General features: G+C 43.5%; 7 protein-coding genes across 12 annotated transcripts in view; 5 read left to right on the top strand and 2 right to left on the bottom strand.

Annotated features, from left to right (window-relative positions):
• ikzf4 (IKAROS family zinc finger 4) overlaps positions 1 to 1060 on the top strand; it is a 12921-nt gene extending 11861 nt beyond the window's left edge. For all 4 annotated transcript variants that reach the window (XM_031565729.2, XM_031565727.2, XM_031565731.2 and 1 more), the window contains one exon: positions 1 to 1060. This exon is cut by the window's left edge and continues 1488 nt beyond it. The gene's annotated coding sequence lies outside the window, so the exon portion shown is untranslated.
• Positions 1061 to 4125: 3065 nt separating this feature from the next.
• rps26 (ribosomal protein S26) lies at positions 4126 to 5831 on the bottom strand. Its single transcript, XM_031565733.2, has 4 exons — positions 5745 to 5831; positions 4968 to 5145; positions 4597 to 4727; positions 4126 to 4224 (listed from the first exon to the last, which is right to left on the bottom strand). Exons 1-4 carry the CDS (start codon positions 5745 to 5747, stop codon positions 4189 to 4191), a joined length of 348 nt encoding a protein of 115 aa, XP_031421593.1. The 5' UTR covers positions 5748 to 5831; the 3' UTR covers positions 4126 to 4188.
• Positions 5832 to 16295: 10464 nt separating this feature from the next.
• Positions 16296 to 22611, bottom strand: wnt1 (wingless-type MMTV integration site family, member 1). The gene is made up of 4 exons (XM_012824257.3): positions 20578 to 22611; positions 18401 to 18654; positions 17861 to 18126; positions 16296 to 17592 (listed from the first exon to the last, which is right to left on the bottom strand). The coding sequence occupies exons 1-4, from the start codon at positions 20676 to 20678 to the stop codon at positions 17101 to 17103; spliced, it is 1113 nt and encodes a 370-aa protein (XP_012679711.1). The 5' UTR covers positions 20679 to 22611; the 3' UTR covers positions 16296 to 17100.
• A 1649-nt stretch (positions 22612 to 24260) lies between these two features.
• On the top strand, positions 24261 to 28795 carry wnt10b (wingless-type MMTV integration site family, member 10b). Its single transcript, XM_012824256.2, has 4 exons — positions 24261 to 24460; positions 25850 to 26112; positions 26450 to 26928; positions 27252 to 28795. Exons 1-4 carry the CDS (start codon positions 24387 to 24389, stop codon positions 27768 to 27770), a joined length of 1335 nt encoding a protein of 444 aa, XP_012679710.2. The 5' UTR covers positions 24261 to 24386; the 3' UTR covers positions 27771 to 28795.
• A 2840-nt stretch (positions 28796 to 31635) lies between these two features.
• Positions 31636 to 38188, top strand: arf3a (ADP-ribosylation factor 3a). 2 transcript variants are annotated; one of them, XM_012824223.2, is made up of 5 exons: positions 31636 to 31742; positions 33016 to 33182; positions 33422 to 33532; positions 34049 to 34173; positions 35660 to 38188. In XM_012824223.2, exons 1-5 carry the CDS (start codon positions 31669 to 31671, stop codon positions 35819 to 35821), a joined length of 639 nt encoding a protein of 212 aa, XP_012679677.2. In that variant the 5' UTR covers positions 31636 to 31668; the 3' UTR covers positions 35822 to 38188. The 2 variants fall into 2 exon arrangements, with proteins under 2 accessions (XP_012679677.2, XP_031421592.1); XM_031565732.2 differs by lacking the exon at positions 31636 to 31742 and adding an exon at positions 31821 to 31939.
• Positions 38189 to 39820: 1632 nt separating this feature from the next.
• On the top strand, positions 39821 to 53862 carry phf8 (PHD finger protein 8). 2 transcript variants are annotated; one of them, XM_042707571.1, is made up of 23 exons: positions 39821 to 40570; positions 42177 to 42207; positions 42367 to 42505; positions 42672 to 42757; positions 42902 to 43022; positions 43269 to 43429; positions 43984 to 44125; positions 44336 to 44522; positions 44643 to 44805; positions 45111 to 45198; positions 45287 to 45393; positions 45542 to 45633; positions 45801 to 45890; positions 48488 to 48856; positions 49529 to 49620; positions 49764 to 49939; positions 50741 to 50832; positions 50949 to 51070; positions 51297 to 51613; positions 51769 to 51864; positions 52026 to 52135; positions 52255 to 52618; positions 52866 to 53862. In XM_042707571.1, the coding sequence occupies exons 3-23, from the start codon at positions 42408 to 42410 to the stop codon at positions 52952 to 52954; spliced, it is 3162 nt and encodes a 1053-aa protein (XP_042563505.1). In that variant the 5' UTR covers positions 39821 to 40570; positions 42177 to 42207; positions 42367 to 42407; the 3' UTR covers positions 52955 to 53862. The 2 variants fall into 2 exon arrangements, with proteins under 2 accessions (XP_042563505.1, XP_042563504.1); XM_042707570.1 differs by having other exon boundaries at positions 42332 to 42505.
• Positions 53863 to 60640: 6778 nt separating this feature from the next.
• The window catches only part of huwe1 (HECT, UBA and WWE domain containing E3 ubiquitin protein ligase 1), a 49653-nt gene continuing 41272 nt past the window's right edge, over positions 60641 to 69021 (top strand). The window contains exons 1-16 of the mRNA XM_031565734.2: positions 60641 to 62409; positions 64446 to 64495; positions 64801 to 64870; positions 64984 to 65082; positions 65238 to 65444; positions 65628 to 65780; positions 66037 to 66099; positions 66319 to 66396; positions 66544 to 66591; positions 66685 to 66853; positions 66993 to 67093; positions 67487 to 67637; positions 67842 to 67969; positions 68230 to 68370; positions 68462 to 68567; positions 68726 to 68833. Coding sequence (XP_031421594.1) covers positions 64826 to 64870; positions 64984 to 65082; positions 65238 to 65444; positions 65628 to 65780; positions 66037 to 66099; positions 66319 to 66396; positions 66544 to 66591; positions 66685 to 66853; positions 66993 to 67093; positions 67487 to 67637; positions 67842 to 67969; positions 68230 to 68370; positions 68462 to 68567; positions 68726 to 68833 — 1597 coding nt within the window. The 5' untranslated portion in view covers positions 60641 to 62409; positions 64446 to 64495; positions 64801 to 64825. The remainder of the gene's footprint in view (positions 62410 to 64445; positions 64496 to 64800; positions 64871 to 64983; positions 65083 to 65237; positions 65445 to 65627; positions 65781 to 66036; positions 66100 to 66318; positions 66397 to 66543; positions 66592 to 66684; positions 66854 to 66992; positions 67094 to 67486; positions 67638 to 67841; positions 67970 to 68229; positions 68371 to 68461; positions 68568 to 68725; positions 68834 to 69021) is intronic.

Here is a 69021-nt window from a genome sequence, read left to right as displayed (position 1 = left end):
TGTGCGGGTGCGTGTGTGTGTGTGTGTGTGTGTGTGAGTGAGTCAGAATGAAAAGGAGAGAGTTTGACAGAAAAACACTGAAAATGAGTGGAAAAAGCTCAAAGCATGTCGGTTTTGAGTCAGACTGCGCGTAATGTTTGTGTTATTATGTTTAAATCTCAGACTGTGCGAAATGAGATTAATGGAGGCAGACTAAGGAGGTTGTGTCTCAGCAAGGAGTGTAGGATGAGTGTCTAGAAATCAGTATCTTTTGGAGGGAAAATGGTGAAACAACGCCAGTAGCCATAGAAGTGGGAGCACAGATGTGTGATGCCTTAATCCTTCGCTTCATATACACTCTGTTATGATTCCCAGATGTATAAATGCACATGTGTTGGAAATGTGACGATTATTTCTTTGTAGCCTAACGCTGGAGATTAAAGGTGGTTGACTATCAACTCATCACCACTGTCCGAGGAACTGTCCCCGTCACAGTGGGACTGTTCCAGTGGTCTTTTAATTGTTTGCTTAACTACTGTGTTTGTTTATGTCAGTGTTGTGTTTTGCATGGTATGATCTATATTTGCCTTAGCAGTGGAGCATGGTGGCAGAGGGAACCTTTTTCTCCTGAAGGGCTTGTTAGTTAGATAGGGCCTGCTTATTCCTTGTGCCTCGATTTCATGATTGTTAACTTTGTGACGTCGTCGTTGATGTAGAGCTTTAAAGGTGATTTTTCATGTGGCTGTTGGAGAGCCTGTCCTCAACCTGGGCTTGGCTTCCCCTCGGTGGAATGGAAAGCCCCTGACGTTTCCAGCCACTGTTGTGGGCCAGCCAGTCTAAGTACCAGGGGGCTTCACTCTCGTGCCCAACGGCAGTATGCTTCTTAGCTTGCTTCTGGTCTCTTTATTCTTTTTCTCCTGAAGAAAAGCTTCTTTCTACCTTTTTTTTGTGTTTTTTTTTTTACCTTTTCCTTAAACCCAATCTGGGCTATTATAAGTGGCTCTGGGTCTAGCCCTGCAGATGATGAAAAATGAAGAGAGAAAAGGGAGGAGAGAAGTGTGTGTGTGTGTGTGTGTGTGTGTGTGTGTGTGTGTGTGTGTGTGTGTGTGTGTGTGTGTGTGTGTGTGTGTGCGTGTGCGTGTGCGTGTGCGTGTGTGTGAGCGTGTGTGTGTGTGTGAGAGAGAGAGAGAGAGAGAGAGAGAGAGAGAGAGAGAGAGAGAGAGAGAGAGAGAGAGAGAGAGAGAGAGAGAGAGAGAGAGAGAGAGAGAGAGAGAGAGAGAGAGAGAGAGAGAGAGAGAGAGAGAGAGAGAGTGAGTGTGTGAGAGAGAGTGAGTGTGTGTGTGTGAGAGAGAGTGAGTGTGTGTGTGTGTGAGAGAGAGAGAGAGAGAGTGAGTGTGTGTGTGAGAGAGAGAGAGAGTGAGTGTGTGTGTGAGAGAGAGAGAGAGAGAGAGTGTGTGTGTGAGTGAGTGTGTGTGTGGGCATGAGGAGCCTTAATCCACTGGTGCAGATCAAACACAATGCCGTGTCGGGGTGAGATGGGTTCTGAGGAACGAGGGGGGAGGGGCCATTACCTCTGTGGAGGATTGCACTTTCTAACTCTCTACTCAAATCTGAGTGTTTCTTTATTTTTTCCTTTGTTTCGTTGGTTTGTTTGGCTCTTGAGGACGTTGAGGTACTTTTTTTTTCTTAAGGCTTTGGAGTTTGAGACTGTATTGACTTGATGACTGAGCTTTGGAACATATTCTCTTTTTTTCCTGAAATTGCTCTATTGCACTGATTTCTGATATAAAAAAATGCTATTTAGAAACCGAGTAACAATTTGATACATGATCATGTAGGTTATGAAGACCAGATTAAAGTGTGTTGTTTTTAAAATTCTATAAATGCTATTTTCCTATGGAAGGGGTACGAGGTCTTTCAAAGCAGACCCAACTGAAGTTTCTCCCCTTGTAGAAAAAAACAAAAACGGTGCTTGGCTGATTTTGTGACTTCTGCCATTAAGATTGATACCTAACGTCTGTGTGCTTATCTTATGTTATTACACCACAGATAACTTAATGCATTAAGGTACTTTTAACCCCAACTGCATTCAGCTGCTGCTTAATTGGAAGAAGAGAAGTCACACGTAAAGTGAAATATAGTTGCAGAGCATTTCTTGTACCGTCCTACCCAAAGTCAGTGTGTTGTGGCTTCTTTTATCAAGATTATCCTATTGCACAAACAGATATGAAATGATGACGCTTCAGCTTCAAGGAATGCATTTAGTCTATATCAAAGATTTTATTTTTAAAGTTTGTTTGTTATCTGCTTTTGTACAGTAGACCATGGTTTAAGGGTTCTTGGTTATAGCCCTTGTTTGTCCCATTGCCTTTGTGGAGGTGGTCAGCTATATCCCAAACCCTGTGTGATCCACTGGTCCAGTGAGTTGCACCTTTTTTGCTAGTTCTTAAGCACCAGAAAACCTCCAAATATGTAAGGGTCTGTGCAGTTGTATAGCCTACTAATGATTATGGAAATGGAGCGGACCCTACATGAGACCAAAATCCAGTATTTCACTTAAGGTAGGTTGATGGCTTTGCGTCCTTCTTTGAAGAGGATCCAGTCTCTTCTAGTTGCAAACTCTTAGAGATGTACTTGAAGTTATTTAACGAGAGAAATCAGATCTATGATTTACGAATGCACTTAAAGGTTGAGAAAGAAATTATGTAAATAATTCTACCATATGTATGGGTGAGAAGGTAGCATGTGTGCTTTTCTGTCAGCGGGGGGGCGGGCTGGAATTTGTTGAATTTTTAGTGGCAACATTTCCCACTTCTTTTACCCCAACCTGCCAGCCTGGCTGATTTTTCTCCCCAGTTGGAGTCTCTTCCAATCCCGATACATGTGTGATGAACTTCTATGAATTTTGTACGAACTGTGAAGCAACCTTTTACTCGCAGCAACTGAGAAAAGAGGATAGTGGGAAGGCTGAAGGTTGCAAGTCCCTGCACTTAGATACTTGGGCGTTCTTCGGGGTTCAATGTTTTTAAATATTTTGTGAGAAAAAGAAAAAAAAAAACTATATATATATATATATATATATATATATGACAAAGAAAAAAACTCTTTACCTCAAATTTGTTCAAATATAAAACTGCCTCATGGTCTTTAAAATGTGTGTTGGTTTCAAGAGGTATTGTTGCTTTGATTCTTTTAAAAAGGAGTGTAACCCAACATTCAGTTGAAGTAATTTTTCATGTCCAATAAAGTACTATTTGTTGTAAACCATTCTGTTCACATTGAAAAAAAAAAAAAAAGTACTAAACAAACTTTTCTCTGCATTTCGAATCATTGTCTATTTGCTGATCACACCATTGACTCGTATTCCCCATTGGACAGAATCAGTTACAGTTCCCCACCCAATATTACACCATTGACTCATATTCCCCATTGGACAGAATCAGTAACACAGGTCCCCACCCAATTAAACGATCTATTCTATATTACAGACCATTCTGAATTGAGAAGACTGCTGGTGACTTGTAGATGTCTTTTCAGCTAGAGCGATGGCTACACATTTTTTATTTATTTATTCAAACTGGATTTATCATAACTATGAGACTTCCAAAATAATGTAAGCAGTACATGGGTTTATAAAGGGTCAACTTTAGCCATGTAATTCTATAACCATGGAAAGAAATAATGGTAATTTATTACGTGTCTACTTCTACATGTCCCACAGACATGACAGTACGAGTTCATGCCTTGACAGCCATCAATCTTTAGATCTCTAAAATGCCTATTTGACAGGGTAAAATGAATCGAACACCTAACCAGCGCCAATAAGAAGTTATGTTCCAAAACTAGCAAGCTAACTACCTAAAAACTTTGCAAACACCACCAACAGCCCAGTTGACACTAATAGAAGCTTGCCCACACTCTAACGTGTGTTTGGTAGTATAGCTGGCAATGTCAAGCTGTGAAAGCTTTTCTTCCATTTTTGCAAGGTGTTCCAGCCAGGAAACACATCTGTCCTTCACATGACGTTATGCCATCAAAATGAATTAGAGGATGGTACCAAAACTAGTAGCCTATAAAACCATACCTCAAAAAGTGTCAAATTGTTGCAGAGAGTTAGTTAAATATTAACTGAAACACACAGGTACGTTTTTCCAAAGAGGAGCACATTTTATTTGAGTTCTTCCATAAAACTCTTCAGAGTAATGTAGATCACATAGGCTTGGGAGGAGCTCTTGGGGCAGCACCCTGTGGAATAAAAAGAAGAAAAAAGAAGCACGTCAGTATGAGCACTTTTGACATTCAGCAAACAGAAATTCACAAGCAGCTTAGCAAGAAAATGAACAAAGTAAAGATGGCATTTACAGAAAGCAAAAAGGAAAGTACATTTTTTTTTAATTTTTTTTTAAAGAAGGTGTTCATTCTGCCCTCCCTCTATTCTGACAGATTGAGGGAAACTGTCTTAACTAACACCTTATAAATATTTACATTTAGCAGACGCTTTTGTCCAAAGCGAAGTACAAACATAGTCTGCATGTATTGGACTAGAATGGTGAACAACATCATTGAAGACTCGTGGATAAAGCACAAGTACACCTCTGCACAGACAGAATCACTTACGCTGGGCCTGAAGCGGGGTGGAGGAGTGCGGTCCTTCCTGGCTTCGCAAGAGCGATTCCTCACCACCTTGCTGTGGATGGCACAGCTCACACAGTAGTGCAGCTTCACATACAGCTTGGGCAGGACATACGCTACTCAGAGAGAGATGGGAGACAGGTGCAAGTCTGGTGTAAGTTACACGAAAGTGCTGGTAATAAGGTTGATGTTATTCACAACTAGATCATTGTAGAATGTGAAAGCACAGATTTAACAAAACATCAATCAGCCCAGAGGCGTTAGAGTCACTTACCACTGGCCATGGGAAGCATAACTTTTCCAGTTAAAACGGTCAACTACATTTAGAAGTGCATTATATTGTGGGTCAAGCTCACCGTCAAATACGCTGGCCTCTGTGATATCCCTCACAGCTGCCGCCTCCACAATATTTCTGATGACAAATTTCTTGATGGCCTTGTCTTTGGGTACGCAGCGGGCACAGTTTGTGCAGCGGATGGGCTGAACATGCCCACGTCCCTTCTTGGCACGGCCGTTGTTCCTTCTCTTCTTGGTCTGAGGATAATCGAACAGAACGGACTGAATCGGTTATTCCTGATCAATTGAATTCATTTCAGTTTCATTAGCGAGTCCAATTTAGCTATACAACCTAACCTGACGCAACAACTTATCTACATAATATCCTTAAGTAGCAATAGGCCTACTCTGTTCACCGATGTCCGGTCCATAATAATGGTGGGTATGCAAACTGACACGCACCATGACATGGCAACTGGTGCGTACACGTACTGGCATCAGAAGTAGGTTACTACACGACCAGCTAGCTGCTTACATTTTAACGTTTTACTTAGTACTATGTGGCTTACACAAATTGTGAAGTTAATGTTACAGTCGTATGGCAGTAGCATGCTAACTTATTAGCATGCTAACTTGCTAGCATGCATCACCGCATGTTATCCCACGAGTCAGTCGGTCTAGCTCTGAACAAGTCGAAGGATATGTGTATCTATATGCACCAGACCACACAGCGTTTACATGTTCAAAACAAATACATCAATTCCGAAAACCGAATCTTGACAGAACGTGCGACATAATACACTATAGACAAGGTTTATTGTCAAAAGAGTTCGACGCAAAATCGGAAACGCACGTACCATTTTGCTTTCTGGAGGGTAAAAAGGACCAGTTAGTATGACTACGTCATTTATATATGACTCCTCCGCCGACAATAATTGCTTTATTTACACTTAACTGTGTACAAACAATGCAGAGGAAAATAGAATACGAGCTATTGTAGTGATACAAAATATATACTTTAAGAGTAAAACATGTAAATGGCAAAACAAGCTTACTTACTTTTAGGGAACTACTTTCTGTGACGCAATATAAATCCCACAGTGCCTTTCACTCCGCTCTACAGCAATTCGAAATTAGTGGAAGTTTTATTTTATAATAGATCGGTGTTCGTGTAGTCTCTGGATTTGTATCAGGCTATGTTACACCAGCTATCAAGCACCTACTCATTGGGAGCAAATCCAAGACCGTGAAATCGACTAACTTCTTTAGGAATTACAATGGGCATTTGACCTGATCACGCCCTTCCAAATGTCATTTACCCGTATTTTCCACTAGATGTCAGCATATCCTTTCAGGGGAAAATATATCGTGAGTGTAACACGCCTTGTGATGCTAATGGTAGAGTGGTGACGAATGGCTGAATTGAGATCTATTGTAACTGTGGAGACAATTTTCTATATAATTACGTACTACAACAATCTTTTTTTTCACATAAAGTTGTATTTTCAGCTCATTATGAAAAACTTTAAACAAGCTCAGTATGTGACTGGCCGCAGAGGAGGGAAGGGAGGCCACTCTTGGCATGAGTCTTCAAACCTTAAACAACCACTGTAGGGCTCTAGTAGGCTAATTGTCATGACAAATAAACAAAATTAGTTTCCTCAGTTTGCAGTGTTGGTGGTAAGGAAGAGTATAATGAAGAAAGAGGATGATATATGGATGATATATGGCTGATGACACATCTTTGAAATTGGGACAGTTGAACCTCTGGAAGCGATTAGGGTTGGGTGTGCTAAGTGGGGAGTGGAGAGGAGGGGAGGGGAGGGGATGGGGGGCAGTTGCGTTGGGTTCGGGGGGATCATTCCGGACATTTGGGAAAGTTTGGGTGGGTGGGTAGGTGGTGGTGGTGGTGGTCCTGTTATGAAAGCAAACTCCCCGCAGGTCTGCCAACTGGAAGAGGGACTGTGCGGTTCCTTCACATCATAACAGCTAAGAAGTTGCCCAATGAAATGTCCTCCTTACAGGGCCATTGAGGTGGACATGCACATATGATGGATGGAACAGGAGAAGGACCACACGGCTGACAATGTGTCTGGAATCAAATAAAACATTGACCCCTATACACTCACATGTGCAGAGTTGTGATTTAGATTCAAACCCTCACCAAACAAGGCACCTGCTGTATAATGTGTTGGGGTTTGCCTCTGTGTACACAATGATTCACTTGGCATTTTTTATTGAGTCACCACATTGCTTTCCTTCAGGCAGGGTTCTTCAGGCAGCACGATCGTCTATCCTGAAGCATGATATTACACATCCCTCTGGGATCATCCTCAGGTGAGGCCAGATGCAGCAGAGCAAGTGAAAGTTGTGTGGAGGATTTTGGAGGACACAAGTGCATTGTGACAAAACAAAAAGTGGAGTATATGCATGCTTAGGAATGTTTGAGGATAGAGGGCAAGTGAGAGAGAAGGAAAGCAAAGGAGCGAGAGAGAGAGAGAGAGAGAGAGAGAGAGAGAGAGAGAGAGAGAGGGAACCCGAGTGACAGAGGAATGTGTCAGTGTTCCTGCAAGCCACCATGCTCCTAAACTGCAGCAAATAAACATTCCTCCACCCGTATGTCAGAGTTGAGCACTCGCCCACTGTTGCTGTAAAAACACAGGCAGTAATTAAAACCAAAAAACCCGGCACTTTTTTCCCCCTTTGTCTTCGGCAGCCTTTTTCAGTGGATTGCATTCAAACAATGTCCCATTGATTGGTGTTCCCCCCCCCCAGTTTGGGGTTGGAGGGAGGTGCCCCTTGAATAACGGATGAAGTCAAAAAACAAAAAATGTGATTGGCACATGGGCGCCGACAGATAGAGTGCAACCAGCACACGCGCGGAGAGAGAGAGAGAGAGATACATGTATGCACACACGCACACCGTTCTCGGGAACCACAGTGTTCAGCAAATATGACGAGCATCCATTTATAAGACTGCGTTAAGCGGACTGCGCAAGCGGCGCTTCTAAGTCAGCCAGCCGATAACGAAAGCGTCAGGAAGAGGGGAAAAGGGGGCTTAGAGGTAACTCATCCAACGCCGGAGAGGAACTCTTTTCAAGGCGTGAACCATTCTCCTTCACCAGCTCTACTTGAGTGTCATGGACTGCGCCTGCCTGCAAATACTGGGACAAGAGGGTCCATACTGTAGCCAGAGATGGGCAAAAATACATCAAAATGTATTTTGATACCAAATACAAAATACCCCTCAAATAAATGTATTAAAATAAAATACAAAATACTGGTGCCAGAAAATGGAACAAAATACAATACATGTATTTTGTATTTAAAATATAGGAAATACTTTTTCTGGATTTTTTTCCGTTTTCTCACAGTTTGGTATAGCAGAGCATTCAGGTTTGGGCTATATAATGTACACAAAGCTCTGGGGAACCCCACAAAAAGGAAAAAAAAAGTCACAGAATATCAGTGTAAGTAAGCAAAGCTATTAAAAGTAGTTGAAATATGTATTTCAAATACAAGTCATTGAAATACTGCCCATCTCTGACTGTAGCCATGTGCGTTTTGGGACGAGTGAGGAGAGCCCACATTCTTCCATCGTTATGTTCTGAAAAGGACTTTCAGATGTTGTCGCAGGCTGCACACTTAGTGATGTTCGACAGACTCAGACACGACCCTGGCGCGGAGCTCACCTGTCACTTGAGCGCTGAGCTCATGGCTCCAGAGGACGCCGCGAAGGTTCACAGCGCAGTGGCGCGCCGGGGCGTGCTGTCATTGAGAACTTTATCTCCGCAGTCGAGTGGTTCCAGAAGATGATTTAGTTTGACTGAGCAATGGGCCAACTGGGAGCCGCCTGTCACGTCAAAAGAAAGAATCAAGAGGTCACGGTCTGTTTGTGTGTGGGAATAATGGTGCGATCATGGTAAGTGTAAATTATAACCCTCTCGGCCCCATGCTGTACCCATCCCACCCACGTACATACACATACGTTTTATACAAGCACTTATAGACACACATACGTATAAACACACAACCACATACATACACACTCAGACAGAGACACGGAATAAGCAAGCACACAGACACAGATAGAACTTCAGACAGACACAGACACACACACACACACACACACACACACATGCACACACACATACACAGCCACTTACACACACACACACACACACACACACACATGCACACAGCCACACACACACACATGCACACACACATACACAGCCACTTACACACACACACACACACACACACACACACGCAGACACTCATAACCCTCCCACCTACAGCCTGCTCCAAACTCAACATATCCCTCTTCAGGGGCGCAGAGCCGAAGCCACAGCCATCATCCTGATTGCTCACAGTGGTCCCGTGGTCTGTCCGCATTCCCAGCCCTTATTCACACTGTGCTGTGCTGCTGCTCATGCTTCCCCAGGAAAGCAGTGGCTTCTCTCTCTCTATGTCTGGACTCGGCCTGTGTCTCACTGGGCCCAATGTCTTTGCTCCAGACCTCCCCCCCCCCCCCCCCCCCCCCCCCCCCCTCCGCCTCGGTCCTTTCGCCATGGCCGTATTTCCCCCCCCCCCCCCCCCCCTCAACAAGCACCTCACTGAGTTACACATCATGACGTATGAGCGGTGCTATGATGCAGACCAGTCGGAGACAAATCTTTTTGCCACATGTATTTTCAATAAGAGGGAAAACGGCCTGATGCTGTTTATCAACCACTCTGCAAATGGTATTGATTTGAGCGGCCGATGATTCATCAGGATTCCAGTTCTGGCTGCCTTTTTCGCGGGTTCCATTCCGTCTGCCGTGGCTGTCACCCCCTGTGCTGTGTGGGGGCAGTCGTGGAGCCGGGGAGCCGGGGGCTGAGCGAGTGATGGAGATGTTACAGGAGTGGGGCCATTGTGATTCACCATGGCAGCTTCTCTGGAGCTACCATCTGCTGAGAGGGTCAGTGTGCAGGGACTCAATTCTTCTGGACACGGCCTGCCTCCCAGCTGTTCTCCTTCCCCGGACACTCCGAGAGCGCTTGCTCCCATTCACGCTTGCACTTACACACTCGCTAATTACCTATCTCACACACACACACACACATGCACTCAAAAAAAGCAAACATACATAGATACACACACACACACACACACACACACACACACACACACACATAGACACATGAACAAACTCCCTCTGCATAAACCTTTTTTTATTATTTGTATTCATTTCTTTTTATATTTATTTCCTGGCATCTCTCTTTCTCTCTCATCCATGTAGCATCCTCTGCTACTTTTGTAACCCAAGTGCTCCTCTTTCCCGGTTCACTCTCTATGGCTACTTCATGGAGCGTGTTATTCATTGTGGTCACTAAAACTACGTCCACATTCCACACACCCGCCGTTGCCTGCTTCAGCCCCTAGCATCAGCACCCCTGTCCCCCAGGCCCCTGCTTCGGGCCCCAAGGTCTGCGCAGAGAAAACAATCTTCCGACAATTTTGCCTGGAATTTTAATAAGAAGCTCTGACCCTTGCTGTTGTGCGTATTTTTATTTATTTTTTTGTCTTTCTGTACAGTATATCATCTTCTCGGTGCAAAAAAAAGTCCAGCCGTAATTGACCTGTTTACTGTACGGCTCTCTCGGGCTCAATCTTCAGGAGTCGAGAACGAGTCTCTCTCCGTTTCCTGCGCCGAGCTGCGGTAGCCATGGGAGCACTCTGGGGCCTGAGAGAGAGAGAGTGCGTTCACTTCTCACTTCGTGTTTCGTCTGAGGGAGCCACGCTCAGCCAGGCCACTGTGGTTTTGTTCTGGCCAATTATCAAGTGACTTAATCTGCACAATTATTCAATTAGCTTCTAAACTGCTCCTGGCCTCTCATTTTGTTGCTCCGGTTCTTTCTCAAGTTAAAGGCTCTTAAAGGCATTTTTTTGGTGGACGGTAAATTAAATTAAATAAAAGAAAGCATTTAAAGAACAAATGGGCTAAATTAAGAGTGTCCAGAATAAGTCTTGTACATAGTGCATCCTTCTTCTAAAGTATGCAGGATTGCATCCTGCTTCTGAAGAACGCAGGACTGTATCGGTTGATAACTGATTGGAGGGATACATATCTAAATTTTGCTATGAATTTTAATAAGCCTCATTAATTTCTGGTCTGTTTCTTTATTGCTTCTTCTAACTTCCATCATCTCTCTCTCTCTCTCTCTCTCTCTCTCTCTCTTTCTTTCTCTCTCTCTCTCTCTCTGTATTAGTGTCTTGGAGCGAAAGAGAGAGATGATGAATTTATACTTTCTGAGGTCTTGTTTTTGTTTTCCCTCAAACCGCATCCCCCCTTTCCCACCCTCTCTCCTCGCACGCCGCCTGGCAGACCTGTGTGTCAAAGGTGGCTGCAGAGGAACAGACTGTGGGAACAGCCGGTTGGCCTCTCTCGCTCCCTGGCTCCCTAGCTCCCTAACCAGAGGGGCAGCCATCAATCCCAGGCAGGGTGAACCCCCACCCCCCACCCCCAATACCCCACTCCCCCCTCCTGCCACTACACCCCCCCCCCCCCCCCAACCATATCCATCCCCACACAGGCACACACAGGCCCCACAACCCATGCACACACACACACACACACACACACACACACACACCCACACCCGCACCACCAATAATCCGCGGAAGCAATTTCATCTCGACTCGGGTGGCAGCCCATTGTCGCCAAACCCCTTCAATCTTTCCTAATTAACTCTCGCTTTGTCCTGCATCCGAGCTTCTGGACTCATCTCTCCCTTGCATTCCGATCGAGGCCGGTCCCAGCACTCCCAGGCAACCCCCACGATCCCTAATCCCACAGCCCCTCCCTCGCCCGCCACCCCCCCCCCACCCCCACCCCTTTACCCCTCATGAAACTCTTACCATTTTTTTTCCAACCTGCCGATCACCTTCTTACAGAGTTAGGTAGGGGCATTATCTCCCCTCTCCCTCTCTCCCTCCCTCTCTCCCTCTCTCCCTCTCTCTCTCTCTCTCTTTTTTTTGAAAGGCGAGGGATGAGGGCGGGGAAGGTTGGCGAGCTGAGGAGGGAGAGCCAGTGAGTGACTCCAGCCCAGACAATTAGAACAATGGCCCGGGCCAGTAGGGGGCTAACTCGCAGCGTCACGCCTGGGCGGTGGGGTATTTTGTCGGTTTAATGAATTGTCCGTCAGTCCTGGACCGCATCACAGGCCGCGCGGGGAGAGACCAGCGGGGACCCAGACACTAAGTCGGTATTTATTACACTGCCTTTGTCACTAATTGAGCTAATTATCACTGACTCCTCAGCACTCCCACAATGACAGACCCCCTCCACCTCCTTCAGTCCTCCAGCGCCTGGGAATTGAACCCTGCTTTGCCTCTCTCTCGAACCCTGTCTATCATCTTCTCCTTCTCTCACTTTGTCCTCTTGTCTTTTCCTTTACCCCTCTCTCTCCCTCTCTCTCTCTCTCTCTCTCTCTCTCTCTCATCCTCTCTTTCTCTTCATAACCCTCTTACATACTCTCTATGCCTCTGTCCTCTATCCCTCTCTCTCTCTCTCTCTCTCCCTCTCTCTCTCTCTCTCTCTCTCTCTCTCTCTCATCCTCTCTTTCTCTTCATAACCCTCTTACATACTCTCTCTTTCTCATGTTATTCCCTTTTTTCCTCCAATCGTAATCTCAAAAATCAACCAGTACTTGTTTTCGATCTCCATTTTCCAACTGACCTTTTTCCTTTTCCTTTTGACCTAGACAATTAAGGGACTTAATAATACAGTATATCTTGAAATAAATGTTCGCTGTTTGCTGTTCTGGCAGTGGTGCAGAGGCTTTAATGTAATTGCAGAGGGCAGTGGATGTCTATTATTAGTCTGATGTCTCCCGCTCTTCATCTCTCTTGGCCCGGGCCTCTTCACCACTCCATCAGTTTGATGGTTTGCTCGGAGCATGTGTCCCCCATGTTCTCCGTGGCCCTGGTGCTGCCCTTGTTACTCAACATTATTATGACCCCGTTCTCTTGTCCTCACCTTCTTCATGTCTGACGATCCGTTCTCTTGTCCTCTCCTTCTTCATGTTTGCCGTTATCAATCATTCCCTTAAACAAACCGACGATCCGTCTCGTTTCTCTGACAAACCTGCAGTTTGATGCAGTTTGCTTTTATCACATTCGTGGTTAGGGAAGATAAATGGGTCTTCCGCTTGTCAGTCCTTAGCTGCCATCATTGTTTCTCTAGGTCTCTCACCCATCTCTCTTTTCCATTTTCCTTTCCTCCTTACGAATCTTCTGGCACCTTTCCTGCTCTCCACTGTCCTCTCTACCTATCTTCTCATTTTCTCGCTCATTTCTTCTTTTCCAGGATTCCCCTGCAGTCTTTCCATCCCTCTTGCTCTCCTGTACTGTCCTCTCCTCTCCCCTCCTCTCCTCTCCTCTCCTGTCCTGTCCTGTCCTGTCCTGTCCTCTCCTCTCCTCTCCTCTCCTCTCCCCTCCTCTCCTCTCCTCTCCTGTCCTGTCCTCTCCTCTCCTCTCCCCTCCTCTCCTCTCCTCTCCTCTCCTCTCCTCTCCTGTCCTCCTCTCCTCTCCTCTCCTCTCCTCCTCTCCTCCTCTCCTCCTCTCCTCTCCTCTCCTCTCCTCTCCTCTCCCCTCCTCTCCTCTCCTCTCCTCTCCTCTCCTGTCCTCTCCTCTCCTCTCCTCTCCTCTCCTCTCCTGTCCTGTCCTGTCCTCTCCTCTCCTCTCCCCTCCTCTCCTCTCCTCTCCTCTCCTCTCCTCTCCTCTCCTCTCCTGTCCTGTCCTCTCCTCTCCTCTCCTCTCCTCTCCTGTCCTGTCCTCTCCTCTCCTCTCCTCTCCTCTCCTCTCCTGTCCTCTCCTGCTGTGTGTTCTTGCTGGGGAGTGGGGTGTTCTGGCTGGCTCGGTGCGGCCGCGCGGCGCTCCGTCTGGCTGACCCTCGCTGGCCCTGCGTTGGGCTGCGGCTGGCTGGGGAGAGTTGCCTCAGCACTTCCAAACTTCTGTGGTCGCGCTCGCCTGCCAGGGGCGGAGGGGTGCGAGTCGGGAGAGGCAGGGGGAGGCAGGGGGGAGTAGGGGTGGGGTGGGGGTGGAACTGCAGGCTTTCATTACTCCTTTTACTATTTCTTTATTTCTTTCCGACATTAACTAAATGAAGCAAAACATTTGGTGTTGTAAAAATATATATAATAGGGGCTATGCAGCCGAGTACCCAGAGATTCCTCTGTGGTTCTTATGGAGCTGGGGGCTGTAGGGTGAAGAGTTGGAGGCGTGGGGGCTGCTTTTGTGCTTTTGCTGGTGTGATTGATTCTGCATATATTAGTTATTACGCTTTTCACTTTATTGATTCTGGAGCACCCAGTTAAAGACGTCTGCGTTTGCGTTGTTGTGCAAATTCATCAAGAGGGGTCCGAGTGTAATGTAAAAAGAATTTTTGCGACCAGCAGAAGAAAGACAAAGTAGTCAGGGTGTATGAGAAAATAATAATACCGATGGGGTGATACATGTTTCCAAGGATAAGATTTGTATTCATTTTCAAATCCCCTGTGGACAGAAGGGTTATGAATGATAGCAATTTCAAATATTTCCACTAAACTGGAACTTAAAATGAGACTCACACTACATAAACAAGAATATCACTCTACTTGGTGATAAAAAGTGATGGAGATAATTTGCAAACACTGTTAATTACTTAAGAATGTATGAATCATGTGCTTATGAAATGGCTTTTCTGTGTGTGTAACTTAGAATATTAGGTGCCACTTAGTCTGCATATGTACAAGAGCATGTTTAGACCAGAGGTGATAAGAAGGTTCGAACTGTGCTTCTTTCGACCTTGCAAAACTTCCATCCTTGCCTCGGACGTAAAAAATCCACCACGTGGTTATCTCTGCTGAACGCTAAACTTCTGTCTATATAAACCTTGTGCGATGTGTTTATCATTGCTTTACTTTCAGCCTTGTGCTGGGAGTGAGCCCGATTGCAATTGTTGTTTGTCTAATAAATATACTTATATGCAGCTCCGGAGTCCTGAGGTAACTAGGGTGAATTTTCACCTATCAAAAGAATTCAACAACCAGAAGTAATTGAAAATAGAAATTTTATTGTTCTATTAAACTATAAGAAAACAACCATAGCCTTTGTCTAATGAATCAACAGGTTCAACTTAAAGCTCTAAAATACTTTGTATTTAACGCTGTCCTCTCTAACAGTATAAAATCCATCATACAGTAATAAATATTTCTTATTTACAAAAAGAAAAAAGATAATATTCAGTGCATGTAAAACACAGGTGTTACAAAGCAAACAGGGCAGGTAGCGGGACAGCCATGTTGCTTAGATGTATTTGGTCCCAACATCTCAACAATCTGATTCACCTTTGATAAGTTAGCGTGAACTTGATCAAGAACACCTTCCTTCACTGGCAAAAACAAAACAGACATGTATCATTTATTGCCTTCATTTTAACATCTCCCCCATATCGCATGTCACATCAGCATAAATATATATTTTTATACATGGTTTAACATTTTGGTTCTGTCAGCTGATATGACAATATGGTTGATGTCTGACCACCTGCTTCTGATGTGCAAAAGCTACACACATTGTCTGTTCCCCTGTAAACAGAACTGAGGAGATAAGGGAACCATCTTACTCCTGACTGGAATTCGATGTCGTTTCTTGCCACCACATTTCCCCGTGTTCTAATCCATTTGGGTGGTGGTGATATCACTTCACTGGATTCCAGTCCTCGTCACATTTGTTCTTTCTTGGCTTTTTTTCTGCTTCCTTGCCAGTTCCTGTGTATAACTTTCTGCTCAGCTGGTTATGTTGTGACTCAGACATACTCACTTCCCATTACCTCTGCATAGATGTATCCCAACCATACCACCAATCTAAACTCTAAATGAATTTGTCACCATATTCAGTGTATTTAAACTACATTCAAATGATTTCATGATTTCTAAAATCCAAGTTGGTATACTGATTTTTCTTTTGTTTCTTTCCTTAAAGCGTGTTCTCACCCCCCCCCCCTTCTCTGTGTCCCTGGTGCCACAGTATGTTAAATAATGACAGAGATGGATAAGACACATAAAAAATGGATCACAAAACACAAAACCCTTCACAGAGATGGTGAACACGGCCTGCTAGAATGACAAATCAGAAGAGGCTTGACGAGCTCCACGGCTTCCCTCCATATTAGCTCGGCAGATGCAGATGACAGCACATCCCTGGAGATGCACTTCACACAGTTTTATGTGAGAAAAGTAGAACTGCAGCAAAAGAAAACAAATCACAGATATCTTAAATAACTGCCGTCTTGCACCAGTTTTTCACGGCTTTACAAGAGAACATGCTTGTGGTTCCGTGGCCACAGAAACATCTGTCAGACATTGTGTCCAGTTTTTCCCCTTCGGTTTTTTTTTTTTTTTGGTCTGTCCAAACTATCAGACACTTGGGAGAGGGGGTGTAAAAAAGACTGCTGGTATGAAGGCAAACAAGACGAGGAGAAAGTTTCCCCTCAGACTGGTCTTAGTGTAGACCAACTCTGCCCTACCCATCATAATACCCTGTTTCTCCCTACCCTCGTCTAGGAGCACCTTTATACATAGTGGTTCTCACCCCTTTTTTTGGCTTGATAAGAGCTGTTGGGAACTTGAAGTAAGGATCTTCTAGATATAATCATTTCCAGTGGACGGAGAAAGCAACACAGTACTCTAGGAAATGTTCATATCAATCAGCCTCTCTTGGAAATGCATTTTTGACTTAATGACATGAATATGTTCAAAACTGTAAGGAGAGTTTGTTGTCAGAGACAATTTTGTACATCTCTTCTTGATTATAACCGCATACAATTCCCTGGCGATAATGGCTATGTAAACTGAGAATAACCCAACAAGATGGGGGTAAACACAACAGCTCTGCTCCACACAAAAAAAAAAATATGTGTAAATTCCAAACCTCTTCCTGTTTTTCTGTAAGCAAACACTTTTGCGAATGCTTTCACGTCTGATTACCCACAACCCCGCTGAATAGTTGTTGTTTCTTTGCTCTACCTTGACAGTCGTCCCATTTCCACCTCCAAACCACTGACTTCACCTCAACATAACCTTTCAAATATACACCCGAAGGCCTGTTCCAGGTTGTTGGACACATCACAGCACAACCGCTATTGTTCTTCTCCTCTCAGCTCCAGCAGCCCCTCTGCCCCGATCAGAGACACTGGTGCAGTGTTTGGGTGCTCGTGCAGTTGAGACAGCTGACGTGGCAGCACCAGTGGAAGGTGCAGTGACACCTCTCCGTCACCTTCTCTGTCAGGGTCTTGTAGCCGCGGCCGCAGCAGAGCAGCTCGCAGCCGTCCAGCCCCGGGGACGAGCTGTTGCACGTGCGCCCCGCGGTGCCGTGCGTGCCCGTCTTGCCGTTGTGCGAGCAGAAATTGGGCGACTTCTCGAAGTAGACCAGGTCCCGGGCCGAGGGCGGCTTGTGCGCCGGGTTCTCCGGCTCCAGGTGGCGCGGCTCGGCCCGGTGTGAGGCCCGGTTGCTGCCCTTGTTGGCGTAGACCACGCGGGAGGCGCCGTCGAAGCGGTCCTTCAGGAAGTCGCCGACCGTCCGGAAGCTGGGCAGCCGCATCCAGCAAGTGCGGATGGTGCAGGACCCAGACATCCCGTGGCACTTGCACTCCTGCCCCATCTCTAACGACACCGTCTGCAGTGGAGGGGGGGGCAAAGAGGATTAGCTCACATGTCTCCCGGGTGAGGGGGCTACAACCGATGGAGAACTTGCAAATAAATGAGATTAAGAGAGAAGTGTTTCAGGCAAACAAAAGAACTGGAGGGATAGGGATTGTCAGTTGAAAGACTTGTGAGGGAAACAAAAAGAGAGAGAGAGAGAGAGAGGGAGAGGGGGGGGGGGGGGGGGGGAGGGAGAGAGATCTGCGGTGGTGTGTGTGTTGCTGTGCATTTGTTTCTCTCACCAGTCTCCCGGCCTCGTTGTTGTGCAGATTAGTGAGGTACCGCAGGTCCCGGCCCCTCTCGCTGGAGTCCACGAACTCCCGGCCAAACACCCTGCCAAAGTCCACGTTGTCGCTGCAGCCGCCCCAGTGCCAGTCGGGGCCTCCGGGGCCACGGCGCCGGTAGTCGCAGGTGCAGGACTCGATGGCTCCCTCGGAGCAGGAGCGAGCCACCGCATGAGTGACGCCCGCGCTCGTGATGGCAAACACAAACGCCGTCTCTCGGCAACCTGCCACAACAACAGCAGAAATGTTTCCTCCATGTGCCCCAGCTGAGAGCGTTTTAAATGGATATAAAGCCAGGCGAAAATAGCCCTGCACACAATTACCCTCGTATTTATTGGGGGGAAAAATGAAATCAATGCTTTGCTCTATTCTCTCTCCCCCCCCACCCACCCCCCACCCTCCTTAAATCACACAACAGATCCAAAACAGCTCAGCATGCAGCTCAGGCAAAGCCTCATGATGTCATCAGAAGCACTGTGAGGGAGGAGATAGGCTCACCTCGATTGACTATTTTGCCGAAGACGGTGGGACTGTGGGTGGTGGGGCAGTTCCAGCGGCGGTTGCGAAACTGCCACTTGCATTCCTTTATGGCCGTGTGCAGGCCAGCTACGATGGCATGGAGGATGCCAGGGTTCTGCCGAATCAGCCTGCGCTGGCGACGGCTGAGCAGGGCCAGGCTGGGGTCCAGGACCAACTGCACATTCTTGGAATTGGTGAGGACGTTGGCTGAGGAGGCAACATTCACAATACCCCTGCCAGAGAGAAGAAAAAAGGGGGAGAGAGATGAAGGATGTTGGCGATAAGCTGCGTGTGCCTCACACCTTGTATGGAGCTGACCTTTACCATCGCCCTAAGCTGCTGGAACAGCCGTGTGCCAATAGCCATTAAGTTTGAGTCATTTGGTAATGAATTCATATATAGCATCAATTCCACTCATTAAAATATTCATAGTTGATTTCCCTGAATAAAAACAACATTACGAAATGTGGCACATATCTCCATGCAGACACTGAAAATGTGCTGTAAACAAAGTCATTGCCCGGTGGGAATTTGCTTATTAGCAGAGGACAAAAACAATCAGCATGGCAAAATCATGAATCATGACTGCCCACAAAAATCATAAAATGAAGGAAACTGCTTGTTAACCTTGACCTCAGGGCTGTTACTGTGTTGTAATAGCATAATTATACGTCATATAGGCTTATAGTACGTACGTGCTAGACCTATTGCAATCATCCAAGAACCGTCTAACAAAATGTATAATTCGTTGGTGCCTGTTTATTCTGTTTAACACAGACGAATTGACAGTCATTCAGATGAATTAATGCAACTTCGCTTGATGTCTTTACATTCAACTCATACACATGTTTGCTTTGAAATCGTTTAACAGGTTCAAAGTATGTTGCTCTTCGTCTACCAACATTACCGAGTGCATCAGAAGGTCGGTGCATGTCAAGCTGCCTCTGTGGTACAGCGGTGGCGTTAACTGAGCAATAATGGGCCTGCAGGTCATAATTATCGCATTTTTGAATACTTTTTGCGACCAAACTTCCCCTTGCTTTCTGTGTAAGTTATTTATTTCCCCCTTTAGCAAGATCAGCTAAGTTTAAGAGACTGGAGCAAACGCAAGGTCTATTTATCCTTATGAAAGACAACAACTGTCACAGGACCTAGGGCCACTCGACTCGATGACTATCGCACTGGCGTTCGACAAGGCAACGAGGTTGAGCGGGTGTCATGATACATCTGGGTTCCCGGACAGTTTGTGGCCCCTCTGTTTATTTTCTATCCAAGTCTGCATTTCGAAAATCATAAACGCATTATTCCACACATTCTGGTTTATTAGATTATCATTAATATAGGCTATAGACATTGGCAAGTGCATGCATACTTAGACTATAGTTCAACACTGGAGTGTTCAGCACATTACGAGAATATGACCCTCAATACGACCTGGAATGGAAATGCTTTGCGCCATGAAATAAATCCACATTTAATTTATCCCACATTGGACTGAACATTTTTGTCTCGTGTTCAAGCCACATTGTCAAAATGACAGGGCGAGGGAGACAGAGAGTGGGGAGAGAGCGCAGTTGCTGTAAATAAACATGTTCTTAACCTCTTTCTAAAACGGGACTAAATAATAGGTTAAATATTAAACATATTCACATATGATTTGAATAACACTTCCTCATGATTCATTAAGACATTAATCTGGGTCATGGGGCGCTTTCGATCAAGTTGCTGTTTGAGTGTTTTGCTGTTGAATTTCTGATCACCTGTTAAAATTATGCCGATATAGTCTAAACTATGACAGACACGTGCTATTTAAATTACAGATTAAGTGAGATTGAAATGTCTTCGAATACGCAACCTTTAGGTAGATCTGTTTTCGACAGTTACGCACAAAGTTCTGAGCGGTAGTCCTGAAAATGCAGAAAACAAACTTAAAATGGAACTATCTCGTTCCATCCCTTTATTGTGCTATAACCTAAACATCTGGGAAACGGTAGAATTAGCTTCACAGTCGCTTATGGATTAACTAAGTTATCTCTCAGTACACTAAATACCGAAAGCCAACCACGCACACACCAACAGCCTATGGCATAGACGAGAGTAGAACATAGGCAATATGAATGGGCCGTATGGAATGAATACATCACACATTAACTCACCACCATCGGCCACTATTGTTAACCGCTCCCGTGCCAGAGAGCGAGGAGACCAGCAGGATGCAGGCGGCTTTCACCCCGAGGAGCAGTGCGAGTGTCCGCATGATATCTCAAAGAAGAGAGCAAAATACAAAACATAAATTATCTTCATCAAGACAAGTTCTGAAAAAAAAAAAAAACCAAAACATGTAAACTGTCGTGGTGAATTGATGAGCTAATTATGTGGCGGCCTATATGCAAAACAACGTTTATAGCTTTAATTACCATAAACACGTAAAATGTAAGTAGGCTAAATGTGTTCCTGTTGACTGTCACACGTATCAGAAACATATTGGAATAGACTATTAGGCCTGCGTTAATTATTGTTTTCAATTCACCGATTGACGGAATTTATGTTCTGAGCAGCCACTGGCCTCTTAAAACGGAAATGTGTTATAATATTCTCCAACAGCCGCTTGTCACTTTATATCAGGTAATGGTTAAGGTAACAACTTACCACTCCACATTCCAACTAAATTGATCAAACGAAGGAATTTGACCGCATATGCAGAAAAAGTGGTTCAAATGGTTCAAAGCGTGTCAGTCAGAGAATCTTCGGCTGTAACCAAAGGGTCCCAGGAGGGATGGGATGCTGCTGCTGTTGCTGCTGCTGCTGCCGCTCCTCCTGTCTGCCTCACTCTCTCTATCTCACTGATGCTCTGCACAAGGCATTGATCGCGTGGGATCGTCCTGTAGACTTGATCCCCTCGGTGACTGATAGGCGACACATTCTTCACTTATTGAGCGCAACAAGTGGAATAAAAAAGGGATTTGCTGCTCTCATCTCCCTCTGTTTTTTCCCTGCCGCGTTTGAATAGGATTGAAAGGAGGGATAGGTTAATTCTCCTCACAGGGCACAATGAATAAAGAAAACAAAAAATGGACAGAGGGATAGAGAAGAGAGAGGAGGGAAAGAACAGGATCCACCATGCAAGTTAAACATATTACTCAGGAAGTCGGTCGTCAATCAGTTGTACAAAAAAACAATCCACTGCTCTTCTGTGGATAAATGAATTTGCTCTTTTGAGAAACCGTGATTCCGTCTTAGCTCTTCCACATTGGCTACAATGTATCAAGTGAATTTATCCCTCCAGGAAAAAATGTGTGCATGGTTGTGGGTGTGCACACAGGATATCGTTCCAATGCCTTGCGCGCAGTTGGTGTCTCGGCACAGTACAGTAACAGCGGAATATGAAACATCTAATCTGCCCTTTTTACCCGGAGTGGTTGCATTACTCCCTTAACCGCGTCTCCTCCCTCTTTCTCTAGCTAAAACCAATGTCTTTACGGATGCAAACGAATGACCAAATGTCTCTCCTGTCTTGTCCCAGTTTACACTGCGAAAACTAGATTTTTTTCATAATTTTGTTTTTGACAAACATGTCAGTTCACATGTACATTGTACTCATGACTTTTTTTCTGTAACATCAATACTCAGACAACCCCACAAAAAACTACCACGAGGTTGAATTTGTCCTGTGTTTAGGACGTGCAAGAGCAAAACAAATCAAGCCCCCAAAGTTACTTTAGGTTTGATTTAATTTAACTTTATTTAGCATTTAGAGTTGGGATAAAACTTGCACCTAAAAAGGGGATATCATGAATTGACGGCTGTTAAAATTGCCATTTTCTCAGTGACTAAGAAGTCTGAGGAATGACACTGAGGAGAAAAGAGAGCATAAAGATAAAAAAAAAAAAACATTCCAACATCTGGACAGCAGACCTCCCTCGAACGTACGCTGTGGCCGGCGGAGCTATGGCACGAGCCAGATGACGAATCTGAAATCTTTATCAAAAGTCATCACGATCAGGATCAATATATTACAGTCTACTTGCAGACCAGTGAGAGGCTGACAAATAGTTTGGTGTTTGCATTGTGTAGGCTAGTTTTCCACGTCGGCACCAGCGTATACATCTAGGCTACCCAATGTCAGTGTGTTCCCTATAGCAGGCTCATATGAAGCATATGCCATCCAAAGAATTGGGGTATTGCTTTTTCTCTCCCTCTCTCTCTCGATCGTTCTTTCAAACACACACGCACACGCACGCACGCAGGCACACACACACACACACACACACACACACACAAACACACGCACACACAGACTCACAAGCGGGTTTACGCGTTTTCAGGTTTTTGGGAGGTTTAAGGCAAATGGCTAAGGAAGTGTTCCTTTGTTAAGGGCCTTTAATGACTGCTATCCTACGCTTACTCCCAGCTCTTGAGGGTGCTTAAACTGGTTTCCTGAAGCAGTCAAGCGACGCGGAGCAGATTAGAGAGGCAATCCGGTTAAAGAGATGCCTTTTATATACAAATCAACTTCAAATCACTTTTTAAGCCACTTAGATATACACGCCAAGGCAAAATGCTAATGCACTTTTCATTGCCAGATCTAAGAGAAAGGAATAGCGGAGATTAAATGAAGAATTACTGAATGACTTGTCAGTAAGCTATCTCACGCAAGCAGTTATACGAGGTTTTAACTTAATTTTTGACACGCTGGCCAAATGCTATACCATAAAACAACATTGAAACATTAGGCTAAATGTAAATATAGAATTGAATTATTTCAAGCTGCTTTGATATTTAAAGCGTATTAATGCAAATTTCTTTTAAAAAGGTCAAAATGCCAACCTTGCCTGAGTCGCACCTGTCACGATAGTTAATTCACCTGTGCCGAGAGATATCACCTCCAAATCTGTCCACATTGCTGGGTTTGTCGTAGGCGACACAGATTACACCTCTACCATATTAAATAACGAATTCAACAATAACAAACACGTAAATTGAAATTTTAAGAAAAGTACCCGTTTGTTTTTATTTAACCTTCAAACAATAAAGAAACAGTTTTTGAGTGAATTAGGGCAAGACGTCACTCAAATACTTAATGAGGTCAGAAACCTGCTCAGTGGACACTCGTTTCATTAATAAGGAATCAGCCACATATTAGATTCATAGAAAATAGATTTTCCATTTCGTCATGATAGAAAAAACTGGCTGTCATAAAAGTATGGCGTAAAACAGCCTACAGCCTATCCTACCCGCTACGCTTAGACCAAGTCTGTATATAGACTATAGCTATATACATTTATATAAATCGAGGTAAGGGGATTATTCACAATAGATGGAAATCTGTGTATTTTCAACGTAACACTGTCCTGCAAACCCAACAGCCTACCTGTAGCATTTAGATAAAGTGAGGCACAGTCATTGTAGTGAGTGGGTGGGAGAACACAAACACACATATTGTTCTTGCGCCGCAAGAGGAGCCGCGCGCCTGCCTCCTGCCGGCTCCCTGTTGTTTCAGGGAGAAAAAATGCTTATAATCTAACATGGGGGTTTTAACGTCAATCAGATAAAAAATACAACTATTAGGCTAAGGCTAGCAACTCGTTTTTGTGAGTAACAACTATCAGGCTGACTTTTATGATTGGTTTATATGTCTCTAACGGGAAGAATATTCGTCGTAACTAAAGCGTTGACAAGTGTGATATTGAGAGGTTTATCTGTTAATTGGACAAAGCATCGTGTAATTGATGGCTGCTCTCTATCATTAGTTTGAAAACAACCGCTCGAGGCGGTATTTCCCCTCCCTCGTTTTATCCCCCTCCTCTTCACTGTCATGCGCTCGTCCCAGCCTACACAGCCCGCTCGAACTTCACTCTCTGCGCTCTCTACAAACGACCATAGATGTTTTGCCTCCCTGATTCATCGTAAATATCGATTACCACACCGGTGTTTTAATGTCACGCCCAGATAAGTGCTTATCGCCATGGATTTGCCACACAAACGCCGTTTGGAACGCATCTTGATTTTTGCTGCTGCAGTTCTGTCACCTGCTTTCACGTAAGTAGACTTATCAATGTGGATCACTGTTTCCCCCGTTCATTAATAATCAAGTACGTTGTATAGGGGATGAGGTAATATTCATTGCATTAATAATTAACAATAAATCATGTTGACTGATGGGGCGATTTTTACTCTGCGTTTCATGGATCTCCATCTCCAGGTAACGCTTAATACAACTGGACCAGGGCACTGCTACAGCTAACCATTTATAACCACAATAGGTTTACTTCTATCACTTTTTGTCTCATTGGTCTGTCTGTTGTACACTGATGTTTATTTCCAGCCATAATGATGTGAATTGTCATTAGTATGATCATGATGAGCAAACTAACAGTTTGGCTCTGTAACCAATGTGCACATGCTAGGCTTTCTCTCTTCTCAGTCACACACACACACACACACACACACACACACACAAACACACACTACTTAATGAAAACCATCAGCCCTGAATATATCGGGAAACAGAATGATTAAGGACATGCAGGCCTTTTTCCTCACCCCCAGAAGTACTGGTGGACACGAAGTTAATAAAGTTATCAATGTGTTGGGCTTCTTTTGATATCACACTTTATCTAGAGGGCCTCTTCTCCAATTTTTAGATTATTGTATTGCAAATTCCGTTGCCAGGGAAGTGATGAGAAACAGAGATTTGGAATGCCCAAGAGCTTTGTTTTCACGGTGTCTCTTAGGGTCATGTCCCCTATTTTGGTATCCAAGGGATGGTGATAAAAGCACACTCAAATTAGTGTTAGTTATTGTGATGCTGGCGATCACTTCGCTCACGTAATCTCCCATAACAACTGAAGGCACATGCATAAAAATCCTCCAGGGGATTTGTTTTCCAAGTTTTTTTTATACTGTGCTGTGAGAACACATCATTCACTGTTCTTCACAAGCGTAAAATGAAGAAAGCATTGGCAATGAATTTTGAGTTTTTGACATGACTGTCATATTGCACATTTTCAGTGTCATTTATTGAAGTGCATAAAATAGCAATGTTATACATAATATCAGTGTTTCTTTTGTTCTATTCTATTTTTTTTTATCATTTAGATCTAAATGTTTACTATGTAATTTATTTGGGTGGTATCAGTAATTGCAATAATGACACAACAAAAGATGCAACTTAAGTGAAAACATATCTCGCCATTTCTTGTAATGTCAGCAAGCAATTTGTCACCCCTCTCTGGGTCGTGATCGGCCATTGCACATTGTTGCCCTGGCATGTTTAATTATAAAAAAACATTTCAGTACACCATTGTAAACAATAAAAGAACAAACAAACAAACGTTCTATGTGTTGACAAACCACCAGACAGCTTGTCCCCCTTCCCAACTATTGGCCTGTGATAACACTGCAGCTGCCCCTCTGGTTCCCCTTTAGGGTCCTGTGCAATGACATCCTCGGCCTGAAGATGGCAGGAGAGCCGGTGCTCACCCCCAACGCTGTGTGCCTGCGCTTGGCTGGCCTGAGCAAGCGGCAGACGCGCCTGTGCATGCGCAGTCCTGACGTCACCGCCTCGGCCCTGCAGGGCATCCAGGTGGCCATCCACGAGTGCCAGCACCAGCTCCGCGACCAGCGCTGGAACTGCTCATCCCTGGAGAGCCACGGCAAGCTCCCCCTCCACAGTGCCATCCTCAATCGGGGTGAGTCACGCAGGGCACCAGGGAGTAACTGGAACCATTGTCGCTGCCATGTAATGGGAAGCATGCATGGATGGTTTTTTGCGCAACAGCTAAATGGATGCAAGGTGGTGTTTTTTTTATGACTGTGAGGCTCTCCTCAACACGGGAGAGAATGGAAGGATGAGACAGACTGATGGTGTGTGAGAAAGAGAGTGCACAGGGATCACTACATATGCCAAGATTCACTGCAGTGCTGTCATGCCTGTGGTGTCATGAGCTACTATTCATGTGTGTGTGTGTGTGTGTGTGTGTGTGTGTGTGTGTGTGCTGATTAAAATGAGAATGTTCTCCCGCGTAGGTTTCCGTGAGAGTGCCTTCACCCTGTCCCTGCTGGCGGCTGGTGTGGCTCATTCGGTGGCGTCTGCCTGCAGCATGGGCAAGCTCCGGGGCTGCGGCTGCGAGGCCAAACGCCGCCTGGACGACGACAAGATCCGCCTGAAACTCACCCAGCTCCAGCTGCAGACGCTGCAGCGGGGGGCAGGCTTGGGCATGGGGGCGGCAGGGGGAGGCACAGGGCACCCGCCCGGGTACAGCCCTCAGCACCACCAGGGGGCTGCTGCATCGGTGTCAGCTGCCCTGCACTCAGCGCACCCCTCCACCCTGCTGAAACCTCTGCCCGAGGAGGTGACCTCGCTGCAGGACACTTGGGAGTGGGGTGGCTGCAGTCACGATGCCCGATTTGGGGTGCGCTTCTCCCGAGACTGGCTGGACTCACGGGGCTCCCCAAGGGACATCCACGCCCGCATGAGGATACACAACAGCCGAGTCGGCCGACAGGTGTGGTGAAAGAGCATGGCGGCCTTAGTGGGATCAGATGTGTGTCTCTGTCAGACGCTTAAATAAACATTTTCCCTAACAGTTTAAATAACATTCCAAGTATTTGTATTTAAAATAATCGCGGGCCTATAAAATCAGACAAGTGATACATCTGTTGGATAATTGATGTTGAGTGTTTTGGTTGCACTAATGGTTGGTTCTTTTGATTGTTGTTGTTATGTCTCCGGTGCTTGTCATGCAAAATGATTAGTCTCCATTGAGCTGTTTTGCTGATCTGCCAGCTGGGACATTTAAAGCACAAACTGCCATTTCTCTCTGCACAGATAGTCACCGACAACATGAAGAGGAAGTGCAAATGCCATGGCACGTCAGGCAGCTGCCAGTTCAAGACTTGCTGGTACGTCTCACCAGAGTTTCGGCTCGTGGGTTCCCTACTGCGGGACAAGTTCCTGTCAGCAGTCTTCATCAACTCCCAGAACAAGAACAGCGGAGTGTTCAACCCCCGCGCGGGTGCTGCCGGGTCCAACAGCGCCGCCGCCGCCGCCGCCGGGTCGAACCAGAGCAGTGGCCGGAGGCGCACCCTCTCGCGGGAGCTGGTCTACTTCGAGAAGTCGCCGGACTTCTGCGAGGCGGACGCGAGGGTGGACTCGCCGGGCACGCACGGCCGCACCTGCAACAAGAGCAGCCCCGGCATGGACGGCTGCGACTCCCTCTGCTGCGGCCGCGGCCACAACATCCTCAAGCAGACGCGCAGCGAGCGCTGCCACTGCCGCTTCCACTGGTGCTGCTACGTGCTGTGCGAGGAGTGCCGCGTCACCGACTGGGTTAACGTCTGCAAGTGAGGTGGCAGGAGTTCTCTCAGAAATCAGTAGCACTGACTGGGAGAAGGGTGCGACATGCCCGTGTGCCCTCCTGGCTCTGGATGCACTGACCCACCTAGACATCCCTCATCCCGGACTTATGAGTTTGTTTGAGACGGAGAGAGCATGTATTATCCCTCCCGTGTTACTCTCCCACAGTATCTGTTTATTCCCCTCTTCGCTTATTTTATCCCATCATCTGGGATCCATTTTCTTTGTGTTGCTCTTGTTATTCTTGAAATGCCAAGTTAGAGATTGAGGAGGGGGTGACTCATGTCATTTGTCTTTCTCTCTGCCTGTTTGGACTTGAGCTTTTCAGCCATGAAAATGCCCCAAAAGCCATCTGCATTCTTCTCCGAAACAAGGAACAACAGCAGGAACAGATTATTACTTTAACAGAGTGGCCACCGCCACGGTTTGCAGTCCTGTGTACATATGTGAAAACGTATACTCATAACATTTTTTTTTTTGGGCTTGGCCATTTCTGCAACCATTTATGAGAGAGGATAATTATGCCCAAGCATGTCTTTTTGGATGGTGAACTGGTGCCTTCTCTGCATCTGCTGATAGCCAACAGTGTGGCAGTGGACAATGGATATACTTTGCCAAATGGCTTAAATGGACCAATTTAACCTTTCAGGACTATTATGAAGTGGATATGCCACCCCAGTTTGAACTCTTAACAGTGAGAGCTGAAACTGTGGACTTGCCTGCAAAGCAAGACGGAACGAGTAGGAAGCACTTGTGCTTCGTCTTAGGGATTTCTTTCCCCACATCAGATTAAAAACAGATACATATCGTTTCATGGGTGGATGGGGGTGGGGGGGGGGGGTGCAACTGTTGGATCTTAGTGGATGCCAGAAGTTAATGCAATGATGGAAGACTTTTAATCTCCCTAATGCTCTGTCAGACTGCATTTAGGGAACGGCAAGAGTGGTCACAATCATATTCCAGCTATGTCAGAGTTTTTTTTAGTGAATTTACATAATTATATTGTCTATACAACCTTTCTGTTTCAGCTGTTGCTACTTTGTACGCAAGATGACTGTGTGTGTGTGTGTGTGTGTGTGTGTGTGTGTGTGTGTGTATGTGTGTTTGTGTGTTAGTGTCTGTGTGTGTGGTTGACATCCTTTCGTTAACCAAAACGTCCAAAAAAAAGCTTTTTAGATACAATTTCACAATCACTTACATTTGAGTTTGATACAAACACATGCACCGCAGAGAAAGAAATAAACGGAGAGGCTCTGGAGCAGAGGGGATTGGGGATTATGGCTTCGACAGATGTGAGCTAAAGATGGGTGCTTTTCTGGGAGGGATAGCAAGGCGAAGGGCTACTGTTTCCGGGAGGCCTTTGGGGTTTCTATGTGGAGATGTTGGGTGATTATGCCCGTCTTTGTGGTGTGCTGCTGTGAAGGGATCAGCTGCACACCGCTCACAGCCAGTGCAGACTGCGCCATGTGTTGGCTAGAACGCCTTGTCCTTTGCCTTGTGCAGCTGCTAGTGATACAGACTGGAGCCAGTGTGTTTTTATACAGAGTCCGTGTTCGGTGGCTCGCCTCATTAGCACAATGCTAACATCTATGCAGTGGTGGAGTGCGCCAGCGTGTCCATTCAGATGCACACAGCCCTGACTATCTCACAGACACCCAGACTGCAATAGACCACAGTTGCCAGTTAATGTCCTCTGTGGCTGCGTGTGCTAAGGGAAGTGCCCCTTATAGGAATGTAAAAGGGCGACTGTCCCAGTGGATGTGCTGAGTTTTTCCCTCATAGTATTTAGGCAGACAATAAAGGAGAAGGAGGGGAGAGGGAGAGATTGAGAGAGAGAGAGAGAGAGAGATTGAGAGAGAGAGAGAGACAGAGAGTGGTGTGGAATGATAAAGTGCTGGATCTCTGGTTTGCATTTCTTCATTCCTTTATCATTTCACCCTGGAGCTGCTGCAAAAGGGAATTTCCTGTCGCTGTTTCTCCCATGTGTGAGACAGAGAGATTGGATAGCCTCTCTCTCTCTCTCTCTCTCTCTCGCTCTCTCTTTCTCTCTCTCTGTCTCTCAACCCCCCCCCACAATCCCTACCCCACCCCACCCCCCCGTCAATGCTATGCCACTGACACATACAAAGCAACACACACAGACTGCCTCTGGAGTAATGACATCCAGACATCGCAAAATTAAAGGGAGTGGATGGGGATGGTGGAGATCGGAATTCTGGTGGTGTATAGATGTGGTTATTTGTTTAGATATCACACTTTAAATTATGGAAGGATAAAATTATAGAGATTGACAGGCAGACACAGACCGACAGACATTCCAAACACTCAACAGATAGATAGATAGATAGATAGATACAAAGAGAGATAGATAGATAGATAGATAGATAGATAGATAGATAGATAGGCTGTATTCGGGTATGCACATATTCATACTGTATATGCTTACATCAAAACAAAGGCGAAAAAAGTAAAACCGTTTGGAAACATCTGCTTCTGGTCTCCTCCTTCAGCCTTCCCTCCATTTTTGATGTGGGACAGGGAGAAACAGAGAAAGGGAGAGAAAACACAAGGAGCCAGCTACCCAGAACATCAAAGACCTTCCCGCAATGTGCAAGCCCTCATTAGTTCTGCAAGCATAACCAACCCGACTTGTGATTGTGTTTGCTGGGGTTCAGTTTGGCATGCACTTCAGAGGAAGGGCTCCTTTAAATTATAACTCCCACTCCCACCCCCCTTCAAGTCCTCCTACCACCACCCCTACCCACTGTAACCCCCCTGTAACCCCCACGAGGTCCCAACACACACAAACACGGCACGCTCCCTCCCCACCCCCCCGTCCGCCACTCCACCCCGTAGTCTGGTGTGCAGCTGCAAACATCTGCTCTGTTCCTTCTCTCCCGGGCCTCAACCACCGAATTGATAAACACATCTATCACAAAGCCACTGACAGCCGGTGGGGCATGTGAGGCGACACAGGGAGAGCCACTTCTGAGGCGTCACGACAATGTTTCAGCAAGCGGCAGTGACACTGAATGAAGACTCTGAAAATAGTTAAACAAACCGTGGATATTCATGAGCTTATGACAAAGTCAGGAAAGTTTTAGTTTGAGAATAATCACTGACAGAAAAAAAAACATGGACTGACAAAAAAAGAAAGTATGTGGATTAAAAAAAATGACTGGGCTTGTCTTCTGTGAATTAGCGGTGTAATGTGACACTCATCTAATGATCTAACGTGCATTGTACAGACATTAAAAAGCCTATTTTCACTCAAGCCATTACTGGCCTAAAGCAATCTGTCTATGGCCACAGTTTACAGTCACATAATAACACTAACCATAATTCAACAAAGTATGCCTTACATGTCCTTGTGTCATTTCCTCTGCAAAGTAAATCGGTTTGATTCGGTAATGTTTTTTCAACACTTACTCCCATGACACACTTTTTAGGCTGCCAAATCCTGTCATTTGGCACATCTTGCAGGTTACTTATTCATGAAGTCTGGTCTTGGCTGAATAATTCATTACAATATGTATATGCCTCCAATTCTGGCCCACTGATATCTCAAACTGACTGATCCGTTGGGTTTAGGAACAATAGAAACGCTCCCTGGTGTTGATGTTTTAGTGACACTTGGTGGGCTGCGTATACTGGCCTGAACAGCGAACTGGCTTTGACTTCCCATCAAGCTTTCTGGATGAGAGATGGAAAGTGCTGAACAACCGCTGGATTCTTCAGGCGATTTTGACTTTGGACGACTAACGTTCAACCATGCTAACAAGTGTAGAATCTGAGATGTTAAGTCAGGTACCCACCTTCCTTCTCACTGTACAGCTGCTGGGTTGCAGCCGCACGATATCGCGAGAGTCTCGAGCCTACGCTCTTATGAATGCGCCTTACTACATACATCGCGAGAGCAGCCGGTGGTGACTTGCCAGAAATCATCCGGTGTTGCTGTCAGAGGTAAGTCGGGTTGCGCTAAATACGGGTTAAATGAGGTAGTGTGATGAGGAAGATGAAGAAACATATACAGATTGTAAAACATTAATTATTCATACCATTGGGCAGGGCACATTTGCAAATAAATGCAAGTTCTCGATGTGTGTAGCCTACGCTAGGCCACCTCGTCGTCTCCACGATGTCGTGACTATAGTGGAAAGGTGAGGATGAGGCTACATAGCCTTTAAAACGTCATATCATAAAGTAAAAAACATACTTCTATCCATGGATCGTATTTACATATAGAATATTTATATCACTACCCTAAATCGCCACACATCCTCTCTTCAATCGTGGGTTGCCAGGAGAAAAACTTGTTTGTAGCCTAGGCTACAGCATCAGGACCAGCATCCTATTAGCCTTTAGTCGACGTCGATTTGGATTTGACACCTTTATGGCTCTCAAGTCTCCTCTTTCTCAGTGCACAGCCCGCAAATATGATAGCGAACCTAAAAGCAATTACGTTTCATCGTTTCTTGATTCAGCGAAAATTCAGTCAAATGTTGGTAGGTTTAGCAGTCTGCCAGGTCAACTGCCTGCTGTGAATTGAAGTGTATTACATTCGTTTTCCTTAAGGTTTGTAACGAGGTGTTAATGTCCTTAATATCAACAAATGGCCTGCTGTGTCCTTCACGTTTTTGCGGTAACACACACCAGAGCCGCTACATTACATTGCGGTTTGCCCGTTTCTCTGGCTGTGAGGTGAAGGAAGTGCGGAAAGGAACGAGGTGGAAAATGGAACATGTTTTGATGAACGCAATCCAAGTTTACAAAATCCGGTTTGCTTGAATTAATGTCGAAATTATGGTGTTGCTTTTAAGGGTGGTCTTTCACTGTCATTTTGCATAATGAAATGGATCACATTAACTTGCTCCCACTGCTTGAGATCACATATGTATGGAAATCTGAAGAGGTCAGCTTGTTGGGCTGATTTACATTCTAAAATGTTCTGTTTGCACAGGAAAATAATCCTTGTAAAACAGTCTCTGTTTTGTCATTGTATATTATTCTTTTCACCGTGATCCATTTAATCCGGGTGATGTTTCACCATCATACTGCAATTCTCTCATTTCTTAAATGCAAAATGACAGTATTATTATAATGTAATATCCACAATGGCTTTGAACTGCATATTCAATCCCTGAGCAGTAACCTCAACAACAATTTAAGGCAAACGGAACGAATACCAGGGATAGCAGAGTTAATGCCGCCATGCTGTGCTTCACTTTCGTTGCAGAGAAGGCCAGCCAGTGAACATGGGTAACATTTTTGGCAACCTTTTGAAGAGCCTTATTGGAAAGAAGGAGATGAGGATTCTGATGGTTGGCCTGGACGCAGCTGGGAAAACAACAATATTATACAAACTCAAGCTGGGCGAAATTGTGACGACCATTCCTACCATCGGTACTGATTCTTAAAGGGTCTATTTAGTTGCTCCATCATTACAATACATTCAGCTGTTTGGTGTGTTTGTTGTGTAAATCTTGTCAGATGTAACTGTATGTATTGTATCTGGTGAAGTCTAGTATGAGGAGACCAGCATAGCAGCCTGAAGGTCAATACTTAATATGCTTGAGTGAAAGGTCATGCCCAGTTTTTGTGGCAGACATTCATTCCAACACCTCTGTGCCTTCTCTGCCCAGGGTTTAATGTGGAAACGGTGGAGTACAAAAACATCAGCTTCACAGTGTGGGATGTTGGTGGCCAGGACAAGATCAGACCTTTATGGAGGCACTACTTCCAGAACACACAGGGTAGGTGCTGCCGAGGTCACCTGACCACCGGACACCAAAACAGAATGGCTGATAGTCCAAGAAAGATTCGTGGCTAATTGCTCCATGAAATGAGTCGACCACTGATTACCATACTCATTCCAGAGCATTAAAATAGCATAGACATCAGCCTGAAACTTGAGTGCTGCATTCACTGTAATACACACACACTTGCAGCATGCAATAAATCTGTCATTTTTTGTCATTTCTCGTTCCACAGTTTTGTTTATTACTGTTGGAGCAGGCCCACCATAAAATCTAATATAGTTGTTTACCAGTTGTCAGTGGTACATCATTTGTCATTTATGCAACCTATGACAGTCTTGGTTTTTAATTCCGGTTGAGAACTCCACATTGTAAATTCATTCTTGACAATTCAAGAAAGATTGATTCTAGAAATGTATCCAGATATGTGTGGCCCTTTCGGGGTGTGTTTCTCCCAGGTCTGATTTTCGTGGTGGACAGTAACGATGGCCCTTTCGGGTGTGTCTCTCCCAGGTCTGATTTTCGTGGTGGACAGTAACGACCGCGAGCGGGTGAACGAGGCCCGTGAGGAGTTAATGCGAATGTTGGCAGAGGACGAGCTGCGGGATGCTGTGCTTCTGATCTTCGCCAACAAACAGGCAAGAGAACCCCGCTGTATCATTCTTATCCAAGCTGTACACGAGCGATCCAGACTTACTATGAATGGCACACTGACATTGCCAGAAGTGACTTTTAAGCACATGCATCATTCTTCTTTTTAGCTGAGCTCTTGTCCCAAAGTCTTTACACTTTATCACCCTGACATATTTCTTCCATTCTTCCTTGCAAAGCGAGGCACTGCACTGTTATTCCCTCAGTTCAAATCCTCTCTCAAAACCCACCTTTTCAGGATTGCATTCTCACTGTAGTTGCCATGCTGTTTTTACTTGCACTTTTAATTTTAATTGTTTTGTTATTTGTTTGCTCCTGTTTTAAATTGTAAAGCGTCCTTGAGTGACATGAAAGGCGCTGTGAAATAAAATGTATTATTATTATTATTATTATTATTATTCCTAGGGTTATTTTTCTTCATATTTTTTTCTCTCCAATTTCTCCAATAATAATTCTTGAACCGCTTTACATAGAAACTTCATTCAAAAATGATACGCTTTTCCACTGTAGGAACTTGGGGCACTTCCCAGGTGGTGTGAACATTCACAGGGACAGCCCCGGACAGTTCCGGAGGCGACAAAACAATGATATATTTCTCCAGCGGCAGCACCGACAGTAGACCGTCAAACCAGAGATTTTTTCAATATAACGTTAGGATTACTTCAAGGTTGAGTCGACAGTTGAATTTTGCTATAACGTTTGACACTCAATTAAATGGCTTCATATCAGCTGTAATTACCTGATAAATGAATGTACCACCACCACTATGATGAATCAAGGCCTAGTTCACTCAGTAACTGTAATCTCAACAAGCTAAATATGTAAGATTTCATTTATGTTGCTGTATACAGCTTGTAAATCTGGCTGGTTTTAAAAATGGCACTTGTTGTCTTCCACTCACTTCATGTTTAACCAATAAGCATGAACCATCACTGCAAGTGCCACACAGCAGTTTCAGGGCTGCACAGAAGTACCTACCCCGGAAAGGGTACTTATTTTGCCCCCGAAAGAGGTCCCACAGGGGGGGGGTTACGTTAAAAACCTATGTTATTTTCATTTTTCTACACTTACTACTTTTCTACCATGCTTTTTAAATTACTAAAGAAAAAAACTAGTACAGTTTCTGCAGGCTTTCATTTGACCATTGTTACACCATAATCAGGTGGCTTGCTGTCACCTGCACCAACACCTGCACCTGCTGGTGTTTGCTGTCACCTGCACCAATATGAAGGCTCCCTTTATAACTAGGAGTATTGATAAGAGGCACCTTCCATACTCTACACACCATAGCAACACCTTAGCAACTACTTAGCATGCACTGAATTGCGTTAAATGTTCTAATCTTATTCTATATATTCGTTTTGAATATTTAAAAAAAAATGGTTTCATACGCAATAGTATTTCCTTCAGGAAATGCAAATCTATTTCTCATTTCTTTCTCTCTCTCTAAAACACTTCCTTTTGGCACTATAGGACCTGCCCAATGCCATGAATGCCGCTGAGATCACTGACAAGCTGGGCCTTCACTCGTTGCGCCACCGCAACTGGTACATCCAGGCCACGTGTGCCACTAGCGGCGACGGGCTGTACGAGGGCCTGGACTGGCTGTCGAACCAGCTCAAGAACAAGAAGTGAGGCAGCCAGCCGGCCAGGCTGAGGGGTGCGGTGAGGAGACACCTGAGCTGGAACTTCAGCAGAGAAGCAGTACTGGTGGGCAGTTTCCTTCACTCTGTTGGCAGGGTGAGATGGGGGCGAGGCCATAGCAGAGTTTAAACTGACCCTCTCCACCTCACTCTCAACCTCCTCCTCTCCTTTTTGTGCTAAACTCAGTAGACATCATTATCTCACTTGAGATCTTGTGCAAAGGAGTTGTTATGACAGTGAGATATTTTTGTGATGTTTGTGATGCTTACCTTTGTACAGAGTTTGAATCTGAGAAGCCAGGCTTTTATTCGTGTACTGTTACGCGATTCTGAACACATTTTTTTTTTGCATTAATTGAGGACATTTTTAGATCAACTACCAACTTGTTTGGAAAGTTCTAGTGGACTGTAAATAACTAAGGAAAGAAAGTACATTAGCAGCAGTTTCATCAATCAGTCTTTTTGTCTCACCACAACCAATTAGTCATTGTTGTCTGCACTTCTGACTCTTTCCTGTTTGTGGCACATGGTTAAATACATGCTGACTTTAACTTGTGTCTCACTGCATTTTATTAGATTGTTTCCTTTCAAAAGACTTGTCAGTGACTCCACCAAATTCTAAAATACCATTGCTGAGGGGTTGGTAGGAGATGAGTTGTGGTCTAAGATATTCCCCAAATGTTGTACAACATCCTTGCAATTTTTTGTTATTGCTGTGTGTTAGGAATTTTGTTATGTATACTGCTCTTGTTCGTCTGCTTTGAAAATGTGAGGATAAATATTGGCAGTGGGAATCATGGTAGATGTAGATGTGCATTGTCTTGTATCGGAGAGATTGATGGTTCAATACACATTTTGATTTTGATAAATCCACAGATGACCTACTTTAAGGACAGTATACCACTCATTCGATCTAGAAACAATTTGATCCAAACAGCATCATTAACAAAGTTGTGATAAACACAGCCAACCATTCCCAAGCTTTGGGCATGGCATCCACCTTTTGCATTCATATGATGAGGGTTATACGAGGCCTTAAGTCAAGTATTAAGATGCAAGTTAAGTGATGGCTTTTTACCCAAGCACTGTCTGACTCTCTGCTCATGTTGCTTGGGATCTAGAGTGTTGAAATATCATTACACTGCCTATGCGATGGCATATTCACTCAAAAGTATAGATATTTCATTTTTGCAGTTGAGTTGCAGTATGTACTACTTATCACACAAGGATGTATTTTTTTTATTTACATACTTTACTTTGCTCTCCTTGAAATGTATGTATTTAAACAGGTATTTATGATTTACTTGTGTCGAGTAGTACACTACTCGACTATTGGGCCCTCACCAATTCCTTCAGAATATAATGTACATATATTATGTATATGTACCATACTGAAATCTTCATGTAAATGATTCCTTGTGAGTATTTATTGTTCTCATACTTGAGGTCAGTTGAATATTAAAGATTCAGAAAAGAATAAAAAAAAAAATCACTTGAGTATGACTATCCTTAGGTTCTACCAATTACTGATCGTTTCTATCTATTGATGTTTCGTGCTACTCCTTCCATGGTTTTACAGTGATGTGCAACCAATTGACTATGTTCTTCATTCAGACTTTCTCTCTTGCTATACGCACTGAACGAAGTGTATGTTGTGTTTATTTCTTGGGAATTGGCAATGGCAGGGGCACTATTACTATAATGTCACTCCTTGCGAACATTCCTGAGATTACTAGCATGGAAACATTAGAGTAGGGACATTTTTTTCTTTTACTTCTAGACTTTACAGACTGCCACTCATGCTGTGTTGTTGTAATGTCTGTTATTTAGAAGATTGATAAGACTGATTTTACACTCACACACATAGACTTATGATTTACTCAACTGGCAACTGTGATGGTCAGCCATTATGATGTTGAGTTGTGGTGTGTTCAACATGTAGGAGGTGATCATGTCTTCCTGTGCAGGGCATACTAAGAGAACACTGACACTCTTTATATCACATTACATCTTGAGAAGTGTGCTTGTCATTGTTGTGGTTGTTCATTGATACGTTTAAAGTTATATCAAAATTGCAGGGTATTGATTTGTGAATGCAAATACTACTGAAATGATAATATTGTTTATTAAATACAAATGTATAATAATCCTATGAGAAGTAGGTGTTTGAATGAGACAAAGTGGTACTCTGTTTTCTCTCTCCAGAGATTTGTAGATTCAAAATAATATTTAGACTAATGTTAAAGATGACATATGTTTGACTCAGTAACTTTTACCAATACCAAAATGTAATGAACTTCAAAGAATTATAATTTTAACTTACTGTGCACCAAATAAAGATTTTATGTATGAACAATGATTCCAGTCTTGTGTATATTTATGGGCCAATAAGTTGACTGTTATTATATTATAATGATGTTATTATAACATCATTATAATATAAATGTATTATTATTTACTATTCCTGTTTGCATAAATAGATGTACAGTATTCATACCTGATAACTGTATAGTTTAGAACATCCAGGGCCTTCATAAACACTTTCCTTTAAAGGGTAGATTTACTGAGGCTGCCACTGATTGAATGTTTTCTGAAAGTTGGAACCTCAAAGTGAGAAACCCTTCCCAGAGACATGTCGAGATTGACTTGCTCTCATCTACACACACACACACACACACACACACACACACACACACACAATCAACCTGTTCCTGCTCGCAGTGTGTCTCCAGGGACGTGACAGCAGTATGTGGGTCAGGAGCACTCGCTGGGCTGCCAGCCCCCGTGGCCCCCTGTAGGCCAGCCACAATAGCGGCACCACTGCGGGTGCCATAGCTGGGATTCCCTGCCGTAACCGAGGCGTCCTCACCGAGGGCACAGACATAGTGGCAGCGGCGCTGCAATCAATTCATCAATCTTGTGAAGGCTGCTGCTGAAGCTGGACCCACCCACCCCCAACCCCAGGGCCAGGGCCAGGGCCACCATGGCAGATGTGGGGGCAGATCGGGAGAAATCAGTAATTTCCCACACCCCCCTTGGATCCAGGAACTGAATGTGTCACCGCAGTCAACATAAGTTCAGGATGGGGTGGGGGTGTGGAGGTGGGGGTGTGGAGGTGGTGGTGGTGGTGGTGTGATTCAAGTATGATTCATTGCATGCTGTCATTACAGGACACACTTAAAGAAAACATCTGGTTTCCATAGCATCCCTCCTCTTCCGTGTTATCATTTATCAAAGTAAGGGGTATATTCCACAAACACAAAATATTGCAAATGCTTGTGAGACATCTTTCCTGACTCTTGAAACAATATGTTGTCGAGACTAGAAGAAGAGTTCAATGATAGTCATCTAAGATCATGACCTCTTTCTCTTTGAAATAAACGACCCATTTGCACTCAATGGATGCCCAATGAGCATCAATCCTTACTCATTCTGAGTGTGAAATAGTGAGCTTGTGTCGCCACCTGGTGGTCGGTCACAAGCTTGGAGGCTTCAGTTTTATATCATTCTACGAATATGGTGAAACATGAACTATAAAACATCTATTTGATCACATCAAACGTTTGAATTGCTGTCTATACATTTAACAAATCTCTATTAATGTAGAATATGGCCCCTGAGCAATACACGTTATGTGTTTTACATTCAAGTTGAAAAAAAAAAATTGACTGTCATTTCTGGAGAATTACTATCAATGACAAAAAGAATACTTCATTGTACAAACACTTTTAAATAGCTAGGGATCTTTGTTAGTGCTCATATTGAATATGAGTTGTCCCATTTCTGCCTCACCTTCTCTCAATGTATATATAGGCCTATTTTATGAATGTTGCAGGGGTTAGGTATGCAAATTACAACAGTTACAAGAGAAAATACTTAGAAGGACTTACAAGAGACAGGTGTGATCAGTGAAAAGTTCTTAACGTTAAAAAAAATGTGCCGTCAACGTTGGAATGACAAATTTTCGTTTTGACTTTTTTACAAAGCAGTAGATCTGTGTACATGGCTAATGCTTTTGTGTGCAAAATTAAATGTGTAAGGATAGGCCTAACCCATTTTTTAACATAGATAACCTAAACATCAGAACGCAGCTAAATGCGGATGATCTTTAAAAAACGGCAATGATTTCCATTACTTAAATTAAAAAAATATATATATATTTTTGACCTTTGCCCTCGCACGTTCAAGTAAACTGTCCGACTGGTGTTCACTGAAGATAGTGTAAGACTTGGTACTCCAACCTGGAGATGATAAAACAGATGACAAAGATTTAAAGCAAGCTAAAGCATGGCATAGGCCAAACTTTTTCTGTCTTCATAAGAGTTTAAGTCACTCTACAGGCCCAAGAACAATGTTTGAGTACTGTAAGAGTACATCCACCTTTTTCATTATTTGGCTAGCCAACTGGTCTTAGCATCCAATGAAAACCAACTTTATTGTTCACAGAACTGTAGACAGTGGTCGGTCCGCGGATGGATTGAAATGGCACCGCTGCACTGCGAGTCTTTATGTCTGAATTGTTTTAGATTTCGTGTTACCAGCTCGAATTTTTCACTTCCATGATATCATATTAAATGATTATCTGTTTTCCTGTATATGCACAAGAAGTAATGTAATATAAACTGTTAATAAGAAATACTTGCCGATCAGAAATAGGCCGCTTTGAGCCTCGGGTTTTCGTAGGAATTCCCACCGTCATGGAACTCTTGGCTCTCTCGCAGCTTGTGACAATTTACAATCGGTAAGATCTGAATTCGCTGTGCCTTATGGTTAAGTGATTACAGTAACTATCTAGAAGTTTCTGTGGTATACCCTTACGTTGTATTGCATTCAGCTGACCAACATAGTAAGTCTTTTAACGTCTTAGTCAGATTTGAGTAATCTTATCTCTTGTGAATAGCTCATCATTGGCTAGTTTGCTATTGAGGTATCTAGCTATTTGGCTTACTATCAGCTTGCTAAATTAGCTAATTTGCTCTGCGAGCAGAGTTAACCCGTTGCAAATACCAAATAAGAAGTAAAACAAGTTTAACTTTAACTATTGTATAGCTTGACAGTACCACTTGCATTAAAGTAAACACAAACATTTTGCTACGTGTAACAGAACAAAATTAGCAAGCTAACGCTAACTAATGAATCCACGTTAGCTAGCTTTGTTGACGTGACTGACTGACTCACTTTGTTCCTTAGCTAGCCAGATATGTAATTTCAGGAATAATAGGCTGCTTAACGAGGTAGCTTACATCCTCGTTGTTTTCCAGTTTGATGACTGAAGTGTTTATTTTCTGCTAGTTTGGGAGAGCGCTAACGGACTTGGACAAAATTAGCCTCTTAGCTTGTTATTAAAGCCAGTTGATGATGTTAGCTAGTAAGCTATTGGAACTAATCTAGCTCTGCTAGCTGCTAACTACTTCATAATAGCATTTACATTGAAGGAGGAATATGGTCAGTGCTACGCAACTAGTTAGTTCTAAACTTTTACATTTGAGTCTGCTAACATTGATTGCTAGCCAGTTAGGTAGCTAGAGCTTACTGAGGATTTACTAGCTTGAGAGATAACGCTCCATGTTATTTATGCAAAACACACAACAGACTCATACTCTGAATCAGTTTGTGAAGATGCGCAGTGTAACGTCAACTAAGTTTAACCCAATAACCCATCATGTGTTTTGCTGTAAACAGATTAAACCTTATTCTTACTCTAGCAAGTAAGATATAGCTTGTGGCGTTAGCATACAGCTTGTACCGTTAAGCTATGAGTATTTTGACAGCTAGCAAGCGAAGTATGGATTGACCGATTAGTTTGCATGCGTTTACTCCCAAGTCTTCTGGCTTGCTTATTATTATTTTAGAGTTATTGCATTTTAAGTATTGTAGCACTTTACTGCGAGTGTGTTAAAGTACAGTATGCTAACTTACTGTAGCATACCGCCTTGTTTTTTGAATTTACTGACGCGCCTTCCGATGACTGATAGTGTTCTAGAATCTAGATAGTTAGAAATGTCGTTCAAATAGTAATTGTCCTGCTAAATTACCACACCTTGCTTCATGCACGTGAAATAAAGACATGAAATGGTAGTCTGTAATTGACGTTCGCGGTGAACTGAGTTCACTTTGCGAGTTGTATGATTTAACGTTCAGAGGACCATGGAGGCAAAATCCTCTACATGGCACATCAGTGCGTCTCATGGGTCTGCAGCAGTATTCCCTGAATGGTTTGCTAGTACAAGTTTTCAGATGTCACTATAACATGAAAAATGTTGAAATGATATTAACTCTTGTGTAGTAATATGTAGACTGTAAGCATAAATATAAACTAACATGTACTCATTTGCTGTCTTTCACAGGTGTCACGATGTTATGAACACAGTGCTTCAGGTGTGAATCCTGAATTTGTCTCTGACCTCCCGGTTCATCAGCTGTGGAGAAATTCCACTGTTACCACTAAATTTAAAAAGAATCGTTAATGGTGAACTATAATTGTGTATTTGCAAAAATCCAGAGCCTGAAGTTGAGTTTTCTTTGAGATTACGCCAGTCTGTGAAACGGAACATCTGAGTATTACCAGCAAAGTCAGAATGGCTTCAGTTCCTGTATACTGCTTGTGTCGGCTTCCCTATGATGTCACACGCTTCATGATTGAGTGTGATGTTTGTCAAGACTGGTTTCATGGCAGGTGAGCTTGTTTAAAATTAGTCGAAGATTCATAATAAACCGTGGACCTATTGATTTGCTTATAGAAGAAAATGTTTTTAAAAAGCGTTCTTTTTGTGTGTGTGTGTGTGTGTGTGTGTGTGTGTGTGTGTGTGTGTGTGTGTTTTTTTTTTGTTTGTTTTGACCAGTTGTGTTGGTGTAGAGGAGGACAAGGCTGCAGAGATTGACCTCTATCACTGTCCCAACTGTCAGGTCTCGCATGGCCCCTCTGTCAGTAAGTATTAGTCGTACATCCCTTTTTTATTCTAACACCTTGACCATTAATGGCCTTTCTGTTTTATCACTCTGATTTCATATAGATCTAGACCTCTCCCTTTTGATGTTTCATCTGACCACTCTTCTGTAACTGTTCTGGTAGTGCGTAAGCGACGCGGGGCTCCAAAGTCCGATGTAAGCGCTGGTACGAGAGATCCAAGCCGACCAGTGAAGACGGGCACCGCCCAGTTTGTGAGGGAGTTACGGGGCCGCACGTTCCCAAGGTGACAATCAAAAAGCCAGTCATCTTTTGTCGAAAGCATTTCTTTTTCCATCTCACTCCAAACAAGATGTAGGCCATTTGTAATTTTTGAAGTTAATACATTGCTTTTGTATATATCTGGGCCTGTGTCTGTCTGTCTGTTGGTTTTTCTATTCTGTTTTCTCACCATTGTACGTTATTGTAGTTGCTGTCAGTTTCGACCCTGAGTGTTGTCACTCATTGATGTGTGCATGTTTCTGTATGCTAGTGCGGACGAGATCCTTCTGAAACCAACCGGGGCCCAGCTCACAGTGGAGTTTCTGGAGGAGCACTCTTTCAGTGTCCCCGTCATGGTTCTGAGGAGGGACGGGCTGGGCATGAGCCTGCCCCCGGCATCTTTTGGTGTCAGTGATGTCGAGCACTACATTGGTAAAATCCTTTTCCTAACATTAAAGTAGTAGTAGTAGTTCTTTGTCGAATTGAGACCACTCAGTTGCAGCGTCTCTGTATAATTGAATGTTCAGTAGTAGGACATCAAGTTAAAACCTTCAAAGTCTCCCAGAAACTCTATTTAGAACAACCAGTCCACTGTGTTGTTTGGGGCTTTTTCTTTAACAAGAAGAATGACTCATTTGGATTCCAAGAATGTAGCTTCAGGGCCCGTTACTAGTGTCCAAAAATCTCCAGAAAAGATTATTTTTATGGCCAAGGCAGAAGATGTGTAAGCATCGACAACTGACAAGACTAAGCATATCAGAACAGCATGACTATCTAGAACACACCAAAAGTATTGGAAAAATAACAGTGACGTGCGAAGGGAGCTGCGTGAGAGTTGCGAAAGTTCAGAGAAAAATGCTCTGTAGTCCATAGAGTATAGAAACAGCTTGACATTTTTACAAATTTGTATGTTGAATGCATGCTTCTTCAGGCGTGTTTTGTGTTCGGTGAGGTATGGTAAATGCTTTGGTTGTGTATGTTTATAGGTGGCGACAAGGAGATTGATGTAATTGACGTTTGCCGCCAAGCTGACCTAAAGATGAGCCTTGGGGATTTCGCTGAGTACTACAACAGCCCCAATAGAGACAAAGTGCTCAATGTGATAAGCCTTGAGTTCTCAGAAACCAAGTATGTTTATATGTCTCTTTATACATCTGTTTGTCTGTCTGTTTGTTTGTTTGTTTGTTTGTTTGTTTGCTTCTGTATCTGAGGAGCATCCTTCACATTTTTCACTGCATTTTAAGATCCACGACATTTGAATAAAAATCTCAACTTTGTTAACTTTTAATGTTCATCATGCTCTTTTACAACGTGCACCAATTCTTCTTCTTCCCTAAGGTTGTCTAACCTGGTGGAAACCCCAAAGATAGTGAGAAAGTTGTCTTGGGTGGAGAACTTGTGGCCAGAAGAGTCTGTGTTCGAGAGGCCCAACGTGCAGAAGTACTGCCTGATGGGTGTGAAGGACAGCTACACAGACTTCCACATTGACTTTGGAGGAACCTCTGTGTGGTACCATGTGCTACGAGTGAGTGAGCAAGCTGCGTGAACTAAAAACTGAATTTCCTGTTCAACAAAACCGTGGCAAAGAATAAAGAGACAGTCGAATGCGTTTATAATGGAAGGCTTTGAAAAATGTTTCTCTCAGGGTGAGAAGATCTTCTACCTGATCCGTCCCACCCCTGCCAACCTGGCCCTCTTCGAGCGCTGGAGCTCCTCCTCCAGTCAAAACGAGATGTTCTTTGGGGATCAGGTGGACATGTGCTATAAATGCTCTGTCAAGCAGGGAAACACACTCTTCATTCCAACAGGTACATTTACATTTAGTCATTTAGCAGATGCTTTTATCCAAAGCGACGTACAAAGGAGAGAACAATCAAGCTACGAGCAGTAGAGACCAAGTGTAACAATACTACTTTACATAAGAAATAAAGAAGTATTTATTGTTTTAAGTGCTGCAGGTACCATGTTGTCCTGCAGTACTTACTAGTGAATGTAGATTGTTACCTTGTCCCATGGTTATAAGTAGTCTTGGGTTTATGCATTAGATAATCCTTAATGCACTTAAAATGCTGCTATGTGTGACATGCTGCTTTGTCCATTATTTCCTCTTCAGGATGGATTCATTCTGTTCTCACACCTGTGGACTGCCTAGCCTTTGGAGGCAACTTCCTTCACAGCCTCAACATTGACATGCAGCTTCGGTAGGTACAGTTCGTGACACGTATGATTCGGTTGACTGAATCTGATTCATTGATCCGGTGTTCTTACGTGGTTTTTGCTCATCCGTAGTGCTTATGAAATCGAAAAGAGGCTGAGCACAGCAGACCTGTTCAGATTCCCCAACTTTGAGACCGTTTGCTGGTATGTTGGTAAACATCTTCTGGATACATTCAGAGGTGAGAATCTTTATGTTGGATATTTGAGAGCGTTTTATGTGTTGTGTACTGGATTGTTTCAGGTGGCTTTTGGCAGATCTTCAATGCCGGCAGTCACAATACACGTTATTAGTATTGCCGTGTTGGTTAACATGCTACTACTCTGCAGGTTTGAGAGAGAACAGGCGTCATCCCGCCAGTTATCTGGTCCATGGAGCCAAATCTTTGAACAACGCCTTCCGTGGTTGGACACGTAAAGAGGTAGTGTGCCTTGCAAACATATTTAATAAATAAAACATACAAAAATATGTAATCAAATGTATGTGAGGCTGACCTAGTGACGAAGCAAATATGTGATTATATGAGCTTACTGAAGCAAATATGTGATTATATGAGCTTACTGAAGCTTACTGTGTGTTTCTTCTCAGTCACTGTCTGAACATGAAGTTGAAATCCCAGAGACCATAAAAACGCCACAGTTGGTTAAAGACTTGGCAAAAGAGATTCGATTGGTTGAGGTGAGTCAGTACCAAGTGTCACCATCACTGTCTTTTCAGATAGCCAACTAGCGGAGCTGCGTCAATTACCGCCATGCGTCAATTATAGGACACATTCGGCGTTGTCATGTTTACATTCACTCTCGTGATCAACTTCGGGCGACTATGGCAAGAAACGTAAGCTCCCACAAAAATAGGGCATTTAAGCTTTACTTGTGAAAAAAATTAACTCTGTAGATCTAATTTAAGCTTGTGAAATAGTGTTGTACTTTTGCGTGTACATTATAGTGTGGAACACTTAGCGGCGCGACGAATATTTTATTTGGTCTTAAAGTTGTACTGTCAGATTTATTCTCTCCAGATGAAGTTTGACTGTGATTTTAAACTGTCATTTCAAATGCTAAAAACAGCTAGCATGATGTAATGTAAATACGGATGCTTACAGAGACTAAATCCGATTACTCTGGTCGTTTAGACCTATGTCAATATGAAAGGCACTTGTTGAGAAATTGGGCGGGAGAATAACGCGATTTGGTGAGGAAGGTCGCCTTCCGTAGTTGCGTTTACAGTTTAACTTAAACAAAGTTGAATTAGATATAAATGTTGTATTTCCACGAACAAAAGTACATTTAAAATACCGTTATAATAAATGTCTTCATTTTTAATACATAACATACATAATCATGCCATGTTTGTTTTGTGCATGTTTAAGTGAATAGACTGCACCTACAACTGAATCAGGTCAAAGAAAGCCCACAAATAACCCAAATTAAACAAAAATAACACTAGTTAGATTAACATTTGCTTGTCAAAACATATTGTGACAGTCATTTGTACAGAAATTAGACCGGTATATGTCAAAGGAGGAGGAAAGCATATTATTATCTCGAAAACCAACGCGGTAAGTGGAACAAAGTGGGAGTGTCCTATAATTGACGCAGGCGAAAACGTACTCATGTAACGTGTCACCCTAAACATTAATAGAAATTTTTAGAAATAAGTTTTCTTGCGGTGTTAAACGAGTCTTACAAGTTAAAAAGGACAAATATCTCTCTCGAAAACTGTAAGTTTGGCTAACCTTATACATAACGTTAATCTATAAATAGACTTAGCATATCAATTTTTCAACAAACTGTCCGATAACTGACGCATCTACGCTATATCAACAGTAGCAACAACAACACAAAAAAAACAACAACGTTAAGGCACATTGGGCCTCATTCTCGAACGCAGTTAAGAAGAATTTAAGAAAGGAATTTCTTCTGAACTCCACTTCCGGTGTTTTAGGAACAAATTTGGCATTCATGTAAGTTTTCTCATCTGGGATTTTTTTCTGAACTTCAGAAGAATTTCAGAACGCGAAATAGCAGTCGTAAATCGGAGTTTTCTTAAATGCAATTCCTCAAAAAACCACAAGATGCCCCACGGGGCCGCTCCGTGTTAAGTGTTAAGGGCTGAATTTGTGAGAAATCGTTGGTGATTGCGTTCACATCAACTCTACAGACATCCTCGGATTTAAATAATAATAATAAATACGAGAATTTGTATCATTAACAATTACGTTTCACATTTATAGTCATGATTCTACGAGGCATTGTGATGTCATAAAATAAATAAAAGCACTACACGACACGAACACTGAAAATGTAAGTGAATAAATAAATAAGCACTAAACTCACGTTGATATAACCATAGTGGAATAGAATGGACACATCTACATCCTGCAACAGTACCTCTACCTCTGCACCGGTGAAGTTAGATCTGCGTTTACTCAACCGGTGCCCGCTTTCCGCTTTGACATGACTCGCTTTCGAGTTGCTTTCGCGTGGATTCGGTCGATTCTGACTGCACACGTCACTACAGTTGCGTGTCCTTATAAGGAGCTGGCGGGGCGTGTATGTATGCAAATCCAGGTGCACGAGAACGCGCTTTCAATTTAAGAAACCTCATTCGGGGTAGCACAGCTGATAACACTTCGGCTGCGTAAGAACACATTTTCAGGCGTTCATGAATCTGGCGGAGATCTTTTTCTTACGTTGGTTTTTCGAAGTCCCTAAGAAACATTTCAGAAGAAACTTCAGAAAATGTTCGAGAATGAGGCCCATTGTGTTCCTGCTACCCAAATGCCAGAAGATGCATAGCTGCCCTCCATGATTGGATGGTGATAAATAATGTAATTTCATGTTTAAAATTCACTGCATTGAAAGGTGCTACCTTAACATAGCCTATTATTCATTTTATTATTGACATTACAATGTTGCTAGAGCAATTTAAGCTAGCAGGCCTAATGTACTGCAACATAACATTAGGATACGGTATTGTTAGCTAATGTATGTGTTTTTATCTTTATGTGGGCTCATTTAAGCAATGATGGAAACTTAGATGAAATGCAGCTAAGTGAATATAGGTTACTATTTTATATATATATATATATAAAAAAAGCAGGTAAATCTATTATCTACGGATGTATCTTATACTGACTCTGGGCAGCCACGTCTCTCGTCTGGGCAAGAAAAATGGAGCATACCCTTGCCCAGTGGGCAGACTAAAAAGATTAGGATTTGTCCACTCCTGGTATAAGTACCAGCTTGTCCTGGTCTGTTTCTTTGCCTCTCTAGGATATCTTCCAGCAGAACCTGGGTCGCAGTGGGACCTCGTTCCCTGGCCCCCCGGGTTTACAGTCCCCACACCCCAAAGCCCAGGTGTCCTCCCCTCAGAATTCTGGACGGCCCCCGGGGAAAAAGAGAGGCCCCAAACCCAAAGACACGCCCGTCGGAGGAGGAGGAGGAGGAGGAGGCGGAGGAGGAGGAGGCGGAGGAGGAGGAGGAGGAGGAGGAGGAGGAGGCGTAAGCTCCCCCAGTCCCAAAAAGAAGAGCCTGAAGAAGGAGATAAAGACAGAGGCAGGAGAGCTGGATCTTCTGGAGATTCACACCAAACACACACTCAAAAAGTTTCAACCTGGAAATAAATCCAAGAACAAAAACAAGGTCAGGCTCTTCCTGTCAAACTGTAACTCTGGTCTGCATATAGTGACAAAACAGCCTGTAAATAGTTACCATAGTCATCTTGCTTAAATGTCATACTTCATACATACTTCCGCTTGGTATTGCTATAGCAAAGTGCTATTTTTACACCCAAAAGCATTATGTAAGAAACTTTGGTTGAACACAGTGGAGTTTTGTAATGTGTCTTCTGTAGCTATGAGACTGTCAGACTCTAACAAAGCAAACGTTTCACCACTTTCTTCTAGTGTAGTCACAACGCCCATCTACTATGTACTTACTTTGTTGCTAGACTGTCATTTTTTAAATGTGTTAACGTTAAGAAAATGTAGATGTATTGCATTCTGCTTTATGGGGAAAATATTACGCAATTTCTGAGATGTAACTCCTCTGGATTATCTTGCAAAAATAAAAATGAAGATGACATTCTATTTGCATGTTCAGACTATGCATGTGGCTTTTCACGCCGGCATTAACTGTATTTAGATTTGATGTTTTTTGAACATTTTAATTCATTAATTTTCATGATGTTTTGTTCGTGTTGGCACTCTGCGATTCTTTTGAATGAAGAGTGCGTTACAAATAAAATGTATTATTATTATTATTATTATTATTATTATTATTATTATTATTATGTAACTGATTGATACTCTGCAGATGGAGCTGCCCTCAGCCTGTATGGATGACTTTGAAGGCAAACTGAAAAAGAGCAAGCTGAAGCTGGTGCTGACCAATGGAAAAATACAAGGGTAAGCCAAGACCGCAGCGCCCACTCTGCTCATCTCTCTCCATTATTTGTTTAGTGTCACCGTGTCCGTCTTGCTGTCATTTCTCCTCCCCTTTGCGCTCCATTTCTCATTCTGCCCTTTGTCCGTCTCGGCCCGTCTCGCAGGAAGAAGGGCAACCGCGCAGCGTGCTCTAACGGAGATGGACGCGTCTCCAAGTTCCAGCCTCTGCTGCCCAGCTCGGCTCTGTCCGACCTGGACTCGGAGGACGAGCTGCAGATAGACGAGTCGCCGCCCCCCCCACGCCGCAGAGCGCCCCCCAACAAAAATAAAAAACTAGTCGGTGAGGTCCTTCATCCTGCAGTGTGTGTGTGTGTGTGTGTGTGTGTGTGTGTGTGTGTGTGTGTGTGTGTGTGTGTGTGTGTATGTGTGTATGTGTGTGTGTGTGTCCTAGAGTGGGTTGGTGGTGAAAGCTGCTCTTGAGCCAAAAAGTCCTGCCTGCCAGAGTCTTCCTTCCCTTCCCCCTACTCATGAACAGGTGTCCGCTTACCCTTGTTAAGTTTATTTCAAACAAGTTTAATTTTGTCTGTCTAAACCATTTTGGAAAGCCAGTGGCCTAGTGCAAAGGCTGCAACGGTTTAAGAGGGGAGGCAAATTACGACAGGGCCCTGAAAGCCCAGAAGTATGCAAGATATTTCTTCCCATCTAGCACGTAGGAGTGAAATGTTATGCAATTAAACACCCCGTGCCTCGACAGTTGAAAAAAAGGCTTGTCAGGTTTTCGGCTGATGCCTAGCAGTTGTGAAAAAAGGTTCAGCACACCCAATTGGAAAATAAGGCGTGTGTGTCCATTCATGGCCAGAGGGGGGTGATTATGGTGGGTAAGGCATTTTGGACTCAAGACCACTACCATACAGTATTTTCAACGTATTGTTCATGTTTATTAATGTGAAAGCGTGAGCCATCCTCTGAGTACAGTGACCTCTTGTGTCTGCAGTGTGTCTTTGAGTTGAGTATGGACCAAACTTTAGCATTCACATTAGTACAGAAATTCCATTCGCTTCGCAAACTCTCTTCATTAAATGGATAAGAAGTAAATGCTTTTAAGTGTTTAACTTTTGTTTTATTCTCCCTGACTGTGCAGCTGCGGGACTGCCCAGGAAACTACCCCGGGCCAAGCCTTGCTCCGACCCCCACCGTGTCAGGGAGCCAGGAGAGGTGGACTTTGATATCGAGGTTCGTCTGATGCCAGTGGCCTCTTCTCTTTGTTCTAGCAGTTTCTGCCAGCTCTTGGATATTGACAGAGTTGTGTATCTCAGCGGCATGGTTCTAATGACAGCGACTGTCTTTAGGAGGACTACACCACAGATGAGGAGACTACACTGACGATGCAGGCAGTGAAGGGTGGCGCCGGGGGAATCCTGGACCTGCTCAAGGCCAGCAAACAGGTGGCTGGGCTGGACTCTGCTCTCAGGTACTCCAGCTAATCCTACAGTCCCATCAGTATTCACAATAACCACACTCGCACTGTCTGGAATCTATTGGTGATGAATCTGAAATTACAGGAACGATTCAAAATGCCATTGCAGCATTACGGGTGTAGCTTCCAATTCTGTTGAAGGCTTTACAAATATCTGGTGTAGTACGTACAAAACCAAATACAACATCTGCTAAATCAGACTTCCGATCTTGTTTTCCAGTGAGGAGGCTCCTGCCTCTCCCAGCACACGAGACGCCATCCAGGGCATGCTGTCCATGGCCAACCCTCCATCCTCTTCCTCGTCGTCCTCGTCCTCTTCCTCTCCTCTCTCGGTGTCAGGCAGAGCCCCTGAGGTGCTGCCGAAGGAGAAGGGCCGGGCCACCTGGGTGTCGGGCGGGTCCAAGAAGAACGAGAAAAAGCCTGTGGTCCAGCGGCCGGGGAAGCGGCCAATCAAACGCCCCGCCCGCCACCTCAGCGACGAAGAGAGTCCGGATGATCAGGAGACTCTGGGAACGTGCTTCAAGGACGCGGAATATGGTGAGGGGAAATGTTCAGAAGGAGGTCAGGATTTTCAACCTCCCTATCCTGTCAAGCCAATGTACGAACGTTCAGTCAGACTTTTACATCTTACCAGTAATAATGAATGACAAGTGGGTGGTTTTACATTCTGCCTGAAACTGTTCTTTTTTTAGTATACCCCTCCCTGGAGTCTGATGAGGAGGACCATGCCGCTAAGGCAAAGATGAAAAGGAAGAGGAATTGGGACGATACGCCCTGGAGTCCTAAAGGTGACGTACCCTACTCACCTTACTTCGTGGACCAAATGTCCTCTGTTGACAATGATAAATACTGAGTCTGTAAAGGGATATTCCCAAAAGGCTTATTTTTTTTCTTCTTCTTCTGTAGCCTGTTCACTAATGCATGTCTTTATGTGGATCCATTCGTACAGCCCGCGTGACCCCCACACTGCCCAAGCAGGAGAGGCCGGTTCGAGAGGGGGTGAGGGTGGCGTCTGTAGAGACTGGCTTGGCTGCCGCCGCTGCCAAGCTGGCCCAGCAGGTGAGGGAGGTGACAGGCGGTCATAAGCCTGAGGCGGAAGCTACAGATAGTCACAAATAAGCCTTACTGAAAGTGACCTAACCACTGAGCCTCTTCCTTCTGCTTACCCCCCCCCCAAGGAACATCAGAAGACCACCAAGAGGAAATACACCAAAAAGCGCCCCTCTGCCCCCCCAGCGCCGCCCCCGCCCCAGGCCGAGCAGGCGCCCCCCTCGCCCCTGATGCCCAGCGAGCCCACGCCTGAGGTCGTACAGGAGGAGCGCAGGCTAGAGGCGTACTCGGCCAGCCTGCTGGACCACGAGTACACGGCGGGACCCGGACCCTTTGGCCCCGGGGGGCCCAGAGGCAGCGCCGCCATGGCGCCGGGGGTCTTCCTCACGTCCAGACGGCCCTCGCTGTCCCCGCAGAACAGCAGCAGCTACTCTCCCTCTGCCCCATCCCCGTCTGGACAGACCAGCCCCGGGGCAGCTGGAGGAGGACAAGGTTAGGACACACACACACACACACACACACACACACACACAGTCATGGTAGTACTCTCAGGCAATTGACACTAGTTATGGCTGTGCTATAAGTATACTTATAACATTGTAACATTTATACCGTCACAAGTTATTTGAAAAAAAACTTCTATTTTGAAACATTGATACATTTTCTTTTGTGATGCAGATGTGATACTACATGTGTGTTTATACCTGGCATCGTGTCCTCGTTTGTCTTCTGCTTACAGGGAAGCGTCCAAAGAAAGGACTTGCCACAGCCAAGCAGAGGTTGGGAAAAATCCTGAAAATTCACCGGAATGGCAAGTTGCTCCTGTGAGAAGGTGGAGAGGAGAAAGGAGACGGAACGAGACAATGAAAGATGCGAGGCTGAGAGGAGAGAGACGGGGAAAGGACAGCGAAAGGACAGACGGGTCTAAAGCAGGAGAATGGAGTGAAGCAGTGATACCCAGGTCCACTTCGGCTGTGGAGAACAAAAACAAACATGTACATTATTTTGCCCCAAGCAGGGGCATCTGGTTTTAAAACGTACGGCCAGGTAGAGGAGAGGAGGAGCCTGCCAGCTGATCCTGTGTGTCACTGGGATGAAGCATGAGACTGAGTGACTACCGTGTTTGTACATTTGTATGTCATCCATCCCTCGTTCCTCAAATCTGCCCCCTTCTCACGTCTTTGATCATTAGCAACATACCATCCCAACCAGTTACTTGTTTTTGATAAGTGGGGGGTTGGGGGGGGAAGTCAGGTGTCAGATTAGTTCAATTCTCCCTCATGTGTTGAAAAGCTGACATGTAATGATTTTTTTTGATCTTGCTAAGGATGCATGATTCAACTCGGCCTGAATTGAGAGTGTGTGACTGTGTGTGCGTGCGTGCGTGCAGCAAACGGCTTATTACCACCCTAGCCACTTTTTAAGTTCTGTGTTTTCATATGGAACAGTTATAGCACACATAGGATGAGGACTTCAGTGCTCACAAGGGAAAGAACAATGACCGTTTCAAACAAAGCGACTGACCTCCTTGTAAAGGAAACACTTTTTAATTTAGATTTGTTCCCACCCCACTACTGCAAATGTTTGTACAATAATATTTTTGTGTAGCATTATCATTGCAAGGACCTGCTAGTCTACGTGGAGTACATGTCACTCTGTTTTTTTTGTTTTCCTTTACACATATGTACGCATGACCTCCTTCCTCCATATGAACCCCCTTCCTCTCATCTTGTCTGAATTCTGTTGTACTATAATGTTCAAAGTGTTTGTTTCAAAAGCTCCCTCTTAGACCCAAGTTGCTGTAGATATCCAAACCTGTGTACTAAAATCAGCTTTGCCAGCTTGATTATTAATGTTGCAATGCAGTCTTTTGAACTCATTCAAGAATGTGTGTTTCTCTGTGTCTATATTTTTTTAGTTGCCCGGTCACCCAGGATAGGCAGTAGGATGCTCTCTTGCGAGGAGACTCTAGATCTTTCCTGTCCGCCTTCACAAAATTGTGTAGTACACAAACGCTTGATTCACTGTAATGACGTGCAAGTAAATAAAGATGTTTTGCGGGTTAGGAATGGCTGTGGTTTAGATGGAGAACATTAATGGTTGAGGTGGGGTTTTTTTTCTTCATAAAGTTCATTGTATATAACTGTTGTAATTTTGTTTTCATAGTTTTAAGGAATTTTCTTGGTTGCATCAAAAACTTTCTTGATAACATGAATTCTGTATAAAATACATAAATGTTTGGAAAATGTTAGAAATAGTTGTTTAGTTGTTATTATTTGTATGTGGTAATTATTATTTTTAGTTGGTCCTGTTTAGTAATATTGTAACAATGAAGTTAATGTATTCAAAAGCTCAGTCCTTTGCTACTGTTCATTTTGCTATATTTTCTTTTAGTAATTAATATTAATAACTATTGTCAAAATATTTGTTGGGTATTTTTTTTTAAGATATTTGGTCAAGATGGCTTAAATATAATAACATTTTTAAACAAAGTAATTCATGACTTTGGCTTTGCTATTATGCTTTGATTGAACTGTTTTCATGTTCTCAGAAAAAAAGAGCCCAGTATCCCTCAATATTTTTTTGTCTTTTGTTGAAGTCAAAATTCCCTCTCTCACAGAAATGAATGTATTGAATGCCAATCACGAGCACCACTAAACATTCTAAATGTGTATTTATGAGACGTATTTATTATTTTGTACTGTTTCCAGCGATTGATCTAAGATGTCATCAATTCGATCAACCGTACTTTCTGAGATGCACACCCTTGTGTCAGTTACCATGGCACTAGTTAAACACATTTCTTGTCAGGTAGTACATATGATTGTACAGTGTAGTTTGATTTGTGTTTGTAAGATGAAAGATGAACAAACGTGGGTCTGGCCCATTATTTAGTATGGCAGATTGAGGTGATCATATTCCTCGTGATTGGATGTTGACCGCTACCATGCAGACATGAGAGTAACTGGGTCTGTTTTTATTGTCCATGTTTTTTATAGTTTGTTGTCTTTGCAGATATACCATTGGTCTGTAAACCACTGTACTTCGCTGTCTTTTAGAGACTTATGATACTTAAACATAGCTATCAGACACTCTAAATTTAACTCTCCATTCTCAAGAAATGGTCAAGATCGCAGAGTGAAATTCACATCAAGAATCACATCATTGTACCATCCCAACTGCCCATCACTTCTGTGTAGCATAGCCATTTATTAACTACCGAAATGGTTTTAAACACCATGCTTTTCTCTGACTCCTTTCTATTTGTAAATAACTCCGTAAAATGATGTAGACATGTTTTATAGTTATTTCTCACATTCTTTTCAGGTCTCATAGTCATGCGTTTGAATATTTCTGTGCTCCAAGTTTTTTGTTGTTTGTTTATAATATAAATTAGTGTGGTTCACACAATTCCTCTCAGGGTTTATTTTATATTGATTATGAATTTGTTGTTAATAGATTAATGAGCACCCACAAATGTCACTCAGTTCACTCCAAATCTGCTTTGGCATATCATTCATAAAGAGTATGTATCCATCCCCTGATTTTCGGAAGTTTAGAATGGATTTTTCAATTACACTCAATTAAAGCATATTTTTTAAAGTTATGGCATTGTTTCAGTTTCTTTTTTGAAGAAAGCGTGTCACACACTCTTAAGTCATTCACTTAAATGTTCCGTATGTTGTTCCGTAGACATCATTTGTCTAAAACACTAGATACACATAAACAGATTTTGTAAATGTATTGCGTTAAATTAGATTTGCCCACTGCTTTGAAAAGAAATGTAAAAGTTCTGCTCACACTGTGTGTACCTCTTCTGCACATTTGCCACCTTCCAATCATGCAATTGACCAATATCTCATGAAATTCAACAAGTTGTTCACCACATATTACAAAAAGTGCCTTAACAAATTAACTTTCTTAATTTTCAGCTAAAACTGGTCTTTTGTACATCCAAAGGTTCTTTGACACCTTGAGATTTTCTTGATAAATGACAAATAAATTATTGTCAGAATTCTCTCTCAATCCTTTTTTTTGCGCACCACTCTTTTGCACTCTCTGTTTGTCAGTGTAATGTTTTCAGGAAACAAACAGGTGTAAATCTTTTTTGGTGTCAGCTTTACATGCTTGTAACTAATAGACAGTGTTGGGGAGTAACTAGTTACATGTAATGGAGTTATGTAATTAAATTACAAAATAAATGGAATTGTTATCTGATACGGTTACTGAGAAAAGAATATGTATTTAAATTAGTTATTCATTAAAATGTTGGTGATAACAAAGGGGTTACATCCGAATTCATCCTCTTTGGTAAAAAGCTTTAAAACTTATATATAGAATATAACATTCATTACATTACATTGCATATATTTGCCATCTAGACAGGCTCCATTCATTTGGCAGCATGCACTACAATGTTGAGCGTTGTGGTTCTCTCTTCTCTTAGGAGGCAGCAGTGGTACAGGAGGTAAAGAAGTCGGTTAGTAATCAGAAGGTTGCTAATTCGATTCCCTGTCGAAGTGTCCTTGAGCAAGGCACTGAACCCCTAATTGCTCCTGATGTGCAGTGTGCCATCAGTGTAAATGTAAAATGTGTATACATTGTAAGTCGCACATATGTAAGTCGCTTTGGATAAAAGCGTCTGCTAAATGTAAATGTAAAATGTCTTGTTTGAACTTGCACTGCCAATCAAAAAGTAAGCGAAAGGAATCAAATGTAATAAGTGACAACACTTTTATGAAATAATTCAAATTGTTACATTACTTATTACATTTTTAACAGGGTAACTAGTAATCTGTTAGCTATTACATTACCAAAGTAACATTCCCAACCCTGCCGATAGGTTGATAACAGTCAATTGTTGATATGGTCATGCAATCCTGCAAGCATCCCTCATTTTTTATAAGCAGTCATGTTGAGTTTTATGACCAAATGCAAAATGATACTGTGAAAAGCAACATTTAGGCCATTGCATGTAGAGTAATAGATTTAGCAAAACTACTTATTTTAGTGGTGCTGTTTTGTGCAGAGATTTACATTTATAATGGATTTATACTTATAATTTGCATAGCTATGTCGTGTAGTAGTGAAGTTTTGTGGATAATATTTGGTTCTGAGGAGCTTTTTATTTAAGATTATTTGGGACCGATTTCACCAGAGGTGCAAAGTAGGAATACAGCACTCAAATTGATATATTAGTATTCAATGAGTCAGAAATGTAGAAGACGACCCTCCTTAATGAAGTCCACCATAGTGATAAAACAATTGACCCCCACATCAGGAAACACTGAGCCCCCCTCTACCTCCCCTACCCACCTGTCTGTTTCCAGAACTCAGGTGAAGAGGCAGCTGGAGAGGCCAGGGGTATTGTCTGAACATGGGCTCCCTGACCCCCACCATCTACAAAGAGTATCTGTTCAAGCAAATCTCTTATTTTTGAAAGTACAGAGTAAAGTGCATGCTATACTTTAGATAGATAGATAGATAGATAGATGGATGGATACTTTATTAATCCCGAGGAAAATTTAGGTCATCCATAGTAGCTTATATACACTTACTCACAGACATACATACATAAATCACATACACATAGGGGGGACATGTTCACAGGGAGTGGGGTGTTTACAGATACAGGAATGGATCTGACCCTATGGTACATTGTGCATAGCTTGGTAAAGTGTTGAGGAAAGTGTTGAAGTAGTGACTGGCATGTTTGCACAGGCATACATCATGAGCAGAGAAAGAGGTGGAAGGTGAAGTAACTATAATATAAAATGATATATTAATTGTATGAATTAAAAATGGTTTCTGTGTGGACACCTTATACAGAATAATTTAAGTCATCTTCATATTGATAAACTGATCCTACCTTCTCTAGTAGGCCGTAGCTATATTTGTTGTGCTAGCTTTAAAAACAGATTTGTATTTCTATTGGTTTGGAGAGAACAATGCCAGCACACAGTGCACAGCCACCTATAGGCATAATTTTAAGACCTTTATGAAACTCTTAATCCACAGCTTTGGCTAGATCCCAGGTTATGCTAAAGCTTTGTAAGACCTGAACCACCATATTTCATACAATATCTGCTGTTTACACACAGGTTATTAAAATGAGGTCACTGTGTACGAAATATCCGTTGAAGCCAAACATTAATGCAAACACCTCACAAAACACCTAGCAAGCTGAGAAGCTTATACTTGTTATTATTAAGTTATTGGCAAGGTGGTTGTTATAATTGACAACCCAGTTATCTGCAGGGACAAACCACTGCTATACCTACTTCAGTCGACGTAACAGATTCACACTAACCACTGTTATGTTTTTCTTCTTCCCCTCCTTTCGCCTTCGATTTCATTTCGAGTAGTATTATGACAGGTAATTGTGTTTCACTGTGTTGCCTAATTATGAAGCTCCTAGCAGGGTAATGCTATGGGGATTCTAGGCATGTCATTGTGGTCTCCTACACGAAATCATATATTTCAACAGGGGTATTATGTAATGGCTGTGGACTAACGTAATCAGTTGTCCTTGGGGCCCCCTTCCAGCAATTGCCTGCTTTGCCTCCCCTGTAGTGACGCTCTTGGGAGAGACTGTGCCAGAACAAAGCTGCAGGTCCCGATGGTATCAGACCCGGGGTCCTTAAAGCCTGCGCAGAACTGCTATGGATTCAACAACACCTCTTTAATCCTGAACCAGAAGAAGGCTCCAGTGCTTTGGAAGACATCCTGCCTTGTTCCGGTACCAAATAAGTCTTTTCCATCTGCCCTCCTTGACTATAGACTGGTTGTTTGGGTTCATCTAGCCGTGACCACCTTTCTGGACCCATTGCAGTTTGCCTACTGCGCCACCTGGATAAAGCCAGCAGCACTGTGAGGATCATATTCTTTGATTTCTCCATTGCCTTTAACATGATACTGCTACATGAGAAGTTCAAAAAGATGCAGGTAGACACCTCCACAACCTCCCGGACCATTGACTACCTGACAGACAGACCACAGTTTGTGTGACTGAGGGGATATGTGTCTGAGCAGGTGGTTAGCAGTACAGCTTTACTCACTTCACTTCACTCAATAGGTCTTACATAATTTGGAGTGTTGTAGCGAAACAATCTCTTCAAATTTTAGAGTTGATACTTCAATGAGAGTCAGAAGACCGAATGCGATGAACTAGAGTTCATTCAATCTTGCAGACTTTCATGTAATCAGAGTGGTGGTCCACGGAAATAACCAGTGCACTTACTTTTTATACTAAAATATAGTATATACGTTTTTCGTCACTATGCTTTTTCTATCGAAAGGTAAATGCATATCAAAGTTGAGCCAATCAGAATATTCTGCTCTAACCTAAACATTTATCCATGTTGAGCCAATCAGAATATTCTGCTCATTAATTGCCGAAGCCCATTTCAAGATGATGACTTATAATTTGCAGCTATGTCCTTATCAGTAGTTTCAAAACTGCCTGTTCTGGACGATTATGTTGTCAAGGCTCTGTTTTATAATTGTCTTGGGAACTTCTGCCTGCCCTTTGATGAATTCCGCATTCCCTATGCATAAACCCTTTTATTCATATTTGTATGTGTCTGAAAGCCTGCAGCTGTGTAAACTGTGCTGTCATGGTTTTAGAAAACAGGCCTCTCTGTTTGACCTGACCTCTGCACATAGGCCTCTCTGCCTGGCCTTACATGGCACTTGTTCTTGCAAAACTGCTTCATGTTCACCACACCACTGTATTACAACCATGTTTTTTTTCTACAGGAGCAATGCTTTGGGTCGTTTACAGGGTACATGACATGGCAATGGATGGAGTTATGGTAAATAGTTATAGCCTTCCTTCTTAAAGATTCCTTTTACTCTGTACAAATTACATACTTTACCAGCACCAAAGCACCCCCAGACATCACATGTCCTCCACCTGGTTTGAGAGATAGGGTCAAGCACTCCTCTGGCATCTTTTCATTTGTTCTGTGTCTCAGTAAGTGTCTTCTCTGTGATCTAAACACCTCAGCTCAGATCTATCTATCTGCATCACTAGAAAAAAATCAGAGATTACTTATGACCCGGATCATATAACTAGTCTGACCATTGTTTCCATTCAAATGTATAGGTTTAGCAAAGTTATCGGGAGCTGAAAGGAAGCGATTCCAAATAATGTAACTGAGGAGGTCAGCCTGGTCTGGGAATCAACATTTTGAGGACGCGGGGGCGCCCTAGGTACTTTTCAACGTCGATATGTGCTTAGTCTCGCGAGACTTCAGCATACTCTACTCGCTGCTGTAAAATGGAGAAGTTATATTGAGGCGCATACAAGGTAAGAGATATATTTTATCCCTGTCCGTGAACTTACGACGTACAAACAGAGAGGTAAAACAGGACAGCTAAGGGAAGCAATTGTTTTGAAGTCAAGAAATTTGGTCAAGCGGAGAGGTAAACGAATCTTTTCAGGCTAAAGTCCGGACATTCTACTGTATATACCGCCATTTTTAATTTGCGGTCCGACTGAAGAGCATTGTGGTGTGTGAATGCACGCGCCTTGCGCGCGCGCGATTCTACTCGTATCTATTTACATTCCGTTTGCAGAATTCCTTATGTGTGTCAATTACTAAGTCATTGTTCCCTCGTTGAAATGCACCCAAGGAAAATGTCATGGTCGTCGTCCATTCTGCTTTCAAATTTGAACCAATATCTACTAGCTGGATCTTGCCGAGCTAGCTGATGTACATGTGCCCGAGACTTGAGTGATGAGGGCTACATAGCCACAGACATGTAACATAACGATAGCCAGCAAGCTAACGTGCTAGCTAATGTTAACGTTACATGTTTGCGGCATTAGCATGTCAACCCCTTCCTCCTTGCATTTAGGTTGTAACATTATCATTGACAGACCCAGATTGCCATGGTTTATTTGGATAAGCTCTGTGTCTGTTAAAGTATAAATTATACAAGCCCCCCAAAAATCACGTAAAGTTGAAAGGCGTGATTTTTGTCATTTGAGAAAACGAACGCAAGGACTAACAGTTATCTTAACGTGAAGAACTTGGAACAATGTAACGTTAGGCTAGTAGTGGCTTTAGATCAAAAGTTGGCTAGCTAGCCTAGCTGGCAAGATGCCAAAACCAGGATCTAAGCAGATGTGTTTTGGGGATTTGAGACGTTGTGAAAATATGGCTCCGAATAACGCTATATAAAAAAAGCTAGCCAGTAGTTTAAACGTCATTGCCAATAGGGTCAATTATACTGACAGCACACTGCATGTAACTTATCATCAGCAACTGTTTAGTCATAAAGCTTCACGGTCACCTTAGCATCGACTTCATTTTTAGTTTTAGGTTTCGGTGTGATTGTGTACTGCAAATGGCCAGGCATTGTTTAATGGTGAATATGGAACAGCGTAATCAAAGTGATGAACGTGCCATGTAGCAATAATTCAGTGTGAGTTTTTGGTCCATTCGTGTTGATGGCTTCTCCCCCTATATCTGTACTGGCGTGAAGTAGCTTATGACTAATGACTGAACGTGTTGTGCTCCTGCCGTAGTTATTAAGGTGAATGTTGGGTCACCTGAGTGGCTGTCCTGTTGCACGCCCAGCGCAAATATAACGGCAATGGGTCGCTGAAAACAACAGTTTACAGAGTTTATATTCTCATCTTCTTCCTTGGTGAAGTTGATGTAGTTTAAGCCGTCCTGGAAAACTCAGCTATTAAACTTTTTAAGCAAACTGTTTTTATACATTTTTAAATCAAACACCAGAAACATGTAAAGTAATGGTTGTTTGGTCATTGGATTCATTATGTTTAGTTGGTAACTTAAGAATTCATCCCTATACTAGTTGCATGTCGTGGTCCATGGCACCAATATGTCAATCCTCTTATTCTATTTTTTTTTATATTTTGGGTTGTTTTGCTCAAATTCGTATTCATGGCTTTTCCAAATTTGCCTCATCTATTATTTTGGATGAAGGCAGTTAAAACAGATTAAACAACTTTACCTCAATGAATAATTTACATTTGGGTAAACTTGTTGGTATAATACTATACTATAATACATCACTTTTTCCTTAGTAATGTAAATGTATGGTAATGTTGGAAAATAATTCGACTCAACGCTTTAACATTGTTCAAATACCAAATGACAACACAGGTTGTTACGCACAATTGCAGCAGTAAAACTCCGAAATCCACCAATTCACTCAGTGTCATGCTAGGCCCGTATGAGGGAATGATTCAGCGGGATATTATGCGTTTCACAGCTAGCTAGCCAACCTACGAACGCATGTCGGAAACCGTAAGTATGAGCATCTTTTGGTCGCTTTAAGTGTGCGGAGTTCGACTGAATTGAACATGGTGTTAGCCATAGTTCAGAGCAAGACATTCATACACCACAGTCGGAACTGGTCGTTGACAATTGTGTTTGGTTGTGCGTTTTGGGGGATTCTGCCTCCAAACAGCTAATGGTAGCTACAGAAGAGTGCGCTGTCTGATGAAGAGGCCTGTTGCAGCCAGGCACTAGATTAGTCAACAACAGGATATGGAACTGAGTTAAGAAATGGATTGCTGTGGTTGTACCAATTGGTTTACGTCCTTATTTTTTTTCGACCAGTCTATTTCAGCACATGTAAGTTGGGTAGCTAACGTTCATTAGCTTGTTCATAGCTAGCTTGACGTATGATACACGTAAACGTCGCTAGGACTTTGTCTTGAAATGACCTGGTATTTGAAAATATTCCATGTTGACATCTTTCGAGTCATTATCGATTGCAACGTTAGCACTCTTGCTTTATAGCATTTGCTAGAGTGCTACCACTGTCGCTAAGTTAGCGCTTAGCTAGTTTTACACTTCACAGGTCAAATAGATAGCTGGCTAGGAAGATACACTAGCACGTTACTGTTGGTGTTATTAAGTCAGCATCCTGTGGTCATTACATCAGGTATCTAACACAGAGAAAATATTCTGTTTATATTTAATCAGTAGTAACCGACGCGCGTTAGTAGTAAGTTTTACATAGCTATTAATTATGTATGGAAAAACGGCTTGAGTAGCTAGCTTTGCTAGGCTAAATGCTGTAGGATAATTTGGCTACCTAGCTAATGAGCTGTGTTGACTGCTAGCTAGTGGTAACATTAGCACCCGGTTTTTCCTCCATTTCTGTACATTTCCCTATACGGATTAGCTTTGCGAACAGCCTTTCATGAACCAATATGTTAAAAACGTCTTTATTTGCTTTATGTGTTTGTCGCTTAGTGTGTTATAACGTTATGTGGTTGGCAAGAAACAACCAGCGATAGTTTTGCCTGCTAGCATTTTGTTCGGAACTTTGCTTGCTAGCTGGCATCGCTAGTGTGCCTTTCTAGTCAGCGACGAGGGCACGTCATTTTATTTATTTGTATGGTATAGTTAGCTTGCTTAATCGACTCTTCCATTGCAGCCATTCAGCTAGTTAACCTTAATTGTTTTGCCAAGCGAGTTGTTTTCACTGTGAAAGAGCCACCATTGATACTATTTGTTCGCTAGTTGGTTTCTTTATCTGCGGTCACACGGAAGTAGCGTTAGCTAGTTATGTTTTATGTACCAGCAAAGTGATATCGTTACTGTGAGTGTTATGCAGAATACCGTAGGTTACACAAACGCTTATGTTGAGGTTCCGTTTGCCAGTCACAGCATTGACACAATAGTAACAGGCTCTTTGGATCCTCTTTGCATGTATTACCCCCTTGGGTTATATACTCGAGGTGCTATTAACGTATAGAGGCCTAGGTAGGGACCGGTAAGAGTGGTGCATGTTATTCTAATTGCTCATTGTATTAGTGATCATGGTATTCAAAACCTACTGTGGGGTGTTCGGGAGGCTTGGTCTTAGGACAAGTGAAAGGTAGCTGTGTTCTCCAACTCTGTATTGATTTTAACAGGCAAACTCTGCTGTCACCGTTGCTTAGCTTGTCTTTTTGCTACTACCTCTCTGATCTGCTCTGATGCAGTTCCCTTGAAATTGTTTGCCATTAATGAAGCCGTATGAATTTCACCACTTAACAAAGGACCGTATTGCATATATTTACTCTTTTTATGCTGCTGTTAACAGTTTTAGGGAAGACTAGCTCTTTGATAGTTTTGGAGGTTGGCACGGACTAATGACTGATTATATTTTCATGAAATGTGTTCTGAATGTGCTTCATTGCATTTTCTAACACAGGTGTATCTGGAGAGAGGGATGAAAATGTAGTTCGAACTGTTTTACACGAACACTTACAGAAGACTAGCTGAAATGACCTAATTGTTGTCTTCCCCTTTGTCCTTTTGTTGTCTTCCTTGTTTAATCTCTTTAGGTATTGTAAATGAAACATGCTGTTAAGTTGGATTTGCCAAGTCATTTACAGTAAGTGTTTTTTGGGGTGTTGTGAAATATTTTGTACTGCTGTTTGCTTAACATGGTCATAACCTTTGGGGGTAATTTCACTGAAGAAGAAATCATAATCATATACACTAGTAGTGATCACAGTTGTGGTTGCATGTAAGATTGGCACGCCAGAAAAACATTTCGTGAAACAAACAACTATCATTCAACATTCGGGACTTTTTATCTGGCAACTAGGCCTGTTGATCAGTACTCTGTCACAGCGGAGTGTCATATTCTCATCCGTGTGTAGATGGAGCAACCCCTCATGTCTCCCTTCTTTTCAGGCGCAGCGAGTAGAAACTAGTGACCATGAAGGTTGACAGAAGCAAATTAAAGAAGACTCCCACTGAAGCGGTAAGTGTGCCCAGGCTTTTGATCGGCCTAATGTAGCAAGTGAGTGGGTGAACCGAGAGGTCCCTGAAACGGGTGAATGTCCTGACTGTCGTCCTCCCCTGTGTTCCCTTCAGCCTGCCGATTGCAGGACGCTGATCGAGAGGCTGAAAGGATGCAGCGACGAACAGCTGCTCCTGGAGCTGCAGCAGATCAAGACCTGGAACATCGGGAAGGTGAGTGTGCCAGCCTGGAGCTCTGTGAGTCACTGTTGTTCACACGGCCTTTAGATTCCCTGTTGCTGCAGGCTGCTTCAGACCTTTGGCAACAGGGTATCAGCAGTGTGCAGATGCATGATCCCCTGAGCCTCTGCTCTCTCCTCCCTCCTCAGTGTGAGCTGTACCACTGGGTGGACCTGCTTGACCGATTCGATGGGATCCTGTGCAATGCTGGACAGACCGTGGAAAACATGTCCTGGATGCTGGTGTGTGATCGGCCAGACAACAGCCAGCTCAAAGCTCTGTTGTTGGCTGTTCTCAATTTCACGGCCCTGCTGATTGAGTACAGCTTCTCAAGGCACCTGTACAGTTCCATAGAGGTATGTCACCGAATTCACAAAATGTTCCTTTACATTCCAAACCCAGCGCAAAGCTATTGTCCTCTGGTGATTTTTATTTTTTATTTTTTTCCTTGACGGGGACACCCCACGCTGTTTAAAAAAAAAAAAAAAATCTAATTATACATTCCATTATTCTCTCTTCTTTCCCCCGGTTTCTTGCAGCACCTGACCACCTTGCTAGCTTCCTGTGACATGCAGGTGGTCTTGTCAGTGCTGAACCTGCTCTATGTCTTCAGCAAGCGCTCCAACTACATCACCAGATTAGGTTCCGACAAGAGAACTCCTCTGCTTGCCCGCCTGCAACACCTGGCCGAGGTATGGCAAACATCTCGGCCTCTAAGAGCATTTGCCAATCAGGCCAAAAGGCCTGAAATCTTTTCCTGTGTTGTTTGTAATATTTTTCAACATCTCTGATCTTTATCTGAATAGTGGTTTAAAATGCCTCCGGTGCTTGTACTAATTGACCTAGGTGAACCTGTCTTGAGTACAGTAGCATACATTCCATTGCCCTGTCTGTCTTGCATTATGTCTGATTTGGGTCCCTCCCCCCCTCCTGCCTCTCCCTCTGCAGAGCTGGGGAGGCAAAGAGAATGGCTTTGGACTGGCGGAGTGCTGTAGAGATCTGGCCATGTCGGTGAGTGTTTCACTCCTCATCGTTCTCTTGCGGCAGCGCTCCCCCTCTTCTAATTAAACAAATAGTGCTGTAGTGCTGAGGATCAGTTTTTGGCGGCTGTTTTCACCGATTTAATATCTGTGTCTCCTCTGTTGTCTCACGCACTCTCTTTCTTTCTTTCTTTCTTTCTTTCTTTCTTTCTTTCTTTCTCTCCTCTCTGCCTGTTTTTACCGCGAGCAGAAGTACCCTCCCAGTGCCACAACTCTGCACTTTGAGTTCTACGCTGAGCCCAGCGCGGAGGTCAAAGTGGAGCGGAAGGTACGGTCATCCGTTTCTGTAAAACTTATACTTCCTAGTCATGAGGGGACAAGATATGATGGGCTGTTGGTGTGGGCTTTTACAATATGTCCTCTTTCTTCAATGATTTTTTTAAAAACAAAATGTCTGTCTGTCTGTCTTTTGCAGTCGAGCAGCAACACATTACACTACATTCACATTGAACAGCTGGATAAGGTAAGCCCTGTTGTGTTGGAGTAAGTGCACCGTAGTACTGCAGTTTTCAGAGGCATGGATTGGATGTTAATTTGCGCTCGCTCTCGTGTGCAGATCTCGGAGAGTCCGTCTGAGATTATGGAGTCACTGACGGTCATGTACAACATCCCGAAGGACAAGCAGACTCTGCTGTTCACACACATTCGCCTGGCCCACGGCTTCTCCAACCATAAGAAGAGGCTGCAGGCTGTCCAAGCCAGACTACACGCCATTTCCATCCTCGGTGAGTGTGCGTGTGTGGTGCAACCAGGGACCAGGTCTCATTAGTTTCCATTAATCCCTAAACAACCCCCCCCCCCCCCCCCACCCCCCGATGTACGTGTGCTGAAATGCTTTTTTTTCCCCCTCACTTATATTTGCAGTGTACTCCAATGCCCTCCAAGAGTCAGCCAACAGTATCCTCTACAACGGATTGATAGAGGAACTAGTCGATGTGCTGCAGATCACAGACAAACAGCTAGTGGTGAGCTGCTCTTTCTCTGCTTCTGATTTTCACCTATAAGAATTTACGCATCACTCGGTAAGGTTGGTGGCCAAAGCCTAGAAAAAAAGGGACGGTGCATGTTTTAATATCCGTCTGTAGCCTTAGGGAGGGTAAACAGCATATACATTAAGGTGACAGGAAAAGCAGGGACCATAATAATTTCATAGCTGTTACCCATACATCGCCCTGCATTATTTTTTTGCTGCAAACCCTGAAGCATATGTTCCAGCCAGTGGCTTACATGAATCAGATTATTTTCAGTATTGACCCTTCCGTATTCTCACCACCTCTCAATAAACAATTTGACCCTGTTGGTTGTCATTTATTGTCCTGTAACACTAACACTCACTCATCTGCACGGTTTCATGGCAGGACATCAAGGCTGCTTCTCTACGCACTTTGACATCAATAGTTCATCTGGAGCGGACGCCAAAGCTCTCTAATATCATCGACTGCACCGGCACAGCCTCCTACCACGGCTTTCTGCCCGTGCTCGTGCGCAACTGCATACAGGCCATGATAGGTAAGCAGATGGACGACTCCATACAGAAGAGAGGGTGCCCCTCAACAATTTTGTGGAAGCTTTTTATCATTTGAATATAAGTGGGAGCTCTGCAGGATCTTTGATAATTGTTACCTACACATGCAGCAGTACATAACAGCCTGGGTTGACCAGAGCAGTGGAGCGATGTGTTGGTTTACCCCCTTCTGTTGCGTTTGTTTCCAGATCCTCTCATGGAACCGTACCCGCACCAGTTTGCCACGGCACTCTTCTCATTCCTCTATCACCTGGCCAGCTATGACGCCGGTGGAGAAGCGCTGGTCTCCTGTGGCATGATGGAGGCCCTGCTCAAGGTGAACTCCCCCTTCTTCCCCTCCCCTCCCCTCTGCTCTGCTGTCTTTACAGTCTGTCTCTTTGACTTCCTTCCTGTCTGTCTGTCTCACTTCCTGCGCTAATGAGCCAGGTCATGCAGACAGTGATTTTCTGCTTTAGGGCTCTCTCCTCTCGTTTGCACTCATTCTTAGGTTTCGACGAGCAACATATTGACCTGTAATTGCAGCACTGTGGATGATGTCTTCATTTGGCTTACTCATGTTCTATTTATGCCACACAGGTGATCAAGTTCCTGGGGGATGAACAGGACCAAATTACCTTTGTGACGCGAGCAGTGCGCGTGGTGGACCTCATCACCAACCTGGACATGGCTGCCTTTCAGTCTCACGCCGGCCTTGTCATATTCATCAGCAGACTGGAGGTAGGCCTGTGTATACTGACGGAACTTAGTACACACCTGTTCTCTTTTCTGAGGCATAGTGTCATCTAACTGTGTGTGTGTGTGTGTGCAGCATGAGGTGGACTTGTCCAGGAAGGAGTGCCCATTTGTCATCAAGCCAAAGATTCAGAGGCCTAGCACGACAGGGGAGACGGAGGACATGGACACAGACATGGACAGTCAGTACCTTCATTAACTCTTCTTTCAGCCAGTGTCATCCAAGACAATGTCCAGCTGTTGGATTTGGTATTTTATACTTTTGGAGGAGCCATTTGTGTCTCACTTCAACTAGCTGTGATGCAGATACTGATGTTGTTGATGCTGATCTTAATTGCAGTGTCTGAGGTTTTCATGGAGAGCAGCCCTGGACCTTCCACCTCTGCCACCACCAAAACAGAGACAGACCCTCGAGCACCGAGCAGCACCGCCTCTACACCTAGAGCAGGTAACTACACTACCCAGAATGCAATTCAGAGGCTTTTAGAAAGGCTTTTGGAAGTTGACCGGAAGTTTGTAGTTTTAATGTTTTTAGTGCATTTGAACACTTCCTGGGTCCAAGGGGAAAAATCCCTATGGAAAAATGAATGGGTTTTCACAAAAGTAGTCTGTAGGTAGGTGTGAGCGAAATAATGC

Source organism: Clupea harengus, chromosome 4, assembly GCF_900700415.2.
Source record: "Clupea harengus chromosome 4, Ch_v2.0.2, whole genome shotgun sequence".
NCBI lineage: Eukaryota > Metazoa > Chordata > Actinopteri > Clupeiformes > Clupeidae > Clupea > Clupea harengus.
This window is presented reverse-complemented; position numbering and strand designations above follow the sequence as displayed.

Excerpts from the sequence above, each read along its gene's own strand:
- arf3a (XM_012824223.2), top strand. The coding sequence starts at position 31,669 with ATGCGCCTTACTACATACATCGCGAGAGCAGCCGGTGGTGACTTGCCA. Across the intron at positions 33,183-33,421 it reads GACGACCATTCCTACCATCG|GGTTTAATGTGGAAACGGTG; the intron begins GTACTGATTCTT and ends TTCTCTGCCCAG. Across the intron at positions 33,533-34,048 it reads CTACTTCCAGAACACACAGG|GTCTGATTTTCGTGGTGGAC; the intron begins GTAGGTGCTGCC and ends TGTCTCTCCCAG.
- phf8 (XM_042707571.1), top strand. The coding sequence starts at position 42,408 with ATGGCTTCAGTTCCTGTATACTGCTTGTGTCGGCTTCCCTATGATGTC. Across the intron at positions 44,523-44,642 it reads TGTGGTACCATGTGCTACGA|GGTGAGAAGATCTTCTACCT; the intron begins GTGAGTGAGCAA and ends TGTTTCTCTCAG. Across the intron at positions 51,071-51,296 it reads GGGCTGGACTCTGCTCTCAG|TGAGGAGGCTCCTGCCTCTC; the intron begins GTACTCCAGCTA and ends CTTGTTTTCCAG.
- wnt10b (XM_012824256.2), top strand. The coding sequence starts at position 24,387 with ATGGATTTGCCACACAAACGCCGTTTGGAACGCATCTTGATTTTTGCT. Across the intron at positions 26,113-26,449 it reads CAGTGCCATCCTCAATCGGG|GTTTCCGTGAGAGTGCCTTC; the intron begins GTGAGTCACGCA and ends TCTCCCGCGTAG. Across the intron at positions 26,929-27,251 it reads ACAGCCGAGTCGGCCGACAG|ATAGTCACCGACAACATGAA; the intron begins GTGTGGTGAAAG and ends CTCTCTGCACAG.
- rps26 (XM_031565733.2), bottom strand. Across the intron at positions 4,728-4,967 it reads AGAGGCCAGCGTATTTGACG|CGTATGTCCTGCCCAAGCTG; the intron begins GTGAGCTTGACC and ends CTCTCTGAGTAG. Across the intron at positions 4,225-4,596 it reads CACCCCGCTTCAGGCCCAGC|GGTGCTGCCCCAAGAGCTCC; the intron begins GTAAGTGATTCT and ends TTTATTCCACAG.
- wnt1 (XM_012824257.3), bottom strand. The coding sequence starts at position 20,678 with ATGCGGACACTCGCACTGCTCCTCGGGGTGAAAGCCGCCTGCATCCTG. Across the intron at positions 18,655-20,577 it reads AACAATAGTGGCCGATGGTG|GGGTATTGTGAATGTTGCCT; the intron begins GTGAGTTAATGT and ends TCTCTCTGGCAG. Across the intron at positions 18,127-18,400 it reads CGGCAAAATAGTCAATCGAG|GTTGCCGAGAGACGGCGTTT; the intron begins GTGAGCCTATCT and ends TTGTTGTGGCAG.